Source organism: Pogoniulus pusillus, chromosome 14 (genome assembly GCF_015220805.1).
Source record: "Pogoniulus pusillus isolate bPogPus1 chromosome 14, bPogPus1.pri, whole genome shotgun sequence".
In the NCBI taxonomy this organism is placed as follows: domain Eukaryota; kingdom Metazoa; phylum Chordata; class Aves; order Piciformes; family Lybiidae; genus Pogoniulus; species Pogoniulus pusillus.
This window is the reverse complement of record NC_087277.1, coordinates 165,135-235,715: the sequence shown is the minus strand read 5'-3', so window position 1 is coordinate 235,715 and position 70,581 is coordinate 165,135. Positions and strand designations below refer to the sequence as shown.

General features: G+C 49.3%; 1 protein-coding gene across 1 annotated transcript; it reads left to right on the top strand.

Annotated features, from left to right (window-relative positions):
• The first annotated feature begins 17,742 nt into the window (after positions 1-17,742).
• GRHL2 (grainyhead like transcription factor 2) lies at positions 17,743-69,996 on the top strand. Its single transcript, XM_064154009.1, is given in 17 exon segments — positions 17,743-18,424; positions 28,781-28,970; positions 31,860-31,913; positions 31,915-31,928; positions 33,386-33,770; positions 36,890-36,942; positions 38,748-38,901; positions 40,784-40,895; positions 45,225-45,319; positions 53,315-53,473; positions 56,944-57,031; positions 57,122-57,258; positions 59,348-59,379; positions 60,782-60,876; positions 64,324-64,409; positions 68,844-68,908; positions 69,755-69,996. Coding segments are annotated over 17 exon segments (1,947 nt in total). The 5' UTR covers positions 17,743-18,311; the 3' UTR covers positions 69,870-69,996.
• Positions 69,997-70,581: the final 585 nt, after the last annotated feature.

Below are 70,581 nucleotides of genomic sequence, written 5' to 3'. Positions count from 1 at the left end.
CATTTGTCCAGTCCCTTGTTGCCCTACCCAACCTGTGTAGTTCCACAACCTTCCTGGGGATGTGGTAGAGTCCCCATCGCTAGAGGTTTTCCATATGCCACTGGACAGGGTGCTGGGTAATCTCATCTCGGCCCCTTTTCCTATCAAAGGTTGTACCAAATGATCTTTCAAGGTTCCTTCCAACCTGAGCTTCTCTGTAGTTCATGATTCTTCTGTTTGAAACAGCATCCCTCCGTGTCCCAGCTGGTGAGTGTCCTGCAGTGATGCAGCTCCTAGCAGTGTAATCAGTGGCAGCAACATTGACATCTCTGGGGAATCCAGCACCAGGGGAAAGCTGAGGACATGGTGCCTGAGCCAGGAGGCCACCCCGAGCCACCAGCCCTGCCCAGACAGGTACCTGCAGCAGCACTCAGTTGTCAGCAGCCCTTGCTCCTCACAGACCAGCCGCACTGCTTTCCTCTCTACGTCTGCTCTTGCGTTCAGAGTCCTAGCCCCTCTCATGCCCCAAGTCTGTCTTCAGTCTGCCTTGCTGTTACTGCTGTGCTCAGAGGTCCCCTCCCTCCAGTCTCATCCAAGCACCTGTGCTCCTTGTGGTGATCCATTCCTCTGCCCTAGCTTCATAAATTTTCCCTTGCAGGGCAGTTTGTCTTCACGGGGGACTTCTACTTGCAGGGTGCTTGTCCCAGCAGGAGAGCTCTGGAGACACAGGGGCAACTGCTCTGAGGCCACACGTGGCATGGCATGGCATGTGCTCTCTGTGGATGCAAGCCCACACTGATCCAGCTGTGATGTGAGCAGCACTGCAGCTGAGTGAACCTGGATTGCAAATGGATTTCCAAATCAGAGTCCTGAAGCAGTATTTTGGTTTCCTTCTGCCTCTCCAAAGCTGTGCTGATGTTCAGCATCTTCCTCTGAGGCAGAGCCGCTCACAAATATGAAAACCTCTGCCCTTCCTGCTACATGCAGCAGAACCATCTTGGCTAAAAATGTCAGAATTCTTAATTCCTTACTCAGCCTCAAGCTGGTAACTACTACACAGAACTTCTTCCCAAGCAGGTCAATCCTGGTGATGGAGAGCTGAGCCCCAGGTCTCGCAGATCAGTGTTCCATGGATCCTTGCCCTGGTGACAGCAGGGGACACAGGGCAGGCCTGTGGCTGTATGAAATGATCCACTGCCTGCTTTTGTCACTTGCCCAGGAAAGCTCACACAGAGCTGCTAGGTGTAGTAATCTGTGTGCAACATGCTGGGAGGATGGAGAGGCCTGTAAGTATGCAGCATTGCTGCATTCAGCTGTTACACACTGGGCAGAGACAGAAACAGCAGCAGCCACTGTGGCTCAGTGACGAGCCACAGGACGGGCCTGCCTATTTGGTGACTTGGTGCTATGGTGACACGAGCTCCACAAATACTCCACAGGGACCAGGGCCACATTTTCTGTCTCTGCTTACACAGCGTGGTGCTGCCTAAAGGTAACCTGTGGTGAACTCCCTGAATTTAGGCCTTTTCCTACGTTGCTCTCCCAGAGTGTCCTTTGATGGGGTTAAAGACACTTCAGAGGCCATTTATAACCCACTTTATCTAGTGGGCTCTTCACTGGTACTTACCTGTGAACTACAGAGCCCTTGAGTCCCCAGTTCAGCGTGAAGCAGTGACAGCTCTCCTACTGGAGAGTTCTTCACTTGACTCCAAGGCATTTGTGCTTGTGCAACACAGTTGTGACTGTGGTGTCTGATGGAAGTGATGCTTGGCACGCTCTGGTTAATCCTGTGCTCAGTGAGGCTGAAGCCACGTCAGGCCTGCAGGGAACACAGAGCATGGTTACACCAGTGGGCAGATCCTGAATGCTGTATGCAGCTCCTGTCTTCTGTGGTCAAAGTGAGGGTGATTGCAAAGGCCACAAGATCAAAATGGCTATGGCAGGAAGACATCAAGATGTACCTGACTGCAGGGTGTAGAGGTCAGCAGTCACGCCGAAGCCATGGTTTGCTCCCTGTTCCACAGAGGGCTGTAGATGCTAAATGCCATGACCAGAATGGTGGTTTATTCGGAACAGAAAGGTTATCTGAAGCCCTCTGGCTTGTGGGGTTCCTGTGTAACAGTGTGGAGGCCAGAAGCATGCAGGGGTGCAGTGCTCAGACAGATGCACACAATGAAGCAGTAACTCAGAGATGCAAAATGCAGACACATAGATCCAAGCAGAACAGAGAATGCTTGGAAAGAGAAGAGTGCTGCTTACTTCTTCCTAGAGTGCCCTGGGCAGGGGCTCTTGGAGGGGCACAGTGCAGAGACCCTGGTCCAAGCCAGGTGAGTAACTGCATCTTCTTGCAGTGGCTGTGGGCTGGGGGAAAGGGCTTGTCACCTGTTCCTCAGCACTTGCTGAGAAAGGCTTTCGCTTTGGTTTGGCCTACTGCACGGAGATGTCTCCATGCTTATGTAGTCCTGCCTGTGGCTCTTGAGGATCTATGACAATAAATACAAACCTTGCTGTTGTGCCTGTCAGGCTGAATGACCATTCGCTGGCCCATACACTGCTGAGCAAAGAGACTTGCTCTTAGTGAAGATCACACTAAGAAACTACAAATAATGCTGAATGACTCAGAGTGCTGCTGGGTCCTTTAATCGAGGGAAATTTGCTCTAATTATACTTGGGTTTCTTCTTTCTCAAATGGCACCAGCTAGTACCTCAAGGATAAAGTCTTGTCAGCCAGGGAAGCTGTTCATAAGTAAAAAAGACAAAGAACCAAGTGCTTTGTCATCTTAGCGAAGTGAGGTGCAAAAGAATTGCTGTGTGACAGGAATAAATGCAACCCTATTATGACTGACACGTTTGTAACCAGCAGGACTTAGCATTGGTGTCTCCCACGGTTACTATCAGACGACTCCCAACTCCCACTCTGCAGCTGAACTACGGAGAGCAGGAAAGAGGAGCTGGCTGCTGCACAGGCACACAATGGCTCGATTGTGAGGTACGCAGCATAAGTGGAAATACACAAACGCGGAGCTCTGGCCACAAACGGGAATAAGCTGTGAAAGACCGAGCAGCTCTTCTGTTGCTAAAAATGAAGGGTCACCTACAGTAGTAACGCCCTCCCCCCCAAACCATCTGAAAAGCACCGTCAAGGACCCCTACTGTCCCCACAAAATTGTCCAAGATTCCCTGCAGGGACTTGGCGCTGGGAGAGGCTGCCGCAGGAGCTGGAAATGGGGCCACTTGCCACAGTTCAAGTGGCTTTACTCCAAAACTCCGGAGGCCTGGGTTCTTGCTAACGGCAGAGCTGAGATTCACTGCACATAAGCGATTTAACTGTTTCTAAACCAACCGATGAAGGTTTCTCCCCTCCACGTTGGTGCCGGACCGGGTGAGCTTCTGAGCTGCGCCGCTGCGCCGGTGCCGGGCTGCCGCCGGGGAGCACCACCTTTCCGAGCGCTCCGGAGCTGTGCTGGCATCCATCCACAGAGCTTTGGGACTGATGCACACCGCTCAAATCTCAGCTTTTCCTTTTTTTCCCTCTCCCGTGACACTGTGATCACGCTGAATTCTCCCTTGCCAAGATTATCCTCTCTCCAGGCAAGTATAAAAAGGGGCAGCTGCTTTTCACAGCCCCTTCCTCAGCTCCTCTTCTCTTCTGATATTTACTTTGCTTCTTTACCTCGCAAACAGCTCAGCGTCTTGGAGCCTGGGCTAAGCCCAGCCCTTTTGTGCCCCGCAGTCATGGCTGCATCTTGAAGGGAAAGCTGATTCCCAGGAATGCTGTGCATGCACATACCTGGGCGCTGCACTCGCACCTGCCCACCGGGGAGCCCAGTGCTCGCTGGCCCTCGCAGCCGCATTCCAGCCCTCGGAGCTATTACTCGCTAATTGTTACCTGTCAAACGGGTAAACGAAGCTCTTGGGCCAAGTCCAAACAAGAGAATATTCCCACGAAATCCTAAACCAGCAAACCTTTGACCTTTCCGTAGCCCCACACTGATGGTCTCTACAGCAGCCAGAGAGGAGGTGGCCCCGTCTGGCTGCTGGTGGTGCCGCCGAAGCTTTCTGTGCATGTCAATACTTGCAGGACAACAAAGCAGGCAGCCCAAGGAGCACAGCACAGCTCAAGGAGCATATAGCACAGCTCAAGGAGTACAACATAGCCCAAGCAGCGCAGCACAAGTTTATGGACGGTGAAGAAGTAACATGCAAAACATCCCGAGGCTGCAGAAGTGCACAAAGCAGCCCAGAGCCATCTGGGAGGGCTGGAACTGCCATTTCCACTTCGTTTCACCCCGTTCAGGCTTGCTCTGCCCAGCATAACAGGATCAGCTCCTCTGGAGCAGGAAGGTCTCTGCACACTTGGCTTCGCTCTCCTCGGCACTTTCTGGAGAGGTCATTGAGGGAAAGTGGCTCAGGCCAAACTGCTCCATCATAAAGCCCAATCCTCCTGGCTAACGGCACATAAAAGACATGCCCCTGCAGAAACACACAAAGAAAGGCAGCCCTGCCTTTGCATTGCACCGCTTCTGACCCCAGCTGGAGGAAAGCTGTGTTACCGAAGGAGATGGTGACATGGGAAGAAAGTTTTGTGGCTTCTGTAATGTTCAGAAGTAACATCCTGGTATTGCTTCTCGATGTCTGTGTGAGGTTTCATCCTAGTTAGTTTAACTGAGAGGGTAAGCAATAGCTGGAAGCTATATTTACAGCTATTTCAGATTTGGATGTACATGTGAGGGAAATAAGAAAGCGTGGAACTCCCAAGAGTGACCAAAAAACCCTTAAATGATGACATGAAGAAGGGATTCTCACAAAAGACTGCAAAACACTTGAGAAAAACAGCACCCATGGGTTCTGGTGGGTTCAGTCGCTCTAGTGACACTTCCTGCACTTCTGCATGTCTCCTTCTAAATGCCAGCTGCTCAGATTCCTGTGACAGATGGGTGCTATCCGAGTCTCTGATTCTTATACTTCATTTGCACACCAGGAAAATGCCTGAGAAGGAAATACAAGGACACAGTCAGGAGATGAAACCTTTATTTTTCAAATGTCATGATTCTCCAGCATGATGGAAAGAAAGGGGTATCTGCACACATGCACTTCAGAGCCTGAAGCTCAGGGCCTCTGCAGTGTATTCTGTCATTTGCTGCACCATGGCACTGGAGAGCCAGAAAGACAACAAAATTCATGCATTCGTTACAAAGGGGGAAAGAGCAGTTCTCAAATGCTTGGATCTTTGCTGTGGCTAAGGACACAGAAAGCATCTCTGACACTGTACCTTCCTATCACCACAGTCTGTTGTCCACAGTAAGTGCTTCACTGCTCGTGTGATGGACTGCATGGGCCAAGCTGCCTGCTTCTCCCAGGGAGCTGGGAGGAGGGCACCCGGGCTCCCTGCCACTACTTAGCCACTAAGCTCGTGCACCAAGATTCTCACACCTCAGTCAGGCTTCCTTTGGTGACTTTTCAGTTAGCATCCTAACCCCCCAGGCTTAAAATGCTTTCTGTGTATTTGTCTTTTATTCCAATTGTCAGGGCCAGCAGACATAAGTTAAAACAATTTAAGGAGATGTGCACACCTGTGGTTTGGCAGCAGTTAGCCTAAACCCACACAACCCTCTCCCACCTGAGAGCCTGACCCATTTCTGTTACCCTGGGTGTGACTGACTTGCATTCTCTCACAGAAAATAGCAAACACCATGCAAGTGCTGCTGCACAGCTGCAATTCACCTCTGCTCTCACTGCATTGAGTCGTCACATCCAGAGGCAGCTAATGTAGGTCTGCTGGCCCCAGCAGGGGCTGTGTGCAATCAGTGCTAAAGGATCTTCAGGAGAGGAGCAGGCATGGGGCATGGAGAGAAGTTCCTGTGAATAAATAGTTGTGTTTGATTCCTCATCTAGACCACAGATCAGGGCTGAAGAACCTGTTGCAGCCCTCAGCATTATACAGGTAGCAGCACCGACCTACGAACCAACAGAATTCAACCCCACGGGGCCTGATCAGCATCTCACAGAAAGGTTCTCAGTGGACTCCGCCTGCCACAGGATCAGGCCGTGGGAACCAGCAGCCAGGTGGTCTGAAGGAGAAAACGACACCTGGAGTACAAAGAGACTTAAAGCCAGGAGGCTGCAGCCTTGGGAAAGCGACCAGTCAGAAATGTGCAGGTCTAGCAGTTTCGTGGGCAGGGAGGCAGTGACTTCATTGGCATGGCACAGAAAATTCCAGCTATCCGTCATGTAAGGTGGCTGACACAGGCGAGCCTACAGCCAGGCTGCCGCTGGCTGCTGAAGCCGTAACGACCCTGTCTACACAGCACAGCACAGCAGCCAGCTCCCAGCCTGCCCAGCACTACTGTCATCGCCACCAAACGCTACCCACTGGAGCCAAGGGCTGCAGCTGCTGGCGTTCTCTGCATTACCAGGCAGTCTCTGAGCAGAAGCACTTCAATGCACCCTTCCCGGGCTCAGAAGGGTCTCCCCATTACAGCTCAATTGGCTGTTTACACTGAGATAATTACTGTGCGCATAATTGGCCTTGCTTACACCGAAGATTTTCAGATATCCTTGGTCTCCCTTCCCCCTCCCTGCCCCGATGTAAACTCTGGAAATCAAAAGGAAGAGCATAGATCAAGGGGAAATCCCCCCTCCCCATCTTGCAAGACTGATTTTGGAGGGCCAAAGCATCAACCTTAACCCCAGGCATCTAAGAGAAGTTCACAGTATCACCAAGGTTGGAAGAGACCTCACAGATCATCAAGTCCAACCCTTTACCACAGAGCTCAAGGCCAGACCATGGCACCAAGTGCCACGTCCAATCCTGCCTTGAACAGCTCCAGGGACGGCGACTCCACCACCTCCCCGGGCAGCCCATTCCAGTGTCCAATGACTCTCTCAGTGAAGAACTTTCTCCTCACCTCAAGCCCAAATTTCCCCTGGTACAGCCTGAGGCTGTGTCCTCTTGTTCTGGTGCTGGCCACCTGAGAGAAGAGAGCAACCTCCTCCTGGCCACAACCACCCCTCAGGTAGTTGTAGACAGCAATAAGGTCACCCCTGAGCCTCCTCTTCTCCAGGCTAAACAATCCCACACTAGCCAGCTATGAAGTCACTTCAAAAGCCAAGGACAGAGGCGCAGCGCACAGGACAGCCGGAACGACTGGCATTCCTCCTGACGGCGCCTGCAGACCTCAGCATGGCACCTTCTGCACAGCCACCTCTCACGGGTGCCCGCTTCACCCGCGTCTGGCAGCACCTCTCAGCTCAGAAGCCTCCTGGCTCTGCAGCGCTGCCGGTCCCCTGGGTTGTCCCGCATTTGCAGAAATTCACCACCGATCCTGCCAGGTTTAACAGATGTGCCCGGACTGCTGGCGATGCCATGCCTCTTAAATGCACAGCTGTCCTGTGAGCCAGCCCTGTGCGAGGCTGCAGGGGGACTGGGCTGTGCAAGTGCTGTAACTAAGTCGCCGTGCTCACAGCTAGCAGGCTTTAATCCATCCCAGAAGACTGCGTGTACATTCGCCGGCACTTAGCTCAAAGCCAGACTGCTGCCAAAGGAGGTGGGCCTGCCCTGTCCTCTTCCTTTTGTTGGCTCAAGCACTCCCACAGTTTAACTATGGAGTTTTAGGGGGCCAAACCAGCCTGCTTGCCCATCTGGAAACAAACCCTATTAAAGAAACCAAACCAAACCAGTTCTCAGGAAGTTGAAAAAGCTGTGACACAGGAGGGCAGAAATGCATGACCCAGGGTAAGAAAGAGAGACAGCCCCCTTGGGCAGCCAGATGCTCTTCTGCTGGGCTGAGCCATGCAATGGTGGCTCTACTGCACTCATCTGCCAGGAATCTCAACAAAATAGGCTTTGTTCAACTTCACTGCCAGATGAGGGTTGAAGCACGAAGCTGTCCCACCTCACCTTACAAACAAGATACCAGGAGAGTGGGTGTCACGACCTTCTGAAACATACTGCTTTTGACTCGAGTTGCTGCCTGCTCATTGCTGTGATCTTGGGGATACCACAGGAACCCCTGCTACAGGACGGCTTCCTCCTCCACTGTGTTGTGGCACCAAGCTCAGTGTCCACCACTTCACACATACATAAACCCAAGGAAAAAAAGATACCAAGAGTTATAAAACTGGAGAATGGGCTCCACTCTGCCCAAGGCAAGGCTGTCCCTGTTACGACACCACATCAACTGTCCTGTGCAGATATCGTTCTCAGCTTAGAGCTAGTAATGCAACATCTGAAATTCAACCTATGCTGCACATAGGATGAACCAGTTAGCTCTGATAAAGAGATACAGACACGTGGAGTTAAAAAGCCTCTCTTTCAAATGCAGTCTGTCTGCTCTGTGAGTGCAAGTCACCCCGAATTGTCTTCCTCCTGTAAACTCCACCTTCACCTTTCCTACCAATTTAAACAAAGGGGCTGAAACAGGCATCTTTCACTCTCCCAGGCACTGCCTGGGAGCACGCAGGACGGCTGAGGGATTCTGCTCGGCAGCAGCTTTAATGAGCAGCTAGGCATGATGATGTTTCAAGAGCAAATCCACAAGGCACTCCCTCTGGCACACACTCCTCAAAACATGCAATCCCTGCCTGGGCAGTTTAAAAATAAATGTGCTCTACACTGGGGAACTCACTGGTTTCTCTGGGAAGGAAAGAGTACTTTCCAGGAGCCAGGCAAACTACCTGTGTGCACCTGGCACGGTGCTGAGGTTTGGGCAAGGGGTTAATACATTCCTGGCTCTGCACCAATTGCCCACATAACCTTTGGCAAATTTGCTGCTCCAAACCCTCACGTATGAGATGGAGAACTGCTGCAGCTGCCTCCCCATGCCTGCACCTCCTTTCATTCACAGGTCAGAAGCACCTGGTGCCTAGGCTGGGAGAGCTTAAGCAATGCCAAATGTCTTCACCTTGGGGCTAGCAGACTGCAGGGAGTCAGTTTGACTTCCCTCTCACACGGGTTTCCTGGCCCTCTAAACGTGTCCTCATGCACTCTGGAATGACACAGCCCAAGCATGTGATATTTCCTCCCCCCCACCAAGAACCCTAACAATGGTATGGATTTTGCAGAGGGGTGATTTATACCCCCAATGATAGCAAAGCAGAATTTGCCTTCCTCAGAGTCCTAGTACTAAGCAAAGTTTATGGTGAAATAGAGAGCAACATACACATCTCACCACCACCCTTCCTTCGGGGCCATTGCTCAAATGTGGGTGCTAGAGAGGAAAAAAACCAAACAGTAAAGAAATGTAAATGTAAATCTGCCTGCTTCGCTGCTCACACCCAAACACTCACCTAAACAAGCACCCGTCTCCAGGTACTGTTTTCAAGTCCAACAAGACAAGCAGATGCTCAGCATCTCTGTCCTAGAGTCACATAAAGCTCCTTCCCAGCGGAACACCTTCACCTTGCCTCTTCTCCAAGCTACTTGGATAAAAAGAAATCAAAATGTAAGGGGAAAGCAGGGATGTTGGAAACCTGTTTAGCGAGAGATTTACTTTCTCTGCTGAAACAAACAAAGCAAAGTCTGCAGGGCAACTCCTATTCACGTGTGGTGTCCAGACCATGGCACAGGGAGAAGCTTCTGCATCCTGACTGAACAGAGAAAAGAGGAGTTTTGTCTGACCTTTCTCTTTAATAAGGGGCACAGAGAAACAAAGGAGGGTTATTAAACAGCCCGTGTCACAGCCATGGAACACAGCTAAAGGAACTGGAATCACACAGCAACTCCAGTCTGCATTGAAAAAACACTATTGGGTTAGGCAGTGGAATAATGCAGACAGGCAACAGAAACTCTGCAAAGCAAAAACCTTTAGAGGAACTTGGAACTAGCACTCCTAGCAACAGCTACCCCACAAGACAGGGGTGACATGAAACAGAACAGGTATCCCATCTCCTTGGGTCTCAGGGAAGCCTTGTAGCAGCAGGGGAACAGCACAATCTCCTTCCACAGCAGCCTGAGAAGAGATAAAGCAGGCGTGTAGCTGCATGCAGGGCACGGGCGTTGTATCAACACGGCATTGTCGAGCTGTGAACCTGACAGGACAGGCTGAGCAGGCAGCTGCAGGGGATCCAGAACTGAGGTCTTCCCCAAGCCACAGACCAAATTATCTTGAAACTCCTGAGCACACTGAAAAACCAAGGACAGGCAATATGAAAGGCCGGAGATGATGTCAACAAGCTCTGGTCCCACACTGTCCCCACAGTCTGCTGCAGCCCTTATGCTTGTGAGCTGAACCAGTTGGAGGCCACCCTCTGAAACACTCCTGGATTTCACAAGAGAACAGCAACAAATAGTAGAAAGTGACACTGCTACACCTGTCTGTAGAGGAACTAAAAGCAGAGTTGACAATGCTTGAACAGAAACCCAGAGACACGTGGTCTGGTGACCTTTCCATAGAACAAGGCACTGCAGAGATCTCCTGGCTTCAACACTGGTTCCTTTTGTGCCACCAGACAATTCCCTTTATCCTCTGCCCTTCAATTAAAATCACATTTGCTTGCTCCTGAGGGCAGCCACAAGGATAAACCTGCAACGTGCCTGGGGGCTACAACCCCCACCTCTTATTCACCAGCTTTTTCCATTTGCTGTGATTTCTGAGGTACTTTCCTATTCGATTGCAGCAGTGACCTATTTTGAGGGGAAAGCACAAATTTCCAAGGACCAGGATGATACCTCCACAGCTTTGTTTCCCAGCTCCTGCTGCTCTGACTGCAAAATACTTCTGTGGATTCTTTGGGCTGCATTCACTCTAGTTCCTGAGTGTGGGAAAAGCAAACAAGCAATTGTTTATGTGCCATCCTTCACCTGCTGCCTGCTGGAACACTTACAGCTACTTCAGGGAGCCAAAAGAGACACATTCCTCATGGCTTTTAGAATGCTCACTACTGCAGAGCTGGATTTTAGGCCTGTGGAGCTTCCACACGTTCATCAACACTCAATATGCTCACAGCCAATGAAAAAAGCATTTGAAGCTCTTAGATTTTCCACATGTGGATCACATCCCCCTATTTCAAATTCTGTTAAAGTGATACTCTGGTAAGTCACAATGGTTCAAGAACTGAGTGATAAGAGCTTGGGGCAGCAGCCTCCATGGCAAAACCAGACTTGACCATTGCCACCCTGAAGTGAGAGCCCTTCAGTCTAGGCCTCCATGGAACTAGGAGAAGGCCAGCACACCTCCCCTGGGCACCCACTGCAGCACCAAAACCAGCCCTGGGCTCATCCTGTACAAATGAGGGAAATCTGTGTTACCAAGAGAAGATGAAGAGAAGGGAAAAAGCAGAGAACAAAAGGGGGAAATTGGGGTGGAGGGAAAGGAGGGGAAAAAGATAAAGAGGGGGGAAATGGGGGACAACCCCTGCATTTTGAGGAAAAGTTGGTTTTAAACTACTATTTGTAATGAAAACCCCCCAAGTGTTCCAGTCATTAAAAAAGATATGTAGCATCACAGAAAGATTCTGGTTAGAAAAGCCCCTCGGGATCACCAAGCACAACTGATCTCCCTACTCCAAACCATATCCCCAGGCACCACATTCAGATTTTAAACGCATGCAGGGTTGGTGGCTCCACCACCCCCCTGGGCAGCACATTCCAATGCCTTAGGTATTGGGACAGTTTTCTTGCGTTCTCCAGGAACTCCTCCCAGCCTAAACAGACTAACAGCATTTTACCTTCAGCCCAGCCCAGTTCAAATCAAGATTAGTCAACATGTGTCTATGAATTTGCAGTTTTGCTCGGTCCTGACACAAAGACCCTGCCGATTAAAGCAGGAGACTGGGCAGACTTCAGATGGCCTCATTCCCACCATTTCCCCACAGGCCAGGTTATTGAGGTGCTTTAGCTCTGCCCCAGGATGGCAGCAGGCTGTTTTAACGTCAGCTTAAGGAACACATTTGCAGTGTCCTGCACCCCACACAACATTAGATTGTCTCTCAGAGGTGCTTTCTTACACTTCTCCACACTGCAGTTGCTCACCAAGGGAAGATTGACCTCCCTAATGACATAAATGCATTTTCCCAGCATTTCACAGCCCGTGAGCAAATCACTGCAGAAGGCTGCCAGGCAGCTCCAAGCGTCTGCAGCAAAGCTTACTCTGTGCTGAATTGGCTCCAAACCTGTGGGCAATCCTAGTGGCACGCACTGGTACTTTACTGCCTGCTGAATATTCCAGTCTCATGTCAGACTTTGCCACCGCCTCAGCGTCTCAGTCCTGCGCAGATCTCCATGCTGGGAGCTGTTTTTGTCTCCTGCTTTCAGCTGCAGAGACAGTGTGTGCCACGCTGCCTGAGCTCAGCATCGCAGGCTTACAACAGAGTCACGACGCTGACACCTTTCAGAACTAGCAGTCCTGCACTCATCTTGGGTCCTTCCTTTCCCCCTGTGTGTTTCCATACCGCTTTGATCAATCTAACCAAACAGAAATCAGCATCTCAAATCCAAAGTGCCAGGGTCCTCTGTGCCTTACCCTGTGCCCAGGAAATGCTTGATATTAATTCCATGAGCCTCCACAGTACTGAAGTGCTGCTGTCATACCTGACATGGAGGCACTCTGAAGTTGCTAAAGAGATCCCAGCAGGCCTGTTTGGGGAGCACAAGCTGCAGTGTCTAGGGAGCCTGGCAGAGATCTCTTAAGTACTGCCAGTAGCCACAGAACCTGCTGCTGGACGGCACTAATATGGTTTCATGGTGCAACATTAGGAGTAAACTGTTACCAGGATCTTGGTGACTTGGAATGACTCTCTTAAAGCTAGGAGTGCAGAATAACTCTCCCTTAAAGTGTAAGAATGACCTCTTTGGGGTAAGAGAGGGTGCACTGTAATCACTATAGTATTATTTTGGTGTATATGATGGCTGCACCCAAGCCAGTCAAGGATCAAGGTCTGCACAAGTTCCAATAAATAGTTTCCTGCAGAGGACAACTACAAAGGAAAGGCTGTGGGGAGGGTTAGCAGTAAATGTTTCATATCACAGAGCTAGTAGGTAGGTGGCTGTCTTTGAACCTACTGTGAGAGAGCATATTTTATATCAACAGACAGAAAGACACCAACAGAAACATGTGCTAAGTACTGCCGACTGAACACAGCTGTTTGCAAACATCTGCTCTCGCCAAACTGCTTCACAAAGCTGCTTTCACATAAATACCTCCGATATCTTCTAGCACAGGCTTCTTTCAATAGTTTTCTGAAATGCTGGGTGTAACTAGCAAGCCTAGTTAAGACTTATTGGTACACTCTGCTTCCTTTACCCAGTGCTGACAAGTCCAAACAATACTGATGCTAGCTGCTGTGGAGTAAATAGTGGAAACCTGACATAAAGCTTTAGATGGGTGAACTCAACGCTGAACCCCTGCAATGCCACACTCCCCCCGCCCCCCCAAACTATTGGCTGCTGTGCAAGCAAAGAACCAGGCACAGTATGAAAAACACTGATGTGCTCTTTTAGCTTTTCCCTGTATGCTTCAAAGATGAGTCCAAGACTTTCACTAATGCATTGCACAACTTCCATTCCTGCTCTGCACAGCCCTTACTCTGCAGGAAGCAAGGCTGGCACGGCCAGAAGGAGCACTAGCTGAGTTTTCAATGACTAACATTAGTTTATAATGATCTGGCAGATCAGGCTGGACTAGGCAGGACTTGCTTGACCTGCTCAGCTAGAGGTGGGCTCTGAGACTCAACATTTGATTCCAGTCTGCAGTCTGAAGCAAAAGGCTTACCCACAAAACAAGCACTATGCCTGCCCACCCACCTAGTTACAATAATAGTCAGGGTATATTTTTCTATCTAAGCAAGTCTCAACTTGCTGTCATCTCCAACAGCCCCAAATCAAGAATTCATTACTGCATTTCACATTCAGATCCCTAACTTTGACCTTAGAACATCACCTAAGATGCTGCCCAGCAATTCAGTCTCCTGACTACATCATTCTAAGAAAATGTCTCCTGAGAGTAGGCTGCTAAAGGCAGGTTTTGTATTTGACCCAGTACTAGAACAACAAACTCCATTTCAGTCTGAGTTACAGCTTGGGCTTGGTCCAGGACTGCAGATGGCATCAAATGCAGTTTTCTTTCTTGTAAAATCACACATCAGCAGCATTTCTATCTCAGGGAAGGTGGCATTTTCACTGATCTTTCTCTCCTTCTTCCTTTACATTTCATACTTGAAAAAAAGAAAGGGGGAGGTGGGGTGGGGGGTGGTGGTGGTGGAGGAATGACATCCAAATGTTTCTCATCATTGAAAAATTAAAACCAAGGAAGAAGATACTTGAACCAGTGTTTATCCTCTTGACAGTGCTCAAACAGGTAACCTTTTCAAGTCTTAAAACTTTCAGCATAAGAAATACTGGGGAAATAAACCTTGTCATTTCTGCAGGTAACAAGACAGACTTCACTAACTTAACCCATCACAGCACTGTAACACTGCCTCTGCCAGACAGCTTGTGAAGGCTCAGAGTAATGTGCCTGAGAGGCTCAACAGCCCGAGAGGCTCAGCCTGTTTTAGGACGACAGAGTAGTGTCGTACTCAAAACAATTGCACTATCTGCAAGGGGTACATTAATCTGTTTCTCTCCTGCGTTTTATGAAGTCTTCTGGCTTCCTCAAAATGCATCACAAGAAGTAATTCAAAGCAGCATTCTTCTGAAGAACAGCCTACAAGTTCAATGCTAGGATCTGTTATTCCAAAGTCAGGCTGCACTAGCAGCTTCTGAGTGGATTTATGGATTGTATAACATTTCTTTCCTGTAGCTGGTGAATGAAGGGAAAGGCTAACTAATACCTTGTGCTCAAAGTGTTATTAATCTACCTAAACATGATCAAAAAAGTGCCCTAAAGTGATGGAAACCTTCATGGGGCTATGCTTAAGCTGATTTATAAATGCTTTATACAGAATTGCCTTAATTTGATTAGTTGCTGTAAATACAGTTAAGGCACATTAATAGATATTTGTGCCTGACTGTAATCTCTAATGCCAAAGATGTTACAGACTCAAGTTTGAACTCAGCTACGGGAGTAGGTGAAAGAGGCTCAGGCCCCACATTGCAACACTACATGTTTTATACACACACACACGTGCATGCAAATACGTATTTATGTGTACACGGATATATCTGCTCACATCAGTACACGTTTCAGTGAATAGCCCTTCTGCTGCGCTCCCCTGCCAGGTGTAATCAAAGGCAGAATACGGAACATGTCTTCACCTAAGTCTGACATAGTCCAGCTGGCACTCCTGCAAAGATCAGTAAGCAATACAGTGATCTGCCCCACACAACAGGGCACTCTTTCCACGTACAGCACTATCTGTGCAGCAGAGGTTATCAGCGCTCCAGTCAGACGCCTGCTAGATGTCTCCAGGAGGACAGGTGGTAGCAGGAACAATTAGTGGGGTCCTGATCAGCCTCCGGTGGAGGAAAGGGGACTGAGAATGGGTGAGAGCAGATAAAAGTCTTTCTGCAACCCTTGCATTCCTGCTCAAACTGACCCAAGGAAGAGATGAGGCCCTCTTCACCTCTCCCCATCAGGGCCAAAGGTGCTGTTCATGCAGCCTGACCTTGTCCGTTGTGAGCCGGTGTAGATCTTAGAGCAAAGTACCCTGTAAAGTGGACTGTACCGAAGGGTGACAACAAATTGATGTTGCAGTTCTCTCCATCCACTTCGCCCCTGCACAGCTGGGCCTTCCTCTGTGAACATCCTGTTCCAGTTTCCCCGTTTTCTCTCTAGCTTCCCTTAGCCGGCAACACAGCCCCCTCGACCTCTCCCCGTCTCGACTGCAAACACACAGATCCATGCGGTACGTGTCATGTCCTGGCACCCCTTCACGCCTCTCCGGTGAAACACCTTCTGCAACAAGACGTGGTCAACTGGGTCCCAACCAGGGGTCGGGTCCAAACCAAATCCCCACAACAAAAGACTTAAAATCTCTACGACCCGACCGAAAAGCTATCCACGAGACTGTCCTGCGAAAGCCGTCGCCTAGCTGGGCGCCATCCGACGACAGACAGCGTCGGAGCCGGCTGGCGGAGGGGCGTCGGGGCCGGGCCGCCTGCGTGCCTCGCTCCGCCGCCCGCCAGCGACCTGTCCTCAGCCTCGGCAGCCAACCGGCGCCGCGCGAGGTAGCAACGGTCCTGTGCCTCGCGTCAGCCCACTCCGTCCGCGGCCGGGGAAAGGAGGGGCTGCCTCCCGGTGAAGCGCCTGCCGGCTCCGCGGCGGCTCCCCCTTCCTGCCGTCCCCTCGGCAGCGGCCCCCGCGGCTGTGCAGGCGCGGCGCGGGAGCGTTACCTGGCGCTCGCGGCAGGCTTACCTGCGCGCCTCTTCCAATGGCAGCGCACCTGCCGGCCCGCGCCGCCCAATCAGCGCCCGGCTCGCCCCTCTGCCCCGCTCCTTTACTGAAAGAATCCGGCGCCGCTCGGGAAAGTTACCTGTGCGTGCCCGGCCGCTCTCCGCGCCGAGCCCCGCTCGCCCAGCCGGCGTCCCAGCCCCGCCGCTCCCCACATGCGAGGGGGAGGGGGGCTCTACCTGTCCTACCTCGACGGCTGGCTGCGGAGCCGGGAGAGGGGGGGAAGGAAAGCAGAATTACCAGTAGCTCTGGTTCTGCCGTCCCGGGCGTTCACACACGCCTTCACCTGCACAGACCTGAAAGTCCAGTTCCGCCAGGGAGACGGAGGCACCGGGAAAAGGGGAGAGAGTTCATTGGATCAAACATGTCACAAGAGACGGACAAGTAAGTGATCGCAGGCACGCTGCTGCTCCCGCTGCGCGGGGCCGGCCGGCCCGCCTGGCTGGTTGTTTCCCCCTCTCCGGCGGCGGACGCGGAGCTGCCGGGACGGCGTTTGTCCCTCCGTAAAACGACGCCGACCCGTGTGGCACAGCAATTCCCAGAGCGCCCGAGGACAAGGCTGCGGTTCTCCGCCCCTCACCTCGCTTTCCACCTGGCCATGGGGCTTTGCGATTGTTTTTTTTTTTTTAATTATCTTTGTAGTTAGGGCTTAAAAAAAAAAATCTCTTTCACCTCGATGGCCTCTTTTCGGGAGGGAGCTGCCCTCGTTCTACAAGAGCGAAACAGGCTCCGCTCGTCAAGGCCTCAGACGAAAAGTATTCCTTAGCTTTTCTGTAAGCGCAACAAAAGGCTTTCATCCAGGGCCGGGCACGGCCATCTTCCTCCCGTCGCCTCCCCTCGGCTAGTGCCCAGCGGGTAGGGCGGGAGGCCACGCTCCTGCGGGCTGCGGGAGGTAGGGTCCCTGCCCAGCGCTGCCAGGGTGCTCTGCGGCCTCCGCCGCCCCAGCCGTTGTGTGCGCCTCCCTGAGCCTTGGCGCCCTGACCTTGTTTTCCCAGCGGGACGCCTCTGCAAGCCCGCCGCTACCCGGAGACCGGCGCCTCCGCCCTGGTTAAAAAGTAACTTTTCCCAGTAGCGGCGTCGGAGGAGGAGGAGATGGGAACTACTGGCTCCCGCCGGTGTCGGTCCCGCCACAGCCTGTCTCCGACCCAGGCGTGCGCACAGCGGCGAGGGCTGCAGGCCGCGGCGGTGGGGCCCGAGCCTCGCAGCGGAGAGGCCTGCGCAACAGACCGGACGGAGGCCGGGGCAAGAGCGGCGGTGAACTGGGGAGGCCCCCCTTGCCTTCCGGAGGCGCCTGGAGGCGCCGGCCATGGTGCCGGGGCCCCGTGGGCAGGCAGCATGACCGAGACGGAGCCGGCGGTGGGCAAGGCGGGAGCGGGGCCTGGCCCAGGGTGGGGAGAGGCGTCGGGAGCTGCCGTTCGGCCGCCCCGGCGTGCGTCCGACTCCACAAACCCTTCGCACCGATCGGGCCAAGCCTGGGGTTATTTTTATTTGCCCCCTTCCCCCCGCCCGCCCTGGTACGCCGTAGGGTAAAGCCGATGCCTGCATTCCCACGATGGCCGCGAAGTGTCTTGGCGTGAGGGCCGGGTCCTGGCTGGGAGCACGGCGGCGGCCTGCTGCTGTGCGGCGCCGAGGAGCCACCGTGAGGCAGGCAGGCAGGCGGGAAGGCCATTTTACCTGCGTGGGTTACTGGTGTTCCTGCAAGAGGCTGCCGGGGAGAATAATGGGGCAAGAAAGTTGGAGCGCGGCAGATTGCAGAGACCGTGCAGGAGGCAGCGGTGTTGTTTTACTGCTGCTCTGGGTCAGATAGGAGCGCGCCAGCCATGGGTGTAATCTCGGCTGTGCTTGGTGCTGCTCAGGTGCAAACCCTTGGACTCCCCAAGACAAAGGAAGGCGAGAGGAGGAGCCTGATCTTAGAGACGTAGGACTGAGAGAGACTTGGAATGAAAGAAAGAGATTACCGAACAAAGGGAAAAGAGTAGGTTTGGCTGCTGTGGTAGGGAAGAGATGGACTGTTCGGAGAAGAAAGATTTTAGAAAATGCTTAGTCCCGGCCTCTTCAAACATCGGCCAGTGGGACAGCACAAAGGCAGCTACTGACGTGAAGATAAACCGATTGTGGTAGGAGTTGGGAACAACATGGAGTTTGGAGTTCGTCTGAACAAGGATGGGAACTAACGCCGCAGGCAGGCAGATAAGAGCAGTAAATGATTTAAGTGCAAAGAAGGGAATAAGGGCAGAGCCCCGAGGGATTACAGTGAGGCAAGGAGCAGCAACTGAAAGAGTTTGGAAGTGGAACCAGATTAACTTCAAAAGAGTTGAGATCTGCCAAGAAACAGTGATGGGGGGCATCACAAAGCAAGGGACGCTTAGAGAACGGCACGAAGGTGAAAGGAGCTCCTGATGTGCTCTGTGGCTGAGGTGCCAGTGGTTTATGCAAAGCTCAGAAACTGTTGCAGCTAAGGGGAACGTAGAGGGGAGAAAGAGCAACTCAGTGTCGCATCAGCTTTGAAATGGAAACCTAACGCATTTTAAAAAACAGGGCTGAAGTTCTTCCCCTCTGAGTTTAGGATGCAAGTAAGTGGAGGGACGCTCCACCCATCCCAAGAGGAACAGTATGGCATAGTTGTGTGCTGCTAGGACTGAGTATTACTGCTATTCATCCCATGCTCTGTGTAGTGCTCCTGCTGCTACCAGTGTGAGGAATGTAAGAGCACTGCACGGCACGTATCAACGCTTTGCCCGTTGCAGGTATGCCTGTGATATGTATCTGGTTAAGGTGTTTGGAAAATTCAAAGGCAGTAGGTAAGAATTTGAAAAGGAAACAGTGAAGTAAAGAAATCCCCTGGTCTTCCTATACACAAGTTTAATAAGAAGACAAATGCCTTTGTTTTCAGAAAAGATGACTACTTGGAATGAGAAATTAGAAGCTGGGAGGGAAGTCTGCATGGAAAGTTTTGGGTAGTTCTTTTTGTTTGGGTGGTGTGGTTTTTTTGTTGTTAGTTTTTGTTGTATGTGTGTTTGGGTTTTTTTGGGGGTGGGGTGTTGGTGTGTTTAACGTTCTACTTCTATCCAATTTAAACTTAATCCAGAGACTCCAACATTATTCTCCTCCACATGGCCCATCTTTTACTTAAAAACAAATCTTCCCTCCAGGTAAGACTGGAGAGAGAAGCTCATTATTTTGATGTCAGTCAACTTGCCAATGTCATTGGACATGTTTTGTGCTAGTGAATTGCTGATGCAGAGAACTAAGCAGCCAAGGGGATACAGAAAGTGTGGGAAAATAGTGTGTCTGTCTCATCTCGCAGTGGCGTTTGCTAGGTATTCTGGAGAGGTGCTACACCCCCCTGCATAATGCCTCCGCAGGGCTGCCTGCTGTCCCTCTAGAGGGAGGAGCCAGGGACATGGGCGCTATCTGCACCATGAGCTTTAAGGGAAGAAGGTGGGCAGTTAGGTGAAAAATGCTGAAGTAGTGATTGCATTCTAACGCTAATCGAGGAGCTTGAATAGTTAGCCTTGAGTTACTGTGCATAATCCCCCCTTTCCCTTTGGTCTCTCTGCCTACACTGAGTCTTGCTTGCTTGCTCCCAGGGACTCCAGGAGAGTTTGAAGAGATAAGGCATGGTTTCAGGGGCCTTTCTCATCCGACTGAAGCAGGCTGTGGCCACTTGTTGCTGCCTTCGTTCCACTCTCTCAGCTGTGTCAGTAGAGCTGTTTGCACAGCTAGAGAGTTGGCTCAGGGGAGTATTTGGCTCAGTAGTCTTGAGCTCCTCTAGAAAGTTATTTTCAACAGTCGTTTTCCATTGTTTTACATTCTTCATATGCAGAGGAGGTGTAAGTGAATGGCAGGTGGTAAAGACAGAACTACTCAAACTAGAACCTCGGCAGAAGTAAAGGTGTTTTTCTGCCTCTGTGTAGAGAGAGCCATGCAGCTGCTTCTGTGACTATCCAGCTCTCAGACCCATCACAAGGGAACCCTGGGGGCTGAACCGTGGCCAGGGTGCATAGGGAAGGGAAGAGAGAGTGTATCCCCTTTGCAGGATGTAAAGGTGATTTCCAGGATTCACTTCTGCTTAGGATACAGAGGGGGGAAAAATTATCATTACAGAAATCTAGATCAGTAGCATCAGTGAAACCAGTGACCTCAATGCTTGTGACACTTTATAGGGTTTTAGAGATTGCCAGCAGTCCTGTGAATGAGGAGCAGCAGTTGTACAACCATTTGGGAACTGCCACAGTTGTGTCCCCACCACTTCTGGTGTTGTGTAAAGTTGGGAGTGTCAGATAGGCTGGGACTACAGTTGCACAAAGAGCAGGCTTGGTAGCAGGCCTGAGCATGCTGGTCGCTGTGGCTCTTTTGCTAGCTGGTCAGCCACACGCCTGTCAGGTCAGGGTGGTCAGGCTCCCAACACTCTCAGGGACACCAGATATGAGAGCTGAGGGCATGCTCAGACTGATTGCATTGAGGAAAGCTTGGGACTGCCTAGATCTGCAGCTGAATGTGTGCTTGTGGGTAAATAACTGAGGGGAGAGTGAGCCTGGAGGTAGGAATGGGTTCAGACCTGTTCCCACGTGTCAGTGGAGTTCTGTTTGCATTCATCTTGCTGCTTAGTGGTGTCTGTAGCAGAAGTTCATCTTGGGCTCTTCACAGAGTAATTTCCTCCCATTTCTTCCTTGGTGTGCAAATCTAGATGTTGCCTTCTTGTACTGAACTTCAGCCTCTAGTGCTGTAACAGCATGGGGAATGTTGGGTTGCAGGGTGATGCTCTCAGCTCTTATTTTTCCGTTTGACATGTTTCCCATCAGCAGATGCTGAGTGGCAATTAGGTCATAGACTACTCAGTAATTTGTTTTTTCTTCCTCACTGCTGTGTGTCTGGACAGGGTATCCACTGAGATGAATTTTCCAGGGTGTTACTCATCCCAGAACGAGTGGAGAAGCAGGAATTAGAGCTGTGTAAGTGCTTGCACTTTTCAGTGTCAGACATGCTGGCATAATCACTCCCCAGAAAATTATCTGTGCAAGGAACACTGTGTGCACAGAGCTTAGGGCAGAGGAGTAAGGGTGTCAAATGGTTGTGTCTCCCTGTTAACACTGCTGGCTGGTTGGTGCTGAAGTCTGAGAGCAGACTGAAGATCAAAGCAGAACAGGAGGGAGGGGAATATCCCAGGTTGCTCTCTGGATTGTAGTGATCACACACTCTGTGGAAGGGTCAGTAGGGACATCTGAAGGAGAAATGATATTATACCAGCTGACATTTGTTGTCAAGGCTTTTCACAGATTTTAATTGAAGGCAGGCCATTGAGTGGCTACCTTAACTATTTCTTCCCATGGCTGTGAAGCAGCTACAGACACAAAATAGCACTTCTTCTGCTGACCTAGCAGTTCATCCTGGGATGAATCTTCATTAACTTTGAAACTAGTTGTTGAGGCAACACCAGCTAATTAAAAGAAGAGAAGTAATTCTTTCAGACATCCTAGTATACCAGGACACTGTTCTGTACTTCAGGAGTACTAGCCTCATACAGACAAGAAGGGTTGCTTATGAAATGCTTAACCAAGGCAACCACTTTGAGTACATGTGAACTATGGAGAAGTAGCTTGAGAATGTCTCCAGCCTCGGGTGTTACTCACAAGTATAGATTTGTTTCTAATAGTGGGAAATAAGGGCAGCTTCCATAATTCTGTGTTTTTCTGTTCTGTGAAACAAACTTTTGGATTTGTGTGCTTTTAAAAAATATTTCTGGGAAGTCTTGCCTCCCAGCATTGCTTAGTTGTTGAATTAGCTGTAAAAACTCATATTCTGAAAAGCCTGCAAGCAGTGTTATCAATGCAGTCACTCTTTTGTCTCCACCAACTCTGTGGAAGCAAGGAATGTACAAGGGCCACAGGGCCAAAGGTCAAGTTGAACAGCAGCAGGTCTGGGAAGCTTTGTCGTGATCTGGGTTTAATTTTAGAGCCTACTGATGGCTGCTTTGATTCAGCTGAAAGAACTTTGAGTGCTCTGCACACTGGAAGTTCTCAGTAAAACAGAGCATGGTCTAATAGGACACTGCTAAGTAATTGCGAGTTCTGATTGCCTGTGAGCTACTGCAGTCACCTTGAGAGCTGAGTCCTCATCTCTGGAGAAGCCAGTGGTGTTTTTCAGATGGGATGGGACCTGCCTTTTTGTGAGACACTTTGCTGCTTGGCTTAGAAAAAAAAAAAAAGCAACAGGCTACTTGGTGCATTAATAACAAAAGATTGGTAGGAGCAATATTTGATTAAGATGAACCCCAAAAGGTCCTGAAATTGCAGGTGTAAAAAGTCTGTCTTGAGTGAGTCACTGCCTACATGAGCTAGTCCTCAGTAGGTGCTGTTTCATCCTTGTGTCAGGTCTGGTTTTGGTACTTCCACTTTGACATAGTATTTTTGTGTCAGTGTTAATGAATTGCCTACTTGTTTTAATCTTTTTAATCACTATTATATGCTCCAATTGCTTTGGTTCTGAATAACAACAAATCAAGTTTGTAGTAGGCATCTAACTGCTGAGCTGGTCTGTCTTGCTGTTCTGCTCTCAGTATGCTATTTTACTCCCTCTCAGAGCATTCTGTGAAGGTAAAACCATTTCTTTTAATCATTTGATGAGTAATCTTGTTCAGATTTGTCCTGTGCTCACAAGGGATTGTTGTCCCCAGATTGCAAGAGCCCCAAAGCTGTGTTCATTAGCAGGCAAGATGCCTTAGTCTCTTTAGGGGGAGTTTTTTTCCCTTGGCTGGGCCAGGGAAAGAATCTCATCTTACGGCTTTCTGGTGTTCTACATGCTTTGATTTTCCCTCACCCAAAAGTCATTTTTATGTGTTTATGCTCACTGGCTTGGGTAAGTGCATTTTGGAGACCTGTTTGTGCTTCTGGGAATGCTGTGAAAGACAAAGACATGAGCCATACTTTTCCTGTTGGTTAAACATTTCTGCTGTAGTTTGAAGGGGACACAATTAGCTAACTGAAACAACAGTGCTGCTGGCTTTTGAATTGCACTTTGGGCAATAACTCCTGCATTGTAAAAGCTTTTTAAAACCAAACCAAAACTTTGGAGTTTTTTTTTGTGGGGGCGTTTATTTTTGTTGTTTGTTTTTACCTTGGTGTCTAGGCAAAGGAGTATGCTGAGGGTAGTAAATGTGAGCTAATATTAGAATATTTAAAGCAATGTCGTTGAGCTCTAGGGCTAGTTTTGATTGATACTTCAGAGCACAGAGAGAAATGTATGATCCAGAATCTAAAGTATGTTAACTTCCCCAGCTTCTGTGAGATCTGTCCTTGGCTGTTTTTTAAATGGTCATAATGGTTCCAGTTTGTGCCTGTGAATTTGTCTGTATGTACAGTAGCTATAAGACAAATTCCATGAACATCTGTTCTGAATCTGTATGTAATAGCCTTATTGCTGAACTAAGATTTATGTAAGTGTAAAGCAAACTTAAAGGGCTTTAGAGCTACAGAAATGCTTGTCAGTGATCATACTCTGCTCTCCTTAGCCATATCAAAACTGAAGTGGGGGCTTCAGCTCTGTTTCTGGCTGTTGGATGCAGGGGTGTGTTCTCCTCTACCTTTTGTCATACCAAATGAAATGGGAGTGTTCTCGATGTTCCCTACTTGTTACTTGGCATTGGAGGATTGTGTTCTTCCATAGCAGCTGGAGTCACAGCTTACTTCAGCCAGCTCTATGATCTGGACAGTCAAAGGTGTGTGGTGCATATTTGCATGCAACACAGGAGTGGTCCCTTTGGATAACTTTGTTTACATTTTGTGTTTCTCCCAGCATTGCCAGACTAGAGACTATAGCCCTGTGTATCTTATTAGCATCCAACTGTAAAGGAGTTCATGGTAATTATCTCTTGGACTTGATGTGCTGGGTTGGGAGTAAAGATGGCCTGAGTCTGTTTTGCTTTTTCCAGTTATATAGCTCTATGGACCAAAGCCTCCTGCTCTCCTGAGGTGGCAGTTGGCAGAGGAAGCATGCAGGTGTGCTTGGTGCTCTTCTACCAGGCATAAAAATAGGCAGGCTCAGGAATGGGCTGAAATGGTGCATAAGGATTGCCTCACATGTAGCTTGCAGTGTTCCCACCTGGCCTTAGCAGGGAGGGGGAAGCCCTAATGCATTATCAGGGGTCAAAGAAGTCTGCAGGGACATGCATGGAGCAGCTTGATTTTTACAGTGGGTTATTTGTTGTTTGGGTTTTTTAAAGAGTTTTTGAAAGAACTGATGCAATGTCCAAAAAGAAAAGAAACAAACAAAAAACACCAAACCAAAACAAAAACCCAAACAACGAAGCCCTGAACAAGCAGGAAGTGCTTGTGCTGTGTGTCTACCTTAGAATTCTAACAGCCTGCTTTGGATTTCAGAGGTGAATTTCCTGGGCGAGGCAAAAGTTGGGGGGGCAGGCAGGATGAGACTTCTTCCCCATTAGCACCAAGTGGGTGAGGATGTCATGCTGAGCATGTGATGGAGGAGAGTGGAGTTCAGGGCAGGTCTGGCAGAGACTGAGGGCTGCCTGAACTCAGCAGATTGACGGGAAAGCTCTTAAGCATCACAATTGTTCTAGAGAGGCAGATAGGACATCTGGTTTCTGAGCAAAGAGCAGGCTGTGATCACAGTCAGAATTGTTTGTGGATGTGTTAGAGGACATTTCTGATTCTGTGCAAGCTAGTTTACAAATCACATTGGACTGGGTGAGAATTTTATAGCCCCAAGTGCTGGCTGTTCAAAGTTCATTATCTCTAATCTGAAGATAAAAGACCAACCCTTTCCATTCAGCTGTCTATTGACTTCAAGTAAAAGATTCCTCTCCAGCTGATGCTGTACTACTTCGGTCACTGAAATGAACATTTTGGGACATTTCTATTGGCACACACATTCTATAACCTTGTTTTTAGGTAAATTTGAAACTGTCAGTTACCCAGCTGCAGCAAGCACCAAAAATGGTGTGAATCTGGGATACTTAGGAAGGAAAGCACACAAGTCATGGAAGATGCTACACACAAGAAAACCCCCCTAAGTTTGTGTGTGTGTGTGTGTGAAACTGCCAACATTTTGCAAAGTAAAGATCATCTGAAGGTTGGTGTTGACAGAAAGACTCAAGCATCAGGACACTCTAGCTTCTAAACTAGAGCATTCCTCAGAAAATACCTCTTACCCTCACAGTTCGATGAATTCAGATACAACCACTTGTACTGCTTAACACAAGCCCATTGCAAGAGCTTGCATTCAGCTGGAGCTCAGCTGACTGCTTCAAGGGACATAGCCTCAGTTCTGAAGCTGTATGTGTGCTGATGTACTTTCAGCTACGGCAGGCACGGCCTTCCTAGCTGTGCTTTGCTTAGCATAACCCCTGACTAGAGGGGGCGGTGGGCTAGCCCAAATGAGGAATGGGCATGCTTAGGGCCGGGCTTCTCATCTGCTTTTTGGCAGGCTGCTTTAGAATGCGTGCCTGGGTCTCCAGCGGCTATTTGCTGATACTGCTGGCCGGAGTGAATGGGAATCTTCTTTCTTCATGCGAGTGATTCTCTGAGAATGTGTCCGCTGATGTGTTTGCAGCTTTTGATCAGATTTGTAGATGTGTTGCTTGATGGCAGGCTCCAAGTGGGGCTCTTCCTACAGGTGTGGTGTTCAGAGCAGCGCTTTTCGGTGGGATGCTTTCGTCTTCTGGGTTTCACTATTTGTCTCCGTGGGCCAGGTGCTGTAAGAGTCTCTCCAAGCAGCTGCCTGCTCTCATCAGTTGCCTGCCCCGGCATGGAATTGTGTCGTCTGGGACCAGGGGTGCTTCCCTGCTCATTCTCCCCTCGGAGTCTGGGTTTCCATAGCACATGTTACAGTATCAAGTATGCGGCTTCTGGTTACGGGGACTTAGCTTCCGCCTTGTCACATGTGGCCGGGACTGCCCGGGAGGTTCAGCAGTCGTGGCAAAGGAAAGGGAAGGTGTGCACACAAGGTTCACTCTTGAAGAGAAACCCTCCCTTGCGAGCAAGCCACCTGTACGTATAGCAAAGTGTTCTTGCCGCAAGCACCGTTGTTTTGGCTGACTGCTCTGGATGTAACCTTTGAAATTATTGACTATGTCAAATCGTGATCATTAGGCCTGGCCATTAACCTCCCACAGAGCTGATTACAGGGATGGGGGTGATGAGGAAGTTTTTCCTTTTTCTCAGTGCTTTGTCTCGGTCTGTTTGCAGAGTAAACACGGTGAGTGCCTTGGCTGATTGTGCTGCAGACCGTATCTCAAGCCAGGGGGGGTGGAGATTTGGTTTTCAAACGTGAAAACCTGGATTTTATAGAAAATGTGCCCTGGGGAGATGTTGGGGAGGTTCCAGGTCTATGCATCTTTGCCTTTCCAGACATCCCGACTGTTTCCTCATCGAGTGTCCGCTCACAGAACGTGTATCCCCCTGATCTTCGCTCCTCACACTCCGAGCCTGCAGCTAGGCATTGCCTGCTTGCCGGCAGCCTCCCTGCAGCCAGCGCAGCCCGTCGGAGGGCTGTTCCAAAGGCACGCAGCAGTGCGGACTGCCGTGGGGCTGCGAGCGCCCTAGTGTGGGGCACTGGGTAGCTGCCTGCGCAGCAAAACAGCCTGCATTTACCTGAAGGGGAGCTTTGTTGAGGAAAGGAGTGTCCTTGCCTGGAGTAACTGCCTCTGAGCCAGGAAAAATTGGCTACTCCAGAGTGGGAACAGGCCTTCAGCTACCTCTGGCACAAACAAGAGGGCTATTGCAAATCCGATCTGAGTCACTAACAATGAAGTATTGAAACGGCAGGTGGACCTAGCAGGTCTCTCTTTCCTTGGGCTCCTGTTTGCTGCTTCAGCTTCGCTTGCTGAAAGAAACCTGTAGCAAAGTCAAAAACCTTTAGGAGAGACAGCAAAAGGCCAGGCAGAAGGGCCTACAGAATAGGACAGAAACTTGTAAAAATGCAAATAGTTTAGATGAAAGGGAAATAGAATCTGAACTGCAATTGCTGGCTGTACTTTATGATACAGAGCTACAAAATGCTTGCTTTCCCCCAGAGCTCATTAAACTCTGCTCTGTGTACCAAATGGATTATTTTCTCTCGTTACAGAAACTTGTAAACAGTGCTCTGTACCTTAGAGATTACAATCTTCACCTTTTCCCTCTTCTTCCTTAAACGCTGGAGCATGCACTTCGCAGATTGCACTGGGGCGGTAGTGGAGCCCCAGCCGAAGCCCCAGCCTGCTGATCATTGCAGCGTGGGGCCAGGAGAGAGACTCTGCTGGTGCCTGAGTGCGTTTGCTGTGTGGATTCAGTTGTGCTTTTCTCAAATCCTGTTTATGACATAAAAGGCTGGTTACACGGTGCTTGAATGCAGCAGCAGTAGGTGAGGCTAGGTCTGTGGAGTGGGAAGACTGAGTAACGAGCAGTTTTTATGTAGAAGAAAGCGAGAAACGTTTTGTGAAGGTCACTAGCAATGTCTGCTCGTTCTGTGAGTGAGGTAGGTGTGTTCAGTTACTCTGCTACCTTTGCATCTCTCAAGTTTGTAGGCTGTGATGTGTGGAAAGCTCCATCGTGATCCTGGGAACCTGAGCCACGGCTGTTGACAGTGCTGTTGGAGTGCACACTGAGCAGTGTACCCCTGCTCCACACTTTGCCTGCCCAGGGTTTGCCTGCTGGCTTCTCTGACAGGAATGCTGCCCTTTCTGTGTGTTCCGTAGTTCTCTTATCCAAAAGTGTGCTGAACGTTTCACAGAGCCACGTGCTATCACCTCCATTTGTGTTTCTATCATACTGGAAGTGTCAGCTGTAGCTGTGGCACAGCAGCTTGTCCTGCACTGTACACAGGTGCTGCTTGGCTGGTGCCGCTTTCAGGTCCCTGCTTACGCATGGTCTCGTGCATATTGCCATGTAGTGTATGAGCTGTTGATTATGTCGACTACTTCTGCTCCACCCACTAGAGCCACTACTCATGTCCTGCTACAGAAAACCTCTGAAATGACAAACAAATTGCATTCCAAAAGCAGAGAACAGCTCAGTTGCAGGGTGTGCACGGGTATTAGATGCTGATCTGCACTTGCTTTGGGTGAACACTGGATTTGTATTAGCAGCTTTCTTTCCATTTGTGTCTTTTTATTATAACTGATGTTAGCTAAATGTATTTTTCCCTAATCAAGTGTCCATCTAGCAAAAACAATGGGGGAAAATGTTCATATATTACATTATTTTTTTCCTCAGGTAGTTTAAAAATATTTATGTGGCTCTGTGTGTTAGTAAAGGTACACTGGAATTATTTTCACAGGATCTGCACGTGTCCAGGGTTATTTTTGGTTAAGCACTGAAGATACTTATTGCTGGTAAATATTTGTTCCACCAAGTTTAATACAGAGATGCTTGCTTGATGTAGTCATATTGCTGAGCAATGTGATGTTCTTTGACATGCCTTGTGACTAAAGTAATCCCTTCTGGGTCACCCTTTTATTCTCCCTGTCTATGCAGTAACAAGCGCCTTGTGGCCTTAGTGCCAAGTGACACTTCATTCAACACCAGACGAGCCTACACCAGCGAGGATGAAGCCTGGAAGTCGTATTTGGAGAACCCTCTAACAGCAGCTACCAAGGCTATGATGAGCATAAATGGTGATGAGGACAGTGCTGCTGCCCTTGGCCTATTGTATGACTATTATAAAGTAGGTAACTCTGTCGTTACTCTTCCCTGCTGCACTAGCAGGAGACCACTGTAGGAAGCATCAGAAAGGCCAGTTTCCAATGACAGAAATCCCTGCATCTTGTTTTTGCTCTGATACTTGCACCAAGCACCTTATCATTTTAGGAAGCCTGTCCGAGGTTGTTTTGATGTGTTTACCTCTGAAGAGAAAAAGAAAACCATGATTCCTGTGTTACATTTGCACCCATCATTGATTTTCTGAGCATAGCTGTTGTCTTCTTCACTTGCAAGGGCCCTTCTTACCCATTGCTTGGGTACTTGCAGCTTTATGTAAAGAGTGAAAAAGGGAGGCCTTGTCCATTTCTAGGTTTGTCTACTTTTCTGGTTCATTCCATGCATGTTTTACTTTGCTCTTTAACTGGTTATCTGGTCTGACACTTTCCATGTGACTGTTACTTGTGTGATGATTGTGGTAGGCTGTATACAAACATGCAGTGAGGTCAAGCCCTTGCACTGGAAGTTTGCAGTCTGAGTAGAAAGGTGGACACAGATGTCAGTTGAACAACCTGATTAGTGTGAGGTGTCCCAGCCCATGGCACAGAGGTTGGAGCTAGATGATTCTCGAGGTCCCTTCCAGCCCTGACAATTCCATGGTTCTATTTAGAAGGAAAGCCCTGACACACAGTTTTAGTTTATGTCTAGTTTGAGCCCAAGGCTTTACCTACTATGTCATGCAGAGCTATGTTTGAGTTTTCTGCTGAAATCAGAGGAGAGTCATCTCTATGTCATACAGAAATGCCACCCTGACAGGCTCTCTCTGCTCTGCAAGCGCAGTCAGTGTTGCCTTCCACACACTGAAACTGTCTCAGGCCTCCTGGAGCCTCTCCTCTAAGCCTCTACTGGACAGCTGTTCTTCTATGACACCCAGCAGAACAATGGCAGCTTTCCTTGCAATTCATGAAGTATCAGAAGTGGAAATGTAAAATGAAAATCCTTTGCTTTTAGTATTGATGAGTATCAAAGCTTTTAGAGAATGGGCTGCTCCTTTTAGTCTCTGCTACAGTCATGGAATGCGTGCTTAGGAGAGTGGGCTGTAGGCAGGATGCCATACTTCAACTGCAGGGCTGTATTTGTTACTTCTCCTGAAATGTAATCAGTAGAGAAATACTCCTGTTAGTAGAAAACAGCTTATCCTAGCGAGAGAGAAAAAAGGTCCTTTTACTCTGCCTGACAGAGCTGCCATGGGCAGAGCCTGTGGAGCTGAGGTGGATGTGTAGCATGCAGCATGCATTTGATGTTCATATGTCATACGAACATCTGGTGTGCTGCCTTCTGCTTCAGGAATGCATTTGTATGTAGCAGATCATTCATCAGCTGCATTTCTCAAGGAAAACCAGAGAGCAGCCCTTTTTCTTCCCAGAATGATGTTCTAAGAGACAGGCTTGTTCCTTATTCCAGGCAGTTGCAAAACACTTGAAGCTCAGATGGAGTAAGATGGTGATTTCAGAGGCATTTCCAGCATTCATCCGTAACTCGTTTTGTCTTGAACTGGAAGAAAAGGATAACTCTTATCGATGCTCTCAAACAGGAGCTTTAAACCTAAACCTCTGTGGTGCAATGTGAAGTGTAGAGAAGCCCCAGACTCTCTTGCAGAGGTGCAGCAGGCTCCCTTCTCACCCTTAGTTCCCATCTGGCTCATTGTTCCTGACATGCTGGAACATGTTTCTGAAGTACTTTTTTTGGTCAATAAGAATGATTTGAACTAAACATGTGTGTGTGTGTGTCCCCATTTAATTTTTCTTGTATTTATCTAAACATAGATAGGGATAAATATGTGATCTTAACAGAGGAACTGGCGTGTGAAAGCTGTGGCACGGAACCCCCTTCCGCAGTATGTGGAATGAATTTTGTGATCAGCAGTATACTTGGTAGGGAGAGAGGATTTTCTGTAGGAGAGGGCAAGGCTCTGGCTAGCAGTGTCTGACTTTGCTGTCTTGCAGATGCAGCTGATGTTAATCTTGAGCCCTGCAGTGCACTGTAGTGTTGCTTCTCCTCTAAATTCGGATGGTCTTCTGGTATTTCTTTAAAATCTTTAAAGATGAAAGGCACAGCTGCAGCACATCCTTAGATCTATTCTTGTGCTTTAAGCCTGAGCTAAGTGCTGTTTTGGGGTGGCTCTGCCTGCTTTTGGAAAAGGTAGATTCAGAGTTTTAGCTCCCAGATTGCTTGTTCAGCAACAAACACTAGCAAAATCCAGGTCATGGCAGCAACTTTGCCCTTGGTAATTTCATGGCTATGCTGGTGTCAGGAAACAGGTGTGTGGGAAGACAAATCTTTTGTCACTTGGTGTCAATTCTGAGTCTGTGGAGGGGTCAGATCTGACTGAATCTTTACTTCTTATGACTGTAGATGCCCTCAGCAAAGTAGAAGTCTGCGCTCTGATGACATACTGACATGCCCTCACCTGTCCCCATGCTAGGAAAAGGGCAGGATTCACAAACTTCCCTGTGGTGCTTGTCTGCACCATGCAGACAGCTCTGTAGCAGGGTTTAGCTGGTGCTTGTGACTTAGTTGACACCTTCTCCTCAAAGCTAAAAGGATCTCCATGCAGCAGCACCGAACCATCACACCCTCCACATCTTCTGTAGTGACACGTGTATACGTTTGTGAGAGAGATAGCTTGGCTTAGTATTCCAAGGATGGAGAAGAGTTCTGTCTCCAGACTGTTGTGCCCAAAAGCTAGAAAACAAAACTTTCTGTTCAGTCTCCTGCAGAAAAAGGGCTTCTGGCATGTGTGAACTAGACAGCTCTGACATGGTGATGTTCTTCTAGTTGTTGCAGTAGAGCACTCTGAAGCTGCAAATTCCTAACAGTTGCATTTGCCTGACCCCATGCCTGGTGTTGTTCTCAGGTGCCCAGAGATAAAAGGCTGTTGTCTGTTAACAAAGTGAATGATAATCAAGAAGGACCAAGATAAAAGGTACAGTATTATTCAAAATCATACAAACAGTGTTGATCAGTTGTGAGCTGGAGGAGCTGTGATATTCTGGGGGTTTGTGATTTTTTTCCAAAAGATAAGGGCATGAAGACCATTTTGGAAAGCAAAGTTCCCTGCTTTTCACTTTATTAGAAACATGAACAGTGCTGTTAACCATGCAGGCCACAGATCAGCATCAACTGGTGGCATTGGGTTGTGGTGGGTTTTGTTGTTTTGCTGCTGCTGAGTAAAATCAGATTATATTGGCAGCTGATAGTGCCTTCTTGCCATTTTTTTTTGCTTCTAGAGCAAAAAATGAGTGGTTTGGCCTCAGTAACTTTAGACTGTTTTATTTAACATAATTCGGGGGCTCACTAGAAGCAAATGGAGTAACTCTTAAAATAATTTGCTCAAAAGTTTTTTCTCACTCCTCTCAGATTTCAGCTTTCCTCTGAGGCTGAAAGTGACTTGAAGATTCTGAGGAGACTGTTTGTGGTCTTTATGAAGACTTGTGGACAGGAGAGGGAGTGTATTTAGGTGGGAAAGGCAAAGTATTTATCTGTGGGAAAGTAGCTTCTAAAACTGAAGTGGAGAGAAGCTGCACAAGGTTTATTCCAATGTGGCTGGTTCTGAACCAGTGGAGACAACAGTGGCCTCCACTCTCTGCACAGGGTAGAAGTTAAATCAGGCAGCAGGACAAATTCTCTGCTTCAGAACACAAAACAGAACTTTTTGAGGGACAGTTCTTCCACCAGTGGCTGGAGAAATCCCTAAGTTGAGTGTGACTGACAGAAGTGGCCAGCTGAAGGCTTTGTGAGGGAATAGAGACATGTCATCCAATAGCTTTATGTCAGTGCAGCTGTCAGCAGTCACGCTGCCTGCAGCAGCAACTGCAGGCAGACGTGGGGATGCTGCTGGAGGTTACTCTGCAGCCGCTGGGGTTGCTGACCTGCCCTGGTGCAGTGGGGTTCCTCGGCTTGCTCCTTCAGAAGAGCATTGGTACCAGAGTTATACGAACAGTGCTGTCCTGTCAGCAGCCTGAAGAGCGAGCAGTGTAGGAATGCTGCAGCTGCCTTTCTGCCTGCCCCACAAGCAGATGATGTGCTGTGAGTAATCCATACCTGCCTTATGCTTTCTGCTTGTTTTGTGCCTAAGGGCACTGGTGGATTGATTTTGCATCCAAATTACAAGCCAAGGCAAAAGCAACCCCTGATACCCAGAATTTATTATAACAACTCATACTGACTACAGGTCAAATCAAATGACTTCTCTGTCTCTAGCTGTAGAAGAGCTCTGGCCCTTTCTGCTTGCCTCACTTCTGTTTGCCCAGTGTTTGCTAACCTGCTGCTTCTTAGGGCAGTGGCTTAACGTTCCCTGCCATCTGAGAACACTGAGCTATCTAAGGAGGAGGTTTGCTCTGTTAGGACAGTTCATAACCTTTTTTTGGTTTTGTCTCACAGAAATTGCCTTAATACCACGGAAGCTCAGAGCAATTTGAGTGGGGGAGAGAACCGCGTGCAAGTCCTGAAGACAGTGCCAGTTAACCTCTCCTTGAACCAAGACCCTTTGGAGTCCTCCAAAAGAGAATACAACACAAATGTGTCTGGAAGCTCAACACCCATCACGGGGACTGCAGTGACTGTGGTTAAAGCAGAGGAGTTCACCCCTGTGTTTATGGCCCCACAAGCACACTATGGCAGAGGGGAGAGTGAGGAGCACCGAGGGGTTATTTTTGAGCCATATGAGGTGTCCAGCATTGCTCCTCACACAAACTACCTGAAGGATGACCAGCGCAGCACTCCAGACAGCACCTACAGTGACACCTTCAAAGATGGAGGAGCAGAAGTAAGTGTTCCACCTCAAACTAACCTGCAGAAACTCAGTAACAAGCTGTAAACAGTTGGAGGTCAAGCTTCTAAACAAGAGTTGAGCAGTCAGGAGCCATTAGAAGAAGACTGATGCTTGTTTCAACAATTTAATCTCTGCTGCTTGCTGTGTTCCTGTCAGGCTGTGCGCTGGCTGTAGAGGAGCAGCATGAGGCCTTCCAGAAGATAGGTTTAAAGTTTGTTTTATTGGCATCTCTAGGAATAACAGATCCTGATCTTTTGTTGTGTCAAGTAAAGTGTGGCTGCCATTCTGAAAGAAGATTTGTTTTCTATTAGCAAGCTCTGCCTTCAGACCTGTTCTTGACAGTAAGAAGTAGCAGCCACGTGGTGACTGGGGAATTCTTCCTGTTCTGAAAGTCAAAGTGAGCTAGATAAACCAAAGTAACTTATTCAGAAGCTGCCTATTGCACTAAGATCTACTCTGCAACATGAACAGGTGGCAAACAGTAGTAAATTAGGTGACTAAAGGGTAATGGAGAAGTTAACAGGGAGGGAGGGACCCGAGCGTATGTATCTGTAGGGGAATGAGGAGAAGAGAGACAGAGTTACCTTTAGCTGTCTTGGGGTTCTGCTGAGGCCAAGTCAGCTTTGATCTGCTGAGCACCCTTTGGCTGCTCTTGCCTCCTGCAGAGTACTGCAAATAAGCCAGAAATGTAGAAAGGTAAAAATTGAAACTAAAAATAACTGCAGAAAATTGGCAAGATTAGGTGGTGAAAGTCTCCTCAGATTTTTCTTTTCTGTGAAATTGTGTCTGTAACCAAAGCACAAGGTAAGATGCATTGAAACTGAGGTACTCTGGGTGTGTGAGACATTCCCTCTGTGCTTGTGTATGTGCATTGTAGAAAAGGAGATGGTCTCCACACAAACATCATAGATTGGGATAGCTGAAGGTGAAATCCATTTTCAGTTACAGAACACAGTTAGGCTAACTGCATGAATAATTAATGAAGAAATCTTGCTTGCCTCTGCAAAGTCAGTAAGATCAGCCCATGGATTAGGAACACTGCTGTGCATTATCAAATGACTTCATTTCAGCTGCTGTGTATGGTTGCTGGTAAACGACTCTTTATGCAAGCCCAGGCCCTGTGGCTATCCCTCGGTGCTGTAGCTGAGGAATACCCTGTCCTTGCTTTGTGCTGGGGTGCTGCTGAGAGCTGCCCAAAAGGCTGTGCTGTGCAGTGTTCTGCAGAGTGCAAAGCTCTTGAGCTTCGAGGTCAAGAGGGGAATTGATGTCCATACCCCCAGCTCCACGTTGCAGCAGTTGTTGGAGTGGTGCTATTTCGCTGCACATTTTTCAAAGGGGTTGGCTAACAGCAGGGTATGCTGCTCATCAGCTAGACACTCTCCAGTCTGTGGAGAAAGAGGCAGTTCAGATCTGGCTGCCAAAATGAGTGGAATGGTCTGCCAGGTGCACTCATCTCAGTCTTCACCTCATCTCTTAACACTACAGCTGGCTGTGAGTCTCCATCTGCAGCTGTTAGCTGAAGTGTGTGCCACTGTTAGTGGCTTTCCAGCCTCAAATGCTCAGGTGGATGTGGAATAGGAGGAGGAGCTTTCACACCCTAACTCAACACTTAAACTACCCCTGCTCCCTGCAAGGGTAATGGAATGGATGACCTTTGGGGGTCCCTCCCAACTCAAACCATTCTATGATTTTCCTTCAGCTACCCAAATCCCAGGGTGTGCTCTGACTGCTGCTCCAGACATGTGCGTTTGTGTAGGGATAGATGTATGAAGCAAGTGTGGGGAGAGTAGGAAGATGTCAGAACATGCCAAAAGAGATCTTCGGGCTAAGTTGGTGTTCAAAGTAGGACTCCAGCTGCTCTTATTGTGTTCTTGTTCCCTTGGTGACTGAGCTTGCTGCAGTAGATGTGCTCTGATACCCACTCAGGCTTTAAGCACATTATGAATTTAGAAATGGGTGACAGTTCTGTGATCCTGAGGGGGTGCTGAGTGTTCAGAGGGGTCCCTCTGGTAAGTGGGCTCTTCAGTCAATGGCTTGCTGTGTTACTTGGATACCATTTTGCAGTCAAATGGGACTTGGTTATCTCTTTCATACCCTTATTTATCTGTAATTCACTGGTGCTTATAGCCCAGACAGGATTTTCAAGGGTAGGCAAGTGGAATGGTTTTGACAATGTCAGCCTCTAGCCTGTGACAAGCATCTTACCATGGGACCATTTTTATTGTAGTCCCTCTGGGATGTTACATTTCTTGGAGTATTTAACTTGTCTGGGCAACTGCTTGTGGAACCATGACTTTTGATCCTTGGGAAATACTCCCTGGGGTGCCTAATTCCTGAGACAGGGTAAAACTAAAACTCTTTTCAGAGTTGCTTGGCTTTACACTTCTGGAAGTGAACCAAGTTTGAATTGGTAGGTGGTGACCCATGAAAGAAGTCCTGGAGATGAAATGTAATGATTCAGCAGGGAATCGGAGAGACAGCAGCGAGAGCGCAGTTAAGGCAAAAGGCAAGCCAGGAAAAAGCAGCAAGGTGCAAAGAGTAGAATATCAAGGGGCTCCTTGAAGACAGGGTACAAATCAGTGCTTAATCTGTGCAAAACCAATTCTTTTTGTCAGAATTCCACCTCTTGATGAACGTTTGGTTTTGATAGATGTGTTTGCCTGTTTTAAAGACTGACTGCAAGTCTCCTTTCATCTGGGGCAGGGCACATTTGGCACAGTTTTAGGCTAAAAGACTTTGTTAGGGCTGTGTCACCACTGCCATTCAAAGCAGACAGTGCAGCAACCTAAATGATGTCAGCATTTCATGGTTTCAGATTGCAGCTGAACATCTTATCCTTGAGACAGGTTTGTTCTAGAATGCATTCATGCCTAGGCAGGAAATGCTACGTTCCTGTGGCACTTAGGTGATGAGAAACCTCCAAAAGCTTGACGCAGATGAACTCCCACTGTCAGTTCTGGTGTAAAGACCATGCAGGGGTCCTGTCCAGTTTTTAGGGGTTTTAAGTGGTGGATGGTTCCCTCTGAGGGGTCCGTAGCTAGGTGTGGCAGTGCTTTGGTTGGCCCTTGCAGTCTGGTGGCATCAGCTGTTTCACTGCTGCCTTTGTTTTGCAGAAGTACCGAAGCGTGTCGGTGGGGGCTGAGGAATACATCTACGAACAAACAAGGTATGGCCTCAGCTTGGGAATGTGGTGAATGCATTGAGGGGAGGCTGCCTGCCTGTGCTTCATGCCCTCCCTTTCATCACCCTGGGGCACCTGCAGGACTCCCTTGATGCTGCCCAGCCTCACTCTCTCCTCTCCTGCAGATGTTGGCTTTCCTATCTGAGCAGATTGTGTCTTCATCTGCTGACTTCCCTCAGCATTGTTTTAAATTAGTAACTCCCCTGAGACCCCTCAGAGACAGGAGAGATTAAAACTGCTGAGAGGTCCCTCAGATAATGGGGCACAGCTTGGACAGCCAGGTCCTGGGAAATCTTCCCCACCTCTCAGGGTGGCAGGATGCTGAACTGGCTCCACCAACTTTATGCAGTTCCAATCTTTATTTCCCCTCTTCTGTTTCTTTCTAGTTACTCCTGGCAGGTTGTCTGGGAAGCCCTCTGTCTCTTTACTCTGCTTGTTGCAGGCTGTTGCAGTGCTTCATGCTTACCTCTACAATAACAGAAGAACCTATTAAAAGTCATCTACAAAACCCTAAGAGTTCAGAAAGGCTTTTAAAAAAGTTCCATCAGTCGAAGTTTGCAGGAAGTGTCCTGGCCAGGCACAGAGCAGTGCTTGCAGAACGAGCAGACGCTGCAGAGTCGCTCTAATGAAGACTAGGATCAGTACAGCTGTAAGCTGCTCTTCCATTTCGGGCCTCTGCTTAGGTCCACCTGAGAGATTCCTCTCCCTTCAGAAACAGGAACATGCCTATGTATGTTTCTTGGGTTAGGCATGTGCGTGCTGCTGCAGGTGGAGGCTCTGCTTCCTGGAGAATGTAGAAGCAGTCATGAAGTGCAGTGAGTTCAGAGCAGAGTCCTTACATAGGCAGTGCAGATGAGACAGGTACTTAGCAGGCACTACACACTACCCTGAACATTCTGAGGCATTGGCATTAGTAGCAGTTCTCAGGCATGGAGTCTTCTATGCTATGGCCCGAGTGCCTGTCAGAATGACATCTCCACCTGTGCATTAATCAAAACAAAAAGCAAATTGCCTGGGTGTTATGAAAACTTCAGACTGAAAAGAGGTGGTGAAAGTGAATGAAAGCCTGAGAGAAGATTCCTTAATGACTACACAGGACTTTAATTCAGATTGGTGGTGAGATTCAGAGTAGTGCTCCAATCAATGGAGTCACTGCAGTGGGTTTTTAAGGGTAGTAGTAATCTTCTGCTACAGGGCATGCTTTGACTGCCACCTGGGAACAAGAGGAAATTTCCCAAGTGGTCCCATGCAGAGGTGTGAAGCTGGCCAGGTGCAGCAGGCCTGAGACTGACAGTTTTGACACTTTGCTGAAGCACAGGGAATGCCAGCAAGCAGAGGAGCAGCCTGGGCAGCTCTGTTAAGATTCCGTGTGTCTGACTCTGGTTTATCCCAAGCCTTTCCCAGCATACATCCTTGTTAGGCTGTCTTGTCTGGTGGGAGTGGCATCTCCAGGGTACTTGGCATGCTTTGGTGTGCATCACGCAGCAGTTCTGCAGCATGCAGTCCCTTCCTGTCACATTAATAGGTGTGCCACCCTAACGGTGAAGCTGCAGGACCAGCACGTGCAGCAGGGTGCTCTGGAGCCCACAGCAGTGTTCTGCTTGGCTGCAAGATGTGTTTAGCTTGCAAAGAGAAAATTGTGTTTTCATAAACCTGTGTGAGTCTGCCCTCAGCTTTCTGCTGAGCTTCTGGTGCCTTGCTTACATGTGCATGGCACCGGTAGCACATGGGAGTGAGAGGAGCCAGTGACGTGAATTTGGTTGGTGTTTCTCTTCCTGTCTTTTCAACAGCACTTTTCAGTACACTCTGGAAGCTACCAAATCCCTGCGCCAGAAGCAAGGGGAGGGCCCCATGACCTACTTGAACAAAGGCCAGTTCTACGCCATCACCCTGAGCGAGACGGGGGACAACAAATGCTTCCGGCACCCCATCAGCAAAGTCAGGGTAGGGTCCAGTTGCTTTCCTAGCTGAGGATGGAGGCTCTGCAGACAAATGTAATTGTGGTTGGTTGGCTTTGAATTGCGTTTTTCTTGTGTGGGAGAAGACAGAGCAAACTTACTCTTATGCCCCGTTTAAAGGTGGGAGAGCATCCACAGCCCCACCCTGCATCACCAGGCAGGAACCTAAACCGTAAAAGCAGATCAGGTTGGTCAGGCAGGACCTGCCCTTCCAAAACCCGTGCTTGATTGGCCTGATCCCTTGGGCATCCTGTAGGTGCTGTGTGATGGCACTCAAGATGACCTGTTCCATCACCTTGCCTGGCATGGAGGTCAGGCTGGCAGCTTTCTCATTTCCTAGTTCCTCCCTCTGGCCCTTCTTATGGATGGCATCACACTGGCAGCTTCCAGTCCTTTGGGGACCTCTCCAGTGAGCCAGGACCTGTTGATCATGATGGAGAGTGGGCTTGGCCAGCTCATCTGCCGGGCTCTCTCAGCACCCTAGGGTGGATCCTTCCAATCCCAGGGACTTGTGAGGATCCAAGTGGCTTAGCAGTCCCTTACTGCTTCCTCCCTTGTGGTGCCAGCTCTAGCACTTGTACAGCTGAAACAGGAGTTGGGAGCAAACTGGGCTGACTGAAAACCACTCTTGATAAGTTTCTTTCGCTGCCTAATTTTTGAAGATGTGGCAGCAGAAGGCTGCAGATGAGATAATTTCTTTTGGAGGCTGTGTGGTTTATAGGAGGTTGTGAGCCTGCAAGCAGCTTCCATGATCGCATTCTGTTTGCCAGGCCCAGCCAAGTGACTGTTGAATTTATGTCAATTACATCTAAATCCTGCAGAGAAGTGAGAGGTTTTGAAGATGCTAAGCCTCTACAAGTTCCATGTGAGTGGCTCATGGAAGAAGAAGATTAATTCTGTCCTTGGTGGAAAAGCTGCTGTCTGCACTGCCGGCTGTGAGTGAGCAGCAGCTGGGCAGCCAGCGTGCATGGGCATGAGCCAGGACTTACCCACGGGAGGCACTGTCTTGCACCCACACAGCAGCTGGGCATGAGGGCGTAGTGATGGCACCCAGCTGGTCAGAGGGCGTGTGAAGGGTTGTGGTGGTGCATCAGTTGCGCTCTAGCTCCTCGGCTTGCGAAACAGTGTGTTGGTGTTTTTCACAAGCTTGGTGACTCAGGATGGTTGCAGCATAAATAGGAACAGGAGAGGAGACTTAAAGTGATTTCTTTTCACTCTGGTTACTTGGTGTGAGCAGGGTCTGGTTTTGTGGAGTTTGTTTTCTTGCTTCCAGCAGGCTTTTTGAAGAAGTGAAGTTTTGCATGCTGTTTCAGTCTGATTCCCTTGAACCAGTTTCAGAAAGGAAACTCAGAGCCTGAGCTGCAGAGCACTGTAAATCCCAGTACCCAGTCATGCTGAGTTTGTCATGAGATACATGGTAGTCAGAGTCCTTCTTCTAGAGCAGGAGGATTGTCCTTAGCCAGTGAGCACATCCCTCTGCAATGCAATGTCGGCTTCCAGGGTGACAAGGAGGCTGAACCCTAGCACGAGGACTGGAGACTGGACTTGGATAGAAATTGGAACTGGAAAGCCTCTAACTTTGAAACAATCACTTTTTACTTCAGGCAATTTAAACCTCCTAAATCCAAGAAGATCAAATTGATTTGGACTATCAAGAACATAACCCTAGGCCCTGCCTTCTTTTAAAGCAACTCTGCCCTAAGGTTTTACCTACATTGCAGTGCTGGGCTGGAATGAAACTCTGCAATCTCCTGCAACCCGGGCACTGGGGAGAGTGGGGACTGGGTGAGCAGATGGGCAATGTGAATTTTTGTGTTTCCAGCTGTTAATGACACCTGAACTAAAGCCAGTTGTGTTGGTTTTCCTAGAGCGTGGTGATGGTTGTTTTCAGTGAGGACAAGAACAGAGAGGAGCAGCTGAAGTACTGGAAGTACTGGCACTCTCGGCAGCACACAGCCAAGCAGAGAGTCCTGGACATTGGTGAGTGGCAGAGGATCTCCAGCTGCTTCAGAAAAAAAAAAAAAAGAAAAACTCTGGGCAACCTTGAGGCATGTGGTGGGAAATACTGGCACTGGCTGCAGGGCTTGGACCACAGCTTTTAGCAGTGGCTTGTCCCTGATGGGACAGGGCTGTGGGGCTTTAGGGAGCAGGACACCACCATCCGAAAGGAACCAGCCTCAGCAGACACAAGGAAGAGCTGCCGCTTGCTTGTGTGTTTAAACGTTCCACCTTCTGCTGCTAGGAAGTCAAGGTTTGTAGCTCCTCAGCAGTGGCAGTGTTTGTTTCCTTTAGATTTTCAAAGGCTGATCCACACTCTTGGATCCAGTGACAGCAGCAGCCCATCTGACAGCTCCGTTGGGCTAATCTGATGTGGAAGTCTGAGAGTGAAGATGCTATCGTTGTGGTGACTGCAGAGGAGCATACAGGACTCTTACACACCAGCTTTTGGGACTCATTGGTGTCCGTAGTGAAGGAGAAGCCAGCTCTGGTCTGCCATCCTATGAGACCTGTTCCGCTTCATCCTGCTTGAGGGATTTACAAGCCCGTTTCAGCCACAGCTGCCCTACCCCCTTGCTTGGGAGGCTGTATCAGGAGGGACAGGACAGGAGCCTGCTGCCAAGGAGCCCGAAGCTGAGATCTGTGGGAGTGTCTAGACATCAAGCACTTCTCCCCTCCCACGGGCAGTTTACACATGCAGCCATCTGCGGAGGATTCCAGGCAGAACAGTGGGCAGGACCAAAGACTCTCTTATTTTGTGGCCGCCTGAGAGAACCAAACTATTGAACGCAGGAAGGAGATGGGGCGGGGGAGGGGGAGGATGAAGCCGAGTTACTTGCAGAAAGCACTGCAAGGCTTCAGGGGTGACTGAACGGGGCAATCAGGGGCATCAGGCTCTGAGTGGTCCTGCTCATTGCGTGGCCTTTTGACTTCAAATGCTACAGCCTCTGTTGTGACTGATATTAGTTGCAGCCAAGAGTATTTGGTCAAAGCAGGTCTTCCTGAATCTCCTTTCTCTCTCTTGTCATCTAGTTCTGGTTGAACTGTTTCCCCAGCTGTTTGGTTTGTGTTGTTCTTCGGGGCAGTGAAAGCAGTAAAACCTCCATCCCAGACCAAGTGACTCCTACCATGATAGGTTAAGAGGGCAAGGTCTGCCATGTCACAGCTGTTTGTGAAGTCTGCCTGGCCTTCTATGCTAGTCCCTGCAAGCCTGCAGTGCTCAGCTGTAGCTCTGCAGGTTGTGCTGAGGAGCCAGCACAGTGCTCACACCTTCCAATGTCACTGCACACCTTTCAGTCTCTTTAGCTCTGCAGGCCAGCTTATGTAGGAGAGCTTTGTGTGAGCCTGTGTGATTAGCTGCACTGGAGTGGATGTCTCTTCTGTACCCATTAGCCCCAGCTGGGGCAGGGCTGTGCTGGCTTCTGCCTTGTATTTTCATTTGGGCTGCAAACAGGAGCAAGGGCTGCTGTGGAGAGACCTGGTGACAGCCCTTCCCATCAGATGGAAGGACTCTTAACAGTTTGGCTCACACCAGTGCCTTCAGAAGTGTTTTCTTGAGAACAGCTGCAGCACGGTCTTAATTCCTACCCAGTACATTTCTGTGAGGGCTCCTGCCGACTTGTCCATGCAAGCATCAAGCTGCATTTACCAAAAGCTGCCATGTTTTCATCAGATCACCTAACTGAGCAGCTTCACCCAAATCTGCTTTGGAGTGCGAGTAGGGCAGTCAGCTGAAGCAGATAGCCTCCAGGAGTCCCTTCCAAGCTAAGTCAGTGTGGCTCTGAGGGTTTCAGGTCTTTCTGCCCCTTGTAAAGGAATGCTGAGCTGGCGTCCAGGCGCCATGCAGTCAGCAGACAGATGTCTGCCAGGACACACCATGGAGAGCTATTTAAGCAGACAGTGAGAGAAGCTTTGAAGAACAGAGGTCTGCAATCAGGCTTGTCCCCATCTTCGAGGCGTGGTCTGACAATCTTCTAGCAGCCCCTGTTCTGTCCTGTTCTGAATTTCACTTTGACTGCCAACAATACATAAAGAGTTAATTGTGTGCTAGGCTCCTTTGAAGCTGTTTTTGTGTCACCTGTCTCAGTGGTGCACATAGTCATGAGCTGTTTGTAGCTCCTGTCTGACATCTGCGAGTCCTTTGTTGTTGCTGCATGCACTTTGAATCTGGAGCACAAACTGGTCTTTAGCGGGCAGAGAATCAAATGAATTCAGGCTAGCCTAGTTCTGGGGTCCTCAGCCCTCAGGGTGACCATTCTGCTTTTTCAACATTCCTTGGTGGCACAAGTCAGTGGGTCTGTGCATGATGGCCTCCTCCTGCTGCATTCTGGAGATGAGAGGAAACAGAGTAACTTGTTCCACATTCCCCATGTGCAAGGGTCACTGCTTTAATTTGTTCTGTGCACTGGCAGGGCACCTTCTGGGAAGAAGGATGCTTGAATGGCCCAGATGCACTACTGGGGCTGAAGGTGCATCAATATTAGCAGGATCGGCAAGACCTTGGTGCTTGAGGAATAAACCCGAGGACTTCACACATGTTAAGCAAGAAGAAAAAGTGTCATCCAGAATTTCAGCTCTATCAGACTCTTTTGGCTGCTTGCAGCAGGAGTGAGGATAAGGCTTTGTGTCCTGCTCTTCTGGCGCTGTGCGATGGAGCAGTGGCTTTTTTCTTCCAAACCCTGTGATACACAGAACAGGATGCTGGGCTGCAGCAAGCAGAGGTTATTCATAATCAGTACCACCATCTGACTGCTGCTGCAGTAGGTTCAGTCATGACTGTAAGCTGGGTGTGGAAAGTTCAGATTGGACTGTTTGTGCTCCAGAGTCTCGCCTGTGAGTTTCTGTGTTATGGTTGCCATGATGTGCACTGTGCAAAAGCCGCAGCAGCGCTGCACTGTGCGTGCAGACGAGTCATGTCCAGTGCTGAGACCTGCCTTTGCCTAGTGTGCACTTAGGAGGAAATCTCTCCTGCAAAGCTGGGGGCTCTGCATGCTGAAGAAGCCCAGTTCTCTATTTGTGGTAGCTCATGGCAGCAGAGGGGGAAAGCTGCAGCCACACAATCAGCTGCCAAACATCCCTGGATGCGGAGGAGCCCTCTGCCATTGTCTGTAGCTTGACAGCAAGAGGATCACTTCTGCTTACAGTCTGTGAGACCTGCATATGCCACTCCAGGAAGCCGAGGCCAGTGTTGGGGAAGGGAAGGGCCGGTGGGACGTGGTGTTCTGACAGCCCTGCAGGAGACGTGTCTGAAGCACAGATCTAGGCAAATGCTAGATCGTGATCACTGTATAGTGTGACCTCTGCCCTCTGACAGTGAAGTGATTCTAGGGCAAGGTGGATGTCCCAGAGTTGATGCATTGCCTGAACCATCTGGAAGTTCCTTCAATCAAAGGCTGTTTCCTCCTTACAGACCAGGGCTTTCTCTTCGTCTGTCATCACAAAGAAGAAAGGATGTTAAGCTGGCTGGCAAGGGAAAGAGAAGAGCTGGAAGTTGGCTGGTTGGCTGGTTTTACAGCCATACTGGTTTAGGGTTTGTTTGCTGTTTTAGTGTCATGCATACTTTGGAGAAGGGGCTTTGTGGGTTTGGGTTCTTTGGCTTTTGGCTTGTCTGTGGGTGTTGTTTGTTTGTTTGTTGGGAGGACAGTTGTTGTTTTTGTGTGCTTAAATGTATTTGTTTGTTTACTATATAGAGACCCAGCATCCAGTGCTTTAGTTCCTGGGGAAGCTGAAACAGCTGATAGCTGTTAGCCTTTTAGGAAGTTTCTGTGAGAGCCACCATGATGCCATTTATATATATCATAGAATCAACCAGGTTGGAAGAGACCTCCAAGATCATCCAGTCCAACCTAGCACCCAGCCCTATCCAGTCAACTAGACCATGGCACCAAGTGCCTCATCCAGTCTTTTCTTGAACACCTCCAGGGATGGTGACTGCACCTCCCTTGGCAGCCCACTCCAATGGCAAATGACTCTCTCTGTGAAGAACTTCTTCCTAACATCCAGCCTATACCTCCCAGTCTCTGAATGTTTCCATAACTTCTGGTTAATTTTCCAGTCTTGGCCATTCCTTGGCCACTTCTTCTCATGACAGTCACACAGACCTGCCACTGCAGAACGAGCGGGAGTGTGTGTCAGCTGGTGTTTGACCCTGCACTAGACTCAAGCTATAGTATAACCAGATTATTAATAATGAAGCAGATAACACAAGAGGTAGTTCTGGTGGGTTAGGCAACCCAGTTGAGAAAACAAAGATGCACTGGGAGAGAGTTCAAACCTTTCTCACTAGTCTCCTGTTTGTTTGCTGTCTTGCAGCTGATTACAAGGAGAGTTTCAATACCATCGGGAACATTGAAGAAATCGCTTTTAATGCCGTGTCCTTCACTTGGGATGTCAATGAGGAGGCAAAGGTGAGGAAAAGCCATGCAGATGGCATCCTTCTGAGTGCCACTTTCCCACTTGTCTCCTTTGGAACAAATAATGATAAAGGCTAGTGGAGATGAGTTCTGCAAAGCCAGGCCAGCTGTGGTCTCCCACTGAGCCCAGGGGTTCTGGCCACCTGGTGTAAGGGCTGTCAGGGTGATGCTGCTTTCACACCCCTGTCACTGGCAGATAGAGATGTGCTGAAAGAAGCCTGCAGGACTCTCACCTTGGAGTTTCCTACCTGTGGCCTCTCAGTGATTTAAAACCCACCCAGTCTCAGAAACAGTAGAGATTCCTTCTTTCCTTTTTGCAGCATCAGTGTAGGACACAAGGTGAATGTTCCCCTCCCCTTTCCCTTTGGCCTCCACTTCCATGTGCAGCGGTCAAGTGCCCTCAGACATGGGGGTCTGCACTCGGGCCTGTGCCTGCTGCAGTGAATTTACAGGCCAGGAAAGCAAAGCACGAGTTTCTCAGAGTGGCAAAGGGTGGCAGAGCATTTCAGCTGCATTGGACAACTGTAGGAGAAATGGAAAGCTGATGCTAATTATAAGGAGTTGGCCTCTGGAAAGAGGAAGGGAAACAGGCTGTGTACAATGAGAGGGGGCAATGTGGGGCTCCCAGGGATGTAGCAATGCTAAATAGCAAACAGTGCTTAGTTAATAAGCTCCTGATACTGTATTGGTGTGGAATACAGAACGTCCAGTGCTCAAGCAGTGCCCAGGGTCTTTCAAATGCAGACACGAGCCCCTGCGTTGCTAACAAAAGGAGAGCGACTGCATGGAGGAGTGAGCAACCTGCTGCCTGCAGGTGCTGGGCTTTGCAGTACCAGGAGCTTCAGCTCTGCACGTTTAAAGGCTATAGTTCTGCAAAGCACCTGGCCTTGGTGGACAGAGTTGTACTTGGCCCGGCTGCTAATGGTGCTCTTTACTCAGGCAGTGATTCCATACTCACCACCTCAGACACTCCCCTTAGGTGACTGCATTTCAGAATACAGCACTGTGGTGGCTTCTGCAGTCATGACAGGTGACCCTTGCGTGCATGTCAAGACCTTTACAGAAGTTGTGCCAGGGCTGGAGCATAGCAGTCTTGTCTCAACAGCAACTGCTGTCTCTGCTGGCAGTTGGCAGTCCTCTAACCCGTGCAGCTGAAAGCTAGGCTTAGCCAGACACCACGCTGACCAAGGAGCAAGAAAGCCACAACCACTAATACCAGGTGCTACCCTCAGCTGTTCTCTTGCAGTCTCTTGCCTTGGGTGCCAGAACATTTAAGAACGGAGCTCTGACAGTGATTGCAGGAAACAGAACCCAGTAAGCTTTTAAAACAATGGCTCTGGTGTTGCTGGATTGAAAGCTGTGTCAGAGTGGAGCTTGTGAAAGCCACTTGCATTGCTGCAGGAGGCAGCCATTCAAATGCAGACTGGCCCATACACATTTAGTTATCAACCCCTGGTCTTCTAGGAGCTTGAACTGCAGATGCATGGATGAAAGCAGGAGGGTTCATAACATGCTTTGGTCCTAGGCTATCAAGCATAAACCGGTGGTACCTGAGAGCTTTGCCCTGAACTGCAGTGTTTCCCTCCCCACACACATGTGCAGGCACCCACATGTGAGCCACTGCTGCAAGTTCAGTACAGGAATCAGTTGTACTGGGGAATCCCACAGGATGCCCCTCCGTATTTGGAAGCTGGTGACTCTCAGGCATGTCACCAAGGGCTGTTTTTAATCCAGCAATTACCTTATCTGAGAGAGATGAAGAGTTTGAAGGCTTAATTACAGACTCTGTTGAGCATTTTGAAAGATCTTTCAGCTGGCTCCAACAACAGTGAGTGGCTGCACACCGTTTTCCCTTTTCACCACAATTTCAAGATGAAAACATAACCTCAGAGGCACAAAGCCCTTTCTCTTCCAAGACAGACAGAAGGGGCACAGGGCAGTTCTTTCCAGACCCTCTGAGATGTGGTGTACTGAAGGGCTCTGCTGGCTGGGAAAGAAACCAAGAAAACAAATTGGCATTGGAATGGCGCAGGGGACTGATTCTGAGAAACCAGGCAGAAACAGCAGAAATCACCTGGCCAAGAATCACCCAAGCAGATAGCCCTGTCTCTTCTGGCAGATGGCATCTAGGAAGGCTTAGCTGAAGCATGACATTTCTTCTTTCCTACTCTACTTGGAGGGTAGTTAATTTAAAGCCAGAAGCAAGCAGAGTACTACCCTGATCCTGGAAGCCCTTCAGGGTGAGGGTATGACATCCAGATCTGCCTCTACCAGTGAGCCTGCTCAGGCTTTCTGAGGTAGTGTTTCAGTTATGTGGAAGAAACAGACATTCAGAGGGTGCAGGCAGAGGCCTCTGTTACCTGTGTAAGTGAGGGGAACTAGGGTATTGGCTTCGGCTCTTTGTGTCTGATCCCTCATCCTCTGACTGCTACTTGGCAGAACAAAGCAGGGGAAGAGGGATCATGGCCAGCACAGTTGAGCTGTAGAATTCTGTGGATGAAGGGAACAGCAGCAAAGTCAGAAGAAGCACTCTGATAACATCTGCTCTATCTGACCAACAACAGCAGTCCTCTGCTGGCAAATGGAAGCTGGGCCTGGCACATACCTCCCTTTTTCTAGAGCAGCATCTTTCTCTGCTGGGGCTGTTGTCTAGATGTCACTGTGGGGCTCGTGGTTGAGAGCAGGGAAGTGAGGGTAAGAATCTACAGCCACGTCAAACTCTGACACTTCCTTGAGACAAAAGTAAGGTACAGTAAGGAAGCAGAGGCAGGCAGTAAGGACACTTCTGTGCAGTTTTGTTTACTTCTGTGTACAAATGGGCAATATTTATGGGCAAGGTGATTTGTTGGCTCTCTTGGTTGAACCTGAATGCTGTGTTTTGATATTTTTAAAGGGGTTCCTTAAAGATGAGGAAACAAGCAATTACCAGGAGTGTCTGACTTTGTGACCATCTCTCGCATGTCTTTATGGTCTGCTAGAAGGCAGTTGGGTGCCTTGCTGTTGCCCTGCAGAAGATTTTGCTGCAGCATCTAGGTGGTTGAGAAAGTTCTGCTGGAGGCTTTGAAACAGAGAGCTCAGCTTTGTGTTTGATAATCACACATCTGCCAGCTTGCAGTCTTCCTTGAAAACTAACTTCCATCAGCAGTGAGGTAATTGAGAACCAGAGCTCCTCCACTCTGAGGAGAACATCTTTGCCATAAAGCATGCCAGCTCTTTGGGATGTGCCTTGGTTAATACTGCTACAACAATGGTACTTAGGGAAAAGGACACGAATTGTTTATTTCTATGGGTAACACTTTTTAATCTCAGATTCAGAAGTGTGACTTCAGAGAACACTTGCTAAAGATGTCACCTAAGGGCAGACAAAACTGCTTTTCAGTGATCCCAAGGACAACCTGGTCTCTGCTAAGCACGGCATTTTGGACAGGCAATAAGGAGAGGTCTTGGCAGCCAGGTGGCTCAGGCAGGTGCTGGCACATGTGTGTTGGTGTGCACAGGAGCTGTGTGCTGTGCAGCTGCTGTGTGCACTTGTGTGCAGCCTTCTCCTGCTATATTTAACTGGAGATGTGGGTCTGAGCCAAGGCCTGCTGAAGCCTCTGGGAGCCTTTCCAGCTATCTAATGAGTTTTGGCATAGCCCATACAGTAATGAACTGTTTTCAGTGAAGGTGCAGGATGAGGTTCTTGGGTACTGTGGACTGAAGCAAGCTGTGATTCAAGTGGGCACAGTGGTGAAGTCGAGCTGATGGAGCAGCAGAGTCTCTCTCAATGGTGTGTGGTGACAGTCCACGTGTCTTTCACATTGCTACTCAGGGCAGCTTTTGGATAGTGTAAGAATTATTTTGTTCTTAATTTCTTTCCTAAATTACACCAAATTTAATTTAATTAGATGGGAATGAACTTTTAAAATCTACTTTCAAAACATAAAAATTGGAGGAAGAGCTATTTAATCTGGGGAATTAGTACCAAATGATGTAGTATTAGGCTTGCAGCTGCTTTATCAAAGCGTGTCTGTGTGCAAGAACACACACCTGTATTCTCTCTCTGCATGCACGCTCCCCCCTGTGCGCTGTAAGAGTTAACCTGTGGCGCCTTACAGCGCTGAAATTTCAGTGCTTACAAACGGGACCGAAGGCAAATGGCATTCCTGTGTAGCTGCCTGGGCGTGGTGTGGGCTGAGGAAGCTTCAAGAGAGGAGAGTAAACATTTGCTGGAGACGTTGGTGTTGAAATAAAACAAAAGCCTTGCCTTTGTGTGGCTTTATAAGGTAAAGGGCTGGCAGGAGAAACTGTAACCCAGGCTTTGAGTGTGTGTGAGGAATGATGGGATTGAGATTAGTCATTTGAGACAAGTTATTTAAACCCTGTTGTTAGTCTGGAGGGAGGAATCGTTTCAAAGCCGGCCTTTGAAAGACTCATCAGCCAGTGCAATCTGTGCTCTGCCATTCTTCCGCAGAGCTGCTTTAGTTTGCTGATTTTGTGCTCTAATGCACTCTTCCCTGCCTTTTGGAGGTGACGGAGCCAGAAACGTAAATAGCAGTAGAAGGCTTGTTGGAAGCTTCAGAACTGCAGTGCTTTAGAGTGTGTAAGCTGAGAGCCTGCAGGAGCAGTCCTGTGGCTGGGTGAAAGGATAAAAGGAGAAAAGCATTTTTGAGCCTTGCTGTCTCTTCAGACAGGTTGCCGTGTTTGTGTCTAGTGCTGGTTGGCTGTGCTGCAGCCTGCACTGAACAGTCAGTAATTCACATAGTAGCAACCAGGCTCTGCAGGAGCACTTCTGCCAGAGTGCCTGTTTTAGACAGGCTCCATAACAAACAGAGGAGCTGTTATCTTGGGCCACTTCTGAAACCTTCTCAGGCACCCAATGGGTCTCTAAGTTCGGTTTGTGTTGCCAGTGGCATGCCTGAGCTGGAGACCAGATGGGTGGAGCTCTGTCACAGAGTGCTCTGACGTAAGACATGCTGACATTAAAAAAAAGCCACCACTATAACGGCAACCCAAAAGTGCTCCCAACAGCAAAGGATTGCTAAAATCCGGTTTGTACAGGAGGAAAATGGTCTGGGACTGAATTTGGGTATGACCAGGGTCAGGCCCACTGAAATAGCTGAGTCAAGTGCAGGCAGGGTCTAGTGCTAAGAGCAGTGCTTCCAGCTGCTGTCATTGCTCCTCAACTCGACGCTTTCTAACCGTGTAACTCTGCTGTGCAAGACACTAGGTCAAGAAGGATCTTAAATCTGGGTGTGTTTCAAGAGAGGCAGAGCTGGGCTTCATCTTGCCGTGGCTGCCCCTTGCCTTGTTGAGAGTGGGAGTGCCTGCGCTATGGACAGGAGCTGCAAAGGAGGGGAAGATGAGGGCTGTTACTGCTCAGAGCAGAGGGCATTCCTTCCCCTATCCCTCTCTGGAGAGGCAGGAGTTTCTGGTCAGAGCAGGGACAGAGAAGGGAACTGTGCAAGTGGTTCCCCAGGTCCTGCCCACTATAGCAGTCTGCTGCACCTCAGTGCTAAATCTGGTGCAGATCTTCAGTTATGCAGGGAAGGAAACCCTAAAATCAACTAAAGTAAGCAGAACCTGTACCCTCTTCCCTTCCCTCTCACCCCCCCTCGCTATTTGCAAATCCAAAGTCAGTGTTGTGTCTTACAGCAATGCTAAGAGAAGATTGTGTGGAGACAGAGAGTTCTCCCCAAAAAACAGATGATCTGTGTTAATTGGGATCCATCTGTCTGTCTGCAAGGTGCACAACTCACGTGCCCTGCTCCTCAGAGGGATCCTGATGTACCACGGCGTCAGGACAAGGATACTGAATCTTAGACCATCAATCCGTTATTCATGCTCAGTAATCTGTTACTGCTGTCTGGAGACTCCTGCAATGGCAAGGTCTGTCCTCCTCTGTCTGGTCTGTGCCTGGAGGCAGCAGGTGACAAGGCCTGTGTATCTGGGAGGAGATCATCTTCATTTCTCAGCTTGAGTGTGCAGGAAAAGTGGTAGATGCACAAACTGCTGTGTAGGTAGTTTGGAGAATCCCTCTGCAGATGTATGGGATAAAAGACAGCAAGAGCAGATCTTGCTCTAAGCCAGACCTCATTCCCGCGCTGTGTGCACGCACTTAAAAGCATTGCCCTAACCCTGCAGAGCAGTCTGAAGGCAAATGAAAATGCAGACTGGTCAGGGAGTATGTGCACCCTGATCCACACTTGGCGTCGGAGCTGCAGGAGAACAAGCTGTTATTTGAAACAGAAATAACACTATCAGCTTCCAAATCAGTTTCACCTCTAGGGCCCTTCCCCTCCTCCCTCCTCTGCCCGCAGTTAAAGTTCAACCATTTAATTTGCCCGTGCAGCTCCGCGGTGCAGTCGGCAGCAGGGCTGCAGAGGGGCCTCGGGCAGGCAGCGCAGCTGCTCTGGCTCCATCTGAAAATCGGACTGTAATGTCACCCCTTGCCCTCAGGGCGAGGTGTCCCCCCAGCAGCCCTGGATACCTTTCTTTTCAGCTGCCCCTCTCCTAGGCAGTTTGCTTTGGCTGGTTCTTCCCTTGCTTGTGGCCTGTGGAGCAGTTCCTTCATAATCTCCCTTCTGGAGTCCTCCCGGAGCCCAGGCTTCTCTGCCTGTCAAGGCGTGCGTGGGCTGCGTTGCAGAGCCCCCCCAGCCGTCGTGCTGGTGCTGCTGGAGCGGGTGCGACACCTCCTGCTTTAGGGAATACACGGAGCAGTTTGCTGTGTCCTTCTCCTTAGGTCACAACCTCTTTCCTTTGAGGGGTGCTTGTGGTGCCGTCTTTTTGGCCCTGCTTGTCTGGGCAGGTTTTGGTTTTGTCGGTGTGGGTTTTTGTTTGTTTGCGTGTTTTTAGGCTGGGGAAAGTGCACAGCAAAGTCAGGCCAGTCCCAAAGGCCTGTGCAGTACTCTTCCTGGCTGGCAAGAACAGCTGGGTTTTAATTCAGTTCCAGCTCTCCATTTCCGTGCAGACTATCCTGAGTGAAAGAAACAGAGGCACTTCAGCTCCCACTGCTTGCTCTGCATCTGAGTAGTCCTCGGGATCCCCTGCTGCCAGGTCCTGTACAGCAAAGGGACAGCAGAGGAGACACACTTTATTTTCTGGTGCCATGGAGATCAGAGGGCAGGAGGTCACTAGTGGATATCAACAGATACGAGTGCTTAAGACGGGTTCCTGAAGCAAAGGCAGACACGCTGCTGGGAACCAAGGGGGTTGCAGGTTGTGTGTGGATGGCACATGGCAAAGGGGACTTCTCAGAAGAGGTAGGGTGTCGTTTTGTGTTTGAGAAACTCCTTCCCAGCTGCAAAGACAATGAGAGGCACTTCTGAAACTGAAGACAAACAGTGAAGGCCCCTTAGAGAGGATCAGGAGTACCTGTTGAGGGGATGGAGGAAAGGACATTGCTGATGAGGGTGAAGAGAACTTGTGAAACAAAACAGAGGGTAGGGCTTACTCTGACCATGCTGAATGTGAGCTGTGAGCCATCAGAACAAGCCCAGACCCAAAGGCATCTGGAAAAGACCCCTGCAAGGTGATCTTGTGCCATGTTAACAATGCAGCTTGTAGAGTGAAACAAGTCAGGGCTCCAGACCTGACATCTGTGGAGATGTTCTGGAAGGTTTTATCTCAGGTTATCTTTATCTGGTTCCCGCAGACTGAGCAACCCTTGGCAGCTGCGGTATGTGAGGTGTGCTCCTGGGACACGTCTGGCCTGTCTCCTCCAGAAAGAATCCACCTGGTGCACTGTGAGCTCTGTGGCGTGAGGCAGAGCACGGTGTCCTGGGACGGTCACATGTGCGCCCCCACCATCCCAGCCAGAGCAGCAGATGCATGCCTTAAACATGTGTCCTCCTTCCCAGCAGGGCAGCAGCTTTGCCGGGCTCAGGCCAGCTGTGTGACTTGGCAGTGCACTGTGCCTGGTTCTCCCTACCGGGCCTCTGCTGCCTGCCGTTAGCTCACCTTTGTGTGACCATTGCAGCACATCTGAGCACTAATCTCTCTGGCACACAGATCTTCATCACGGTGAACTGCCTGAGCACAGACTTCTCCTCACAGAAAGGAGTCAAAGGGCTTCCTCTGATGATCCAGATCGACACCTACAGCTACAACAACCGCAGCAACAAGCCCATCCACCGAGCCTACTGCCAGATCAAGGTGTTCTGTGACAAGGTGAGTGCACAGCCATGGACGGGGGAGGCTCCTTGTTAGATACTCTATTTGTGCTCTATTTTAGCCCTAATTAAATGTGGGTTTTTTTCCTCCAGCGTTGTGTTTCGTGGTTGAACTCAGTCTGTCTCTATCACAGATCTAACTGATTATCATGTAATTATGTTCCTGCTTTTTGGCCCTGATTTATCAACTCATGATCTGGGGGCGCTGATTGATACCCGCCTGAATATGAGCCAGCAGTGTGCCCAGGTGGCCAAGAGAGCCAGTGGCATCCTGGCCTGCATCAGGAATGGTGAGAGGCCTCGAGCACAAGCCCTACGAGGAGAGGCTGAGGGAGCTGGGATTGGTTAGCCTGGAGAAGAGGAGGCTCAGGGGTGACCTTATTGCTGTCTACAACTACCTGAAGGGTGGTTGTGGCCAGGAGGAGGTTGCTCTCTTCTCTCAGGTGGCCAGCACCAGAACAAGAGGACACAGCCTCAGGCTGTGCCAGGGGAAATTTAGGCTGGAGGTGAGGAGAAAGTTCTTCCCTGAGAGAGTCATTGGACACTGGAATGGGCTGCCCGGGGAGGTGGTGGAGTTGCCATCCCTGGAGCTGTTCAAGGCAAGATTGGACGTGGCACTTGGTGCCATGGTCTAGCCTTGAGCTCTGTGGTAAAGGGTTGGACTTGATGATCTGTGAGGTCTCTTCCAACCCTGATGATACTGTGAGCAGCAGTTGGGCTGTTTAAGGGCATGACACACAGTGTAAAAAAAGTCATAGAAAGCATAAAGATCTCTGCTTGGAAGCTCAGTGCTGCCCATAGACATCCTAGTGCCAGTCTGATGATGTTATCTTTCTGGATCAAACAACCAGGAGAGGTTAACATGTAAACTTTGTGGGGAGGTCTCCGATGAAGGAATGCACCTGTCAGAGGGCTTGCTTAGCTCTTGTTTGGGATGCAGTGGAAAGCACTGAGCCTTAGTGATGTTAGCCAGTGTTTTTTTTTCTCCTGCCTTGACTGAAAGCTTCATCTTGCTAGGATTTCCCCACTAAAATCATAGAATCATAGAGTCAGTCAGGGTTGAAAGGGACCACAAGGATTATCCAGTTCCAACCCCCTTTGCCATGGGCAGGGACACCCTATGCTAGAGCAGGCTGCCTACAGCCTCAGCCAGCCTGGCCTTAAACACCTCCAGGGATGGGGCCTCAACCACTTCCTGGGCAACCCATTCCAGCCTCTCACCACTCTCATGTTGAGCAACTTCCTCCTCATGTCCAGTCTGAACCTCCCCACCTCCAGCTTTGCTCCATTCCCCCCAGTCCTACACCAATGGGTTCTTTGGGTGTTGGTTTTGTAGATGGTGCACTGCAGACCCATCAGCCGTTCCCATTCTGGAACTGTATCTTCCTTTTTGGGGGGCTCACTCCTTCTTTTGCAAAATTTGCTTCTTTTGCAGTGGGTTTCCCTATATGAAAGCAGAGATCCTGCCCTGAAGGGTCAGCATCTCCTTTTCAGCTGTCTGCACCACTGAGCAGAAACAGTTACTCAGCAAAGTTATCTCAGGGATGGTTCTTGGATGTGAGGCTGGCTATATTTCAGCTGTGTTTAACACCTGCCAGCCCACACTTCAACCCTGCTGGGAAAGGTCTTCCAGGGGGCTGGCTGCTGCAGGGTTTGTAGTTCTGGTTAGCTTTGCTGAAAGCAAGCACAGCCATTTCCTTTGGTAACTGCTGTTCCCTTTCCTCTGAAAAGGTGCTTGTGGTTTGCAATACCTGCAGCTCCTGCTGCCTTCCCTCCAGTGGAGATGGCATAGAAGAAACAATTACCAGAGATATTGAGCAGGTCTCCTCTTTGGCTTCAGAGAGCAGGCTGAAACCCATGGGCCTCTTGGGCCATGTGTAGGGCACTTTGGCCCTGAACTAGCAATGTGTGCATGTGAGCTCCAATGAGATGGTAAGGGCTCTGCGTGTCTGGAGGCAGAATGCAAGGCAAGCTTGAGTTGCAAACTTGCAGGCTGCCTGCATTGTGCCATGCAGGGTGCTCATAGCCCAGAAGCAGTGGTGGGCAGCACTGTGGCTACTGCAGCTTCTGCGCTTGGGAAGTGACTGTGGCACGAACAAGCAGCAGGGGCTGGCAGTGGCTGCACTGCTCAGGGCTCGCCGGCACCTGAGAGGACATGGAGGTCTGTTGCCTTGAATAAATGAAGACAAAGTGGTGAAGCTTTACCAAGTTAATAAAGGGAATATGAAAGAAAAATCATCAAAACTTCTGTGTTGTGTATAAAAGGATGAATCCTCCTCAGTTTCTGCATCCCTGAGAGGAAACTTGGGCTTGCAGCCATGTACAACATTACTTTCATGGTTCATCTTGGTACCTGTGGGCAGCGGAACTGGAGCACTGAGCATCAGATAGGGCTGTGGCTGCCTGTCAGATTATCATGAGGCTCTCAGGCTTCTGCAGGACAGAGGCTGTGCACCGTGTTGTGGCTCCTTTCTGCCGAAGAGCAGGTGGCCTCTAAAGATACTGATGTAGCCCTGGAGCAGTTTTGAGAGGGACATGACTGAATCCCTTGGCTTCTGTGGCTGAGGTGGCAGACAACTGGACTGGGAGCTGGGTCTGGAGGCAGTGTCTCTGTTGGACATCTCCCTGTTCTTTAAAGAGCTGTTACTTCCTCCACCTCCTTCAGCTTGTGCAAATCTATTGATAGATCACAGCCTGTACATCTTTCCTGGCATTCTTTTCCAGCTTACTTCACTGGTTCGTGTGAAGTTTGCCATCTTGTGTGGATATTTTCAGCTTTCTTTACCTTTCTCCCCCCTCCCTCCCCTCTTCCTTTTAAGGAAACGTCTCATTTTAATTAGGAAAAGCTCTTTAGCTCTGCATGCTGACTGTCTGGCAGCATATGCATTCTCAATACCCTTCCCAGCATGGCTGCTCATGTTTAGAGAGTAAATCAGGAGAACTTCAAAGGAGGTGTTGCTGCTTTTTATGTCAATAGCAAGTTTGATTTTCTAAACTCGGAGTGTATTTACATAACAGAAGCCTGCGATTTCCCAGAACTGCTGGGGCCCAGCAGGACAGTGCTGCATTGCTCCCCGGTCCCTGTTTGCAGCACCTGTGTTTCCCTGTACACACACAGCACTCTGATGGTTGCAGAGGCACTGGGCTCGGGGTGCCCTTTGTGTAAGCTGTGATGGCAGCAGCCCTGCTGCAGATTGCACGCTACCTGAGCTGGCCATCCTAGCTCCTCCCAGCCATGTGGATATGCTCCTCTTGCTGTTTCTAGCCCTGGGGGCTACTGGATGTGCCGGCCTGAGTTCCAGGCACAGGTGATGGATGTGAGGCTGGCACATTCCCGACAATCCGGGCGGATTTGTCTCTAATAGGATAATCACTTTTGGCATTGCTCATGTACCTATTGCTGTAGTTGCAGGCATTCACAGTGGTTCCTCTTTGGATAATGTCTGTGGGTTGTCTCTTTTGCATCAGGGAGCAGAACGGAAAATCCGAGATGAGGAGAGGAAGCAGAACAGGAAGAAGGGCAAAGGGCAGGCATCCCAAGCCTCGTGTAACAGCTGTGAGTGAGACTGGCCCTTCGGGCTGGGGCTGGGGCTCAGTCGTGTCTAGCTTGCCTCCTAACCATGGTGCTGTGTGATCCTCCTCGCAGCTGATGGGAAGTTGAGTGCACTCCCTCTGCAGAAAAAGAGCGACATCACCTTCTTCAAAACCATGGCTGACCTGGACTCCCAGCCAGTGCTCTTCATACCAGACGTTCACTTCGGAAACCTGCAAAGGGCCGGGCAGGTAGGAAACGAGAGCGAGAGGAGCTGCTGCTCCCTTGCCATCCAGCTGCTGTGCTCTGAGGAGGCTGGAAGAGGGTAAATCACTGTTCCTGGGGCTCTTGATAAATGTGGCTCCTGGGGAGTCACTTAGAAGATATAGGTGTCCTCCCAGGTTCTAGATGCAAGAAAAAAGAGTTTATGCTCCAGTAGCAACTGACTAGTTTGTGTTCCATATGCTTTTGCCGTTTTTCGCTTGGAATAGAGAATGGAATTAATAGTGGAGAGTTTCGAAGCAGGAGGTTGAGCTGTGAATGAGCTCTGAACGCCGTTTGGCCGGCTGGGATAAAGAGCCACCTCGTGGTGGAGATCCTCCTCCCACCACAACCGAGAGCGCAGACCCAGCTTTCCTCGGTGTCAGGAGGTCAAGAGTACACTCAACGGCACCACCTGTTTTCTGTTGGCATCACTTCAGGAGCTGGGAATTCCTGGGAAGAAAATATTTTCACTCTACACAGTAAAACCCTCCCGTGCTAATGTCAGCGTTCAGCGTGGTCACCCAGGATCACCAGGAGCTGTGAGGAAGACTTTGCAGCAAGCTTTGACTCTCAGACCTGCTTTATTGCTTGGTGGGGGATTGCAAACCTGAGCTGGAGGGTCAAATCTGACCATTTTTTAACGTGAACCTGTTAGTTACTCGCATCTCAGGGAGTATAATGAGACCTTTATGCTTGTGTTGATAGAGACAAATAGTGGGTGAGGCTATTTGACGTGGATCTTGCTGCAAAGGATTGAAATAGTGAAGGTTAAAGGACACCAAGGGGCTTGTCATTCACCTTTGAGCAGTGAGGACTGGGCTGGAGCAAGGCACAGAGAGCATAGACACTGCAAACACAGCTGCCACTGCCTCTCCAAAATTGGAAAGACACCCACTCATGTAGCAGTGCCAGGTGCCTTCTGTCCTCCTGCCTTTCAAACCAGAAGGTAGATTTGTCTGAGAACAGGAGAGGGTGGAAGCATTCCTTAGCATGTGTAACTCTATGTTTCTGGAGTACCTGGCAGCTCCCCTGGCTTGCTGGCTCCTGGACGATATTCAGCCTGTTGTTTACTGCTCCTGCAGGCTGCAGTGTTGGCATTGTTGCTGTCCTGAGCTCTCTGCATATTCCTTAAGACTGATTTGATGATCACAGTTTATTGTTTTTTAATGTTGCATTGTGGAAGTGAGGACACTTTCAAGTCCTGGGTATCACATGAGTCACAGACCTCAAATCTGCACACACACCTCTGAGCTGGTTTGCTTGTGAAGGTCCAGAAGTGAAGTGCCTCAGTGAGAATTGTGCTCTGAGCCTTACCAGCACAAGAGCTAGAAACTAGAAACCTGCCCAAGACTCCTTGCTCTTCCCCAGTAGAGCAGAGGGCTCCTCTGCCCTTGCCCTGTGCTTGCACAGTGCCTCACAGCTGGATTGCTGGACACTTGGTGCAGAGCTGGCAGGCACCTTGTGAGGCTGACTGTTCTGAAAAGCCTTTTACAGCAGGCTCTGCTTTTATACCTCCTCTTCTGCCATCAGCTGTTTGCTGCCATCGCAAATTTCATCCCAGTAGCTGTGAGCCTTTCTTGTTGCATTTACACAAAGCAATGGTCTGGGCTTGGGCTTCTGCCTGCAGCCTGTGCAGGACAGCTCAGCTGCACCACCAGCAATTGTATCTCCATTAGGCCTGGGGTTTAACGGTGGTCTTTATGGTATAATTGGGTTTTCATACAGCATTAAATACATAGAAAAGCTGGTGAGTGTCATGGCTTAAATCATATTAGGAGTAATTTAGATGAGTACTGATCTGGTTTAGAGGACTTCAAAACACTTGGGTAATGATAGGAACCAGAGGAGAAGGCCATGTCTGCCTGAAGGCTTTGATGTATCTCCACTAGAGGATCTGCAGCAGCAGTTTGTCCGAGCCACACTTCTTCCTGGTCACAGCTAGCACCAAGGGTGTTTGTGGGCTATGGAAGGAGAGGATTTCTAACTTGAAAGCCTGCAATCCACTCTTTGTTTTTTCTCTCTTTGGAAGTGTCTGAGTTTTGGGAATAACTGTGGGATTTTTTTCCACCCTTCTAGGTTTACTACAACACAGACGATGAGAGAGAAGGGTAAGGCTTTCGATTTTGCACAAGCGTTGCAGTTAGCAGTTCAAGCTCTGAGAAAGCAGCCATAATATACAGAATCAATAAACCGATCCCCTTTCTGCCCTTGCTCTCCTGTTTTCTGGTCACCAAGTGGTCAGTGTGCAGAGCTTGCAGGGGGAGGTTCACTTTGTGGTGCCTTTCTTCTCCTTCCTGCCAACTGCCTGCTTTTTCAATCTATTTTATAAAGTCATTTCCAAGTAAGGTAGTTTAAGAGCAGTAAGCTTCAGTGTAGGGACAGTGCAGTGTGTGATAGTAAAGCGCCTTTTACAGGCATAAGGGTCCACAGCTCATTTAGAAAGCAGGGATTTTTTCCTGAAGCACTGGCTGCCTTGTATTCCTTCAGCAGATGGAGGAGGTGCAGGGAAAATACCCAGGCACCAGAAGAGAAAGGCAAAGAGAGAATGGGAGATCCTGGGAAGGGGGAAGGCTGGATGTGGGAACATGCCTCTCAAGCTTGGGAGGGACTGGGAGGGTTGCAGAAAGTCCCTCAAAGAATTGGCAGTGTGATGAAATAAGGGCTGCAGCACACGTGGCTGTAGTTCAGCCAGGACTGACTGTCACCTGTGCAAGCCCTATACTGTCAGAAGTTGCTTCAATCCTAAGTCAGGACTCCCAGATCCAAAAGCCTGTAGCAAACCAAACCGTGCCCAGGTAAGCCTGCAAATGCGGTCTGTGGCTGGGCACCTGCAGCTGAAAACATGAGGCCCTTTCTGCTTCTCTCACAGAGCTGATGTTCTTAAGGTGGAATTCCAGAAACAAAGGGGATTACTTACCTAAGCACATTAGCTTCAGTTCTCTTCTCCAAGACTAAAAGGGAACAGTAAGTGCTGGCAGAGTTATGCTGAGGGGAGGAGGCATCTGTAGTGCCTCCGAGCCTCAACTTCCCTGGTGGGGCACCTTGCATCTTCAGAGTGGGTTTGGCTCGGCAGGTTATTCCTCTTCAATTTGCTGGCTTTTGTGGTCTCAGCTTTCAGAAATATTGCTGGCGTCTCCTGAGGCTGTCTCCTTTACCCCAGAGAGGAGATGAATCAATGTGTAAATGTGGGTTCAGCTCCATACTTAGTTGTTCCTTCCTCCTCACCCCCTCTTCCTTCAGTGTTTAAACAGTTAAGGGCTTTCTGGGTTTTCTGCACCACTGGAGCATATTTTCCTGTCACCTCTGAGAGCCAGTCAGTCTGGACAATCTGAGAGGCCTGGAGAGCTCAGATAGGCATCAAAAACTATATCCCTGCAGTTTCTGGTTTGGTGCTGTGGGGCAGGTATGGGGTGTTTGCCAGAGTAAAAAGTGAGCCGTGGCTGCTGCTGTTGTCTGCTGTCCTCCTGGGAGCACAGTCTGACTGTGACATGGTCCTTGTGTATTTTCTAGCAGCAGTGTCCTGGTCAAAAGGATGTTCCGCCCTGTGGAAGAGGAGTTTGGTCCCTCCCCTCTGAAACAAGTGAAAGAAGAAGGACTGAAAAGAGGTAATATCAGTTCTTAGATAAAAATGGGGGTGTGAGACTCATGCCCTAAAGCTGGGAAGGGCAGGTCTGGCTCTGAGAGTCTGTCTGGTGCTAGCACAAACGTGGAGTAGGTGGGAGAAGAGCTGGTGGCAGCTATCAGTGTACAAGGAGCTATTTTAACAGATGCTTGTCAGGACTTCATAGCTGTGCTCCCTCGATCAGGACTCTGGATCCCTGGCTCAGGCACAGAGTTCAGGAGTGTGGCTGCAGCAAAGCCAGGGCACTCTTCGGTTCCTTTGTGCTCATCTTTTCTGTTCTGTCTGGGCTCACCAGCATTTGTTGGTCAGAGACACCTTAAACAGGCAAGCTCCTGCTGACTGCAGGTTTAGCTTTCCTACCCAATTAGAACTAGGACAGGCAGCTCCCAGCAGAGCTAGCTGCATGGGACAGGAGTTTGTGTCTCTGCCCCCGGAAAGTACGACTACAGCCGAGTTTTATGTGCTGTACCAGTACAGCTCCTGCCTTCCAGTCTGCTGCAGGGAAGCTGAAGCTCAATGTAGAGCTGTTGAGCTCTGCAGTGAAGGTGTAGTGGCTTTGTCTACATCTGCTTTGTGTCCGGTCACTTCCAGTGCAGTGCTGTAGATGATAACTTCCTACACTGCCAGTTCAGCACTGGAGAGTGTTTGCCATCCTTCAGTTTCATGAGTTCTGTCAGGTAAGTTTTGTGGAGGACCCACTGTCTTATATAGCTCAGACTTGCAAATGTGAGCTTCAGCCATCAGGTTTTGAGACAACAAACTACCAAGACCCAGACATGAGCTCAGCTGTTCTTAGTTGCACCATTTGTAGGATTCATTTGAGCTTTTATAGAAGCAACTTCCCCCAAGCCTGATTTGCACAGGTTCTGTGTTGATTAGGGTGGAGAGCTTGAACCAGGGGCAGCATGCAGGATTACAGCATGGAGACTGATCTATCTCTTCCTGGAACATGTAGTTAAATCTTCAATTAATTATGTGAGGTCACATCTGGTTGACTCACGGCCTTGACCAAATTCACATTGTCAGATCTCCATCAAACAGAAGGGGCATTTCTTAAGTAACTAAAGTTAAATGTATCACCCCCATGTTTCATACTTCTCTTCAACATCTAAAGAGCATGAGGGCCCACAGCAGGTCTTGGTCCTGGGGAGAGATTGATAACCTGGCCTTGGTTCCTACTACAGAGCTCAGACAAGTTTGGAATCTCATTTTCAGACAAAAATAGCTCATTGTCTGGCACAATTTCTCTTCCACCCCAAATACTGCAATCAGCCTCACTTTGGTTCAGTCTAAATGCCATGACCATGGTGACAGTAGGATCAGAGGGCATAAGTATGGATTGTGTCACATTGTCACAGTCATGTCTTGGCATTTGGTGGCAATGGTACTGAAGCCCACTGGAGTCTTTTTGCAGCCCTTTTTCCTCTCTCCTGGCTGTGCCTCCTGCTATGTTCTTTTTTGAACAATTCAGAAAAAAGAGTTGTTTTTTTCACCCACCTGCTGTTGAAGAGAGTTCATCATCCAGGACAACTTGCTGAGATGAGCCAGAGTAACAGAGGGTAAGGACAGGGATGAGACAGGGAGTGCTTAAGGCATGGGTGTCACCAGAAGTCATTTATGGGAAGGTGCCCTGGTGAATCAAAGCCTGGATTTTCACACCTGTTGGGAAGAGTAAACACCAGAACCCCATGTTTGCTCATCCTGGCTGTCTGTAACAGTGAGTCCAGTTTCCTGCTACCCTTGTAATGGGTGCTTCATTCAGCACGACAATGCCTGGCAGGGCAAGCACAATGGCGATTCAAGGCCCAGCACTGGGATTGTGGAATGGCCCTGGGTTTGCCCTCAGACTCGGTAGTTTTTCCCTCCTTTCAGATGCATTTGTAATTTCTAAGGCTGCCAGAGGCCCAGATGTTTGAAAAGCCGGTAGAGGACAGCCCTTTAGTCGCCCCTCTAGAAAAAGTATGGCTGAATTAAGGAAGGGAAAATCAGCACTTGGCATCAGTGCTTGCTCATGCCAGGAAACATGTCAAACCCAGGCAAGTTTAAATGCTGATGTGGGTGCTTTTTGTTCTGTTATCTTCTGACAGTTATTTGGGTTGTGACCTAGAGTAACTTCAGCTTCTGAGTCCTTGAAAAGACCCCCCTCAGGAAGATCCCAAAACAGGTGAAAAGGGTGTGGCTGTGAATGCCTGTGGTAGCAGTTCTGTGGCTCATACTTCTGAATTAAAGATGCAAAATTCCATCACTGTCCTGCTTGTCTGATTTGTGTTCCTGCCTCTATGACTGCCTTCAGTTATTCCCAAACCTGGGCAGGAAGGCTGCAGTCCTCTGCAAGTGGGTCTGCCCCTACCCTGCTGCAGTCTTGAGCTGAGAATTAGCTCTCCAGTAATTCCTGCTGTATGAAAGTTATCAGCTCTGGTGTTTCATCTGCAAGTCATCTCTCGAATTACGCGGGGGAGGTGTCTTTGGGACCACAAGGGCTGGCAGTCTGGAAAGATAACTTCTATCTAGCAAGGCCAGAAAAGGTGGCTACCAATGCAGCTTGGCACAGACACAAAACACCCAGCAGTGCCTGGGGTATGTGCCTCACCTGCAGCAATGTCTGTAGGTAAAATATTCGTTGTGGAGCATCTTTCTGAACCTGCTGCCTTATCAGTAGTGTCAGTCAGTGTAAAGCACTTGGCGAGCGTTTGCTTCTCTGCTTTGTAACCCTCTGCTCTGCCTTTGCCGTGCAAGTGCCCCTTCCACCTGCATGAGCTGGAGAGGGCAGGGCAATGTCCTGTGTGGAGTACAGGACCTCCGAGGGGGGAAGTGGAGACTTTTAGGAGTACACATGGCATCTGGGTCACCCAAGCAGAGTTGGGCATGCAGAGAAATGCCTGCCTACAGCAGGCAACAGACTCCTTCTGTCCAGTGCTGCTTTGTGGCCAGGCCCCCTCAGTCCCTTGCGTGGTAATGTCACAGACTGGTACTCCTCTTTTCACCGATTTTGCTTTCAGAGGCTCAGCTCAAGGCAAGCCAGACTTGCCTTTTCTGAGTCTCCTTTCCCAGCCTTTTGGATGAAGCCTCGAGGGGTGCAAGTGGAGACAGTGGCTTAGGAAGACCTGGCTTGTGTGTTTTGTCTCATGACCTGGGGATGGGGCCATGGTGCTTTTTGGCTTCTCTGTTTCAGTGAATGGAAGTTTGGATTCCTGAAGGTCTACATTCCTCATAGCAAATGTGCTGAGTGTTCTCTGGGTGCTTTCAGAGCAGCTGTGAGTGCCTTCCACAGTTGGATCACTGAAGACACAACAGCACTTTTTCCAGGTGCATAGCACCTCCAGCACTTCAGTGTATCTGTCACGGATTCATATTTGGTTTTCTGCATTTGGGGCGTTTCCTCTGTTTAACCAACTGAACTGCTCCAGGCTTGACTTTTTTTCTGTTTCAGTGCTTTTGTATGTGAGGAAGGAGACAGATGAAGTGTTTGATGCTTTGATGCTGAAGTCACCCACAGTAAAGGGGCTGATGGAAGCGGTGAGTATTCAGTGTGCTCACACTGTTTGTCTGCCTTGGCAAGAAAAGCTGGAAGCTTGCAATGTATTATTGAGATAAAGCTTAGGATGAAGACAATTATTCTCAGATCCATGTAAGGCTTTCTGGAGCACACCTCTGAAATGATGGCACGTTCCAGACTCAGTGCTATCAACAGGTTGCTGGTTTCAAACAGTGTCACAGAGCTGACTTATTGGAGAGCCGAGTCTGGAGGAGCGGTGGCAGTGAACCCGTGTCAGGGTAGCAGAGAGCTGCAAGCTCTGCTTTCTCAAGTGTTTCAGAGCCTGTAGTGCCCGTTGGTGTGCTCACGGGCATCAAGGGTACACTTTTCCCATGGAAATTCCCTGTGCCTCCTGTGCACTTGCTGCCTAGAAGAGGCAGCTGCTGAGCCAATGCAGACAAGCCACTCATACTTTGTGTCTCAAATTCCTTCTCTATTCCTCCCTCCCAGAGTGACCGAGCTAGCTAGCAGCCTGCCTCTTTGCTGCTCCCTTGACTTGAGTTTTTGCATGTTGCCTGTTTACTGCAGCAGGTGTCAGAGCAGGTGGGACTAGATGAAACGTCCCTAGAGAGCTTAGCTGAGTGCTAGAGGTGTCTATTCATAAAACTGGCACAGTGTCTCACGGCATGGACCACACACCTCAGGTGCAATAAAGATGGAATTGTTTGGACAATATTTGGCTAGTCGCAAAAGGCAACAAAAGGTCTGTGGGTGAATGAAGTGATTTAAAGCAGATGTTCAGATCAGGGTATCTCTGAGGAAGTCCTTGCTGTACTTTTGTGAGTGCTGTTTGCTGTCTGTGACTGCAGCTCACTTATCTGGAAGTGTGAAAGGCAAGCTTCACTTGAAGAGGCTGCAGTCTGATTCATGATAAGCTGTAGCATGGAGGCTTCAGTTACAGCCCTCCTGTGACCCTACAAGCTAACACCAGTGTTTTGTCTCTGGTAGCCTGTGCCTCTCTGTGCTTCTTCTCCAGCAGCCTGTGAACGTGGAACGAAAGCTGGTGTGGAAGCAGAGAGGGTTGCTGCGTACCTTTGTCAGCACAGCTGCTGACTCGGGCATGTTTTCAGCAGCAGAGAAATCTGATCTGGTGTAAGATGTTCACTGGAAGGAAAGTTTTCAGAAAATCTGAATTCTTTTTGGTAGGATATTGTGGATAAATCCATGCTAAAAAGCTGTCAGGCTTCACATTCTTAAATTCTCTCTCCAGTCATTTCAGCAAACCATGCCCAAAGCAAAACCTCAGTGCTAAGGGCTAAGACTATTACAGAGCCTCAGGTGTGAAAACAGCAGCAGTGACTCCCAGCCTCCCTCTGTGTGGATTTCACTGTTGCTGTTGTTGCTGCTAATCACTGCTCCTGGGCTGCAGCTCTCCCCTTGTTTGCCCTAAGGATAGTGTTTTCCCAGGGGCTGTTTGGTTTCTTCTCTTGTACACCCCCATTCCAGATGAACAATGAGATTCTTTATTCAGGCAGCTCTTCAGAGGTCTCACATTTCAGAGGTACATCTCAGGAAGGGGTTTAAGATGTGTACATCCTAGGCCAGTCAGTCTGTGTCAGCAGAAAGCACTGAACCCCTGTCAGCAGGCATGGAGTGTGTCTGGTGACTGAGCAGCTCTACAGCCCACCCAAGCCTGCTTCAAGGGCAGGGTAACTCTATCTCTCAGCAGGTAACCCTGCTCAGGAGTGTGCAGAATCACAGACTTGTTCAGATGGCAGAAGGCAACCTAAAATGGGACATGGAAGCATCTCCCAGGGGCCTTCTAACACTGAAACCCAACAGCTGAGCTCAACAGAGGTTGCTCAGACCAGTTTATGAGGTACCTGTCTCTGTGCCCTTCCAACCCATGCAGGCCAACAAGCTGGACCATTCCATAGGAAGAAGCTGGCAAAGATATTTGCCTACACGCCCTGGTGTGGTGGGTTTACACCACTTAGTTTGGAATTTCCCCCCAGAGGTGAATTACCACACCGCTCAGCGTTTGGAAGTGGTGGAGTCGCCGTCCCTGGGGCACTTCAAGGCAAGGTTGGACGTGGCACTTGGTGCCATGGTCTAGCCTTGAGCTCTGTGGTAAAGGTTTGGACTTGATGATCTGTGAGGTCTCTTCCAACCCTGATGATATTGTGATACTGTGAAGTAAAAGCAAAGTATTATTTACACAGGTAGGCTAAACAGAAAAGGTAACAAACATGCACAAATGCATAGATACAGATACCAGCTGCCCCCCCTGGACAAGAGTGCCAGCTAACAACTTATCTCTATCCCATTGCTGTTCCTTACCATGGCCTGGACAGTTCTTGACACAGAGACGCAGGCAAGGCCAGAGGGAGAGTCAGTGGGGAAAGCAAGCCAGAAGGAGAGCCAGAACACTGAACTCCAGCTGTAGACACAAGGAACAGGCCAGTGGAACGAGGTCAACACCTTCTGTTCAGCCCCTTCACTCTCCAGCTCTCTGCAAAGCTTTCTTTGCCATTCACAATTAAGACACTAGTCTTAAACTGTAACACTTGACCAGCTCAGCTGTTACTCCTTCTGTCTTCCTGACACCAGCAGAGAAAGCATTTCTGGTGGCTTGTGCCATGGAAATGTCCTCCAGACAAACTGGCCATGCCAGGGGGCTGCAGCCAGACTGCTATTTCAGTGCCACTCTAAAGGCTGCCCCACTGCATTCTAAGGAAAGAAAAGAAATCCCTGCTCAGAAGAGTGGCAGATGGGCTGTGGAGATGGTAAAGGGAAATATTCTTCCAAATAAAGATCTCTTTAAACATGTGTTGTGACCTGGGCTGAGGTGAGACACTTCTGTTCTGCGTGGGAGCTGGCAGCAGATGTGCCTCAGAGGAGGGTGTTAATTGAGGTGCCCTGGCAGATACTGGCTCTCTGCTTCTTCCTCAGCCCCTGCAGCAGGACTTGGCATATTTGCACTGCAGCCTTGTTTTGTAGCCTGTGATGGGGGAGGCTCTCCCATGAGCTGCTTTGAGCTCGACTCCACAGCTCAGTGTTGGTGTAACTGCTGGATCCTCAGAGGCTGCTGAGAAATGTGCTTCTTAGCCAGCTGCAGGCTTTCCCTGAGCCCTGCCTGTCACCTGGTGTGGGCAGTGTCACAGGCAAGGCTTTCTCAGCCCTACCTCTCAGAGGAAGTGGTGTCCCAAAGTCTCACACCACTGAGCAACACGTGGCATGTGAGTGTTAGTTATCCCAAATATCCTAGACAGGATTTATGCTGGAATGGGACAGGCTCTTCCATCTGTGATGGAGGGTGGCTGGAGGAGGAGGGACAGGCTGTGTCCCACCTGTGATGGAGCCTTGTGCCCTCTGGAGCAAAGGCTTGGCCTTGCTGCAGATGAGCTGCGTGTGTTAAGGACCTTCTTTGTAGGACACCCTTCCACTCTGTGCACATGGTTACGTGGCTTTGACATAGGTTACACAGAGGCTGCAGGGTTCAGAGTTTGGCTTGTAGTCCAGTAGTAAGAATGCCTGTGTGAGGCACTTCTCTTCTCTGTACAGAGGGGGCTGCAGTGTGCCCATCTGTCATATGGGCCTGAGTGGCCTAGGTGCTGAATGAGACCTCTCCCAAGACAGGCAAGGTCATGGAAGCAGGCCTTCCATCAGCACCTCTAGCACCGCGTCCAAACAGGCAGTGCAGTGTGCCAGTGTGAGTAAAACTGAAGTACAAATGCAAAGTCCAATTCAGTGTTTTATTCTCTGCTAGGTGCTGGCAAGAGGTTGTTTCAGAAGTCCTTTGCCTTGCTAATGCAGCTCTCTGTGGCATCTCTTGTTACTGCATGCTCAGAGGATGTGGGACATCAGTGTCAGCATTTGGCTACCCTAGTAACTAGACTGAGTCATCTCCCCTGCAATACAGAACCTTCCTAATCCTGTGTGCAGCATGTTTGTTGCCCTTCCACAATATGAAGTACCCTGAAGATACTTTTCAGGCAAAAGAAGTATCATGGAGGGTCTCATTAGCTTAAACCAACCTTGAAATGCCATTGAGAAATGGAAATGTGCACAGGTTTTGTTGTTGGTGCACCAGCTGCTGTTGTGTTAGAGCTCACCTGCCTTCTGTCCAGTGCAAGAAGTCTTTGCTTCCACCATCCCGGGGAACTGGAACAGGAAACAGCAGAAGGGCAGCTGCTCAGAGCAAGATGCACTGCAGGCAGTGATCCTTGAGCAGAGCAGTAGGAGATGCTGAGGCAGTTTTGATGGCTCACAACCTGGGCTCTCATGCGCTCTCCAAGTCTCTGGAGGGAGATCACTGTGCTGGTTTGCTGTTTTTGTTAGGGTCTTTCCTGTACAGATACTCCAGAGCAGCCAGCTCTGGCTGTCTCATCGACTTTAATGCCATGTCAAGCAAGAGCTGCCTGGTTCCTGTTTCTCAGGACCTGCAATGACATTTCCTTGTTTTTTGATCCCAGATCTCTGAGAAGTATGGGCTGCCAGTTGAGAAGATTGCAAAGCTTTATAAGAAGAGCAAAAAGGGGTAAGTAAACTAACTGCAGGATCCTTTACAAGTACTTGGAGATCCCAACAAGGGCTGGGGCCTCATGATGCTGAGCAGTATGAACAGTGGCTGGAGGTGTGCATGTGCCTGAAATCTTGATGTCTGTGGGAGAAGGGAGCTGCTGTCCACATATGAAAGGCATCATACAGCTGGGCTACTACTCCTTGCCACTAATCTAAACCTCTCCACTTTTAACTTTTTTTGGCATCTAAATTGGTGCAGTGGTGCAGTTTTCAGTCAGTCATCCTAGTTTCAGCTGTAACTGGCTTCAGGCGCTGTGTTGTCTGGGCTTTTCTTGAGCTTTGGAGAAGCCAGCTGAAACCTCTCGGGTTTGACTTCCCAACAGTGTGTTTGCTGAAAGTAACAGTTCACTGTGTGGAGTGAAGAAAGCACTCTTGTACACCTCAGATAGCTGCTGATACAGCCCAGCTGAGTGCCAGCCCTGTGTGCTGTGTGCAGAGCACGAGTCACTGCTTCCTTCCCTGCTTCCCCATGCTGGCAGCAGCGCAGCAGCTGACATGGCATGGCTGAGCAGCAGCACGGAGGTGTCTGCGGCGTGGGAAATGCCAGCTGGCTGGCTCGGCGAGCTTCTGGAGTGCAGCTCACCTTGAAGGCAGCTTAGGTGGGTTAACATCCCAGCACTGGCATGTCTCTTGCCTTAACCGCTTTGGCAAGGGGCAGCTCCTAATCCATGTGCTGATGCTGATTGCCACGATTGCCTCTGTTCTGGGCTGTGCCTTGTGGTGCAGTGAGCACAGGCAGGGAGTGCTTGGCTTTCCCTGTGTCCTGCACAAACAAACAGTGATTTTTTGCCTTTGTCACCAGTATTTTGGTAAATATGGATGACAACATTATTGAGCACTATTCCAACGAGGACACATTCATCCTGCACATGGAGAGCATGGCTGAAGGCTTCAAGGTCACACTAACAGAGATCTAGCCTCAGGCAGAGCCTTTCTGGGAGGAACCACAGCATTTCACACGTCTTGGAAAGCAGAAGATCCCCTGGGAATTTGACAGCCATTGATCAGAGCCTGTTACAAGACTGCTTTGAAACTCCTGCCCGACTGCACCTGTGCACAACTGCACAGAGGCCTGAGGCCATTCATGTTAGCCTGGTCCCTTATTTATTATTCCTCACTCTAGTGGACAAGCAGTTTCCAGTCCTCACATCTGTAACCAGCCAACCCACAGCAAATATGCAGTGTGGCATCTTCACCCACGCTTCAGTGGGGACAGGCTCCTAAAGCTGCTGAGGAGCCACGCTGGTCTGGTGTCCATCACTTTACAGTAGTTCTCTCTGCCACTGCTGAAAAGCTGGTGCAGTGCTGGAGGTGTGGAAAGTGGCTGCCAGTTGGCTTGCTCAGACTGAGCCATATCTCCAGTGTGGTCTTGCCAAATACCTCTGGTGGTTCTTAGCACACACCAACGAGGACTTGAGTGAGGCATTCAGCTTCTAATGTTATGTGAGTGAGTGGTAACCATTTTAGTCCTGTATATAATGTTTATAATATGCAATAATATATTTTATCTGCTGTCTGTGGGCATGTTTACTGCCACTGTGTTTGGGTATGTGCTGGGTTTAGGGTTTGACAAGGCCGTTCCTAGATGATTGGGGGCGGCAGCAGCATTGTACTAAGAAGCTGCTAACT